The sequence below is a fragment of the Talpa occidentalis genome, unplaced genomic scaffold, assembly GCF_014898055.3.
Source record: "Talpa occidentalis isolate TD23 unplaced genomic scaffold, MPIMG_talOcc4v2.1 talOcc4.2, whole genome shotgun sequence".
NCBI lineage: Eukaryota > Metazoa > Chordata > Mammalia > Eulipotyphla > Talpidae > Talpa > Talpa occidentalis.
The window spans coordinates 54784622-54848391 of NW_023602073.1; the positions used below are offsets into that span (position 1 = coordinate 54784622).

Below are 63770 nucleotides of genomic sequence, written 5' to 3' on the forward strand. Positions count from 1 at the left end.
TCTTTTTTTTTTATAATAAATTATTTTTATATTCCCCATACAATTGCAACCCCCCCCATTCTGACCCATCCTTCCCCTCCCGGCCCCCACCCCCAAAAAGTGTCTCTGGTTCATAGTTTTTTGTTGATTTTGATTTTCACTTTCTTATAGTTATTCATTTTCCTGGTCCCTTATTTAAGTTTTCTAGATTCCTGCTATGAGTGAGACATCCGGTATTTTTCTTTTTCTTTTTGACTTATTTCACTGAGCATGATCCTTCCAGTGCCATCCATGTTGCTGCAAAATGCATTGTTTATCTTTTTTGAATGCTGAGTAATATTCCATGGTATATATGTACCACATCTTCTTGATCCAGTCATCTATTTTTGGGCATTTGGGCTGTTTCCAAAGCTTAGCTATTGTAACAGTGCTGCTATAACATAGGTGTGGCAGGTGCTCTTTGGAATTGATGTTTTGTGTCCTTTAGGTAAATACCTAGGAGTGGAATTGCTGGATCATATGGAAGCTCTATGTTTAGTAGGTCAGAAATCTCCACACAGCTCTCCATAGTGGTTGGACCAGTTTGCACTCCACAAGCAGTGCAGGAGAGTTCCTTTTTTCTCCACACCCTCGCCAACATTTGTTGTTGCTAGTTTTTTTAATATGTGCCATTCTCACTGGTGTAAGATGGTATCTCATGGTAGTGTTGATTTGCATTTCCCTGATTACAAGCGATGTTGAATATTTTTTCATATGCCTGTTGGCCATTTGCATTTCCTCTTCAGAGAAGTTTCTTTTTAGCTCTTCTGCCCATTTTTTGACTGGGTTATTTTCTTTGTTTTTGTTGAGTCTCATCAGCTTTGCAGAGTTTTGTGATCAGTCCTTTATCATTAGTGTTGTGTGCAAAAATGTTCTCCCAGTCAGTGGGGTTTCTCTTTGTTTTTGTTATTTTCTCTTTTGCTGTGCAGAAGCTCTTTAAATTTGATGTAGTCCCAGCTGTTTATCTTTGCATTCACTATCACTGCTTTGGGTGATGTATCTGTAAAGATGTCTTTGATGTGCAAATCCCGTAGTGTTTCACCTATATTTCCTTCTATGTATTTTATGGTTTCAGGTCTTATGTCTAGTTCTTTAATCCATTTTGAGTTGATTTTTGTGTATGGTGTGAGGTAGTGGTCAAGCTTCATTCTTTTGCATGTAGCAACCCAGTTTTCCCAGCACCATTTATAGTGCATCTTAAGTGCTTTTTTATATAACTGGAATACTTAATAATTGATATTCATGTTACATATTCTCAATTTTTCATATTACTTGTGTTTGTGTTTGTGATGACATTTAAATAAAGTTTTTTTTTAAATACATAGTGTATCTTAATAGTTTCTGTATAGCTTCTTCCTGTGTTTTTTAATTTAAATCATCCTTTTTTATAATTATTTTTTTAGATTTATTTATTTATGCAAGCACTGGGGTACAGGCCAGAAGCTCAGGAGGGTGAGAGAATTCACCAGAGACAGAGCAGGGAGCAGAACAGGCAGAGGGATCCATGTACACTGCTGAGGGGAGCAGTGTGTGATACTATAGAGGTCTGTCTCTCCATGTGGGAATCTCCCTGGATGGCTGGGAATCAAACCAGTGCTGTAGAGGCTGTGGACAGCTTCACAGTGCAGCACTTAACCCGCTGCACCACTGGGAAGGCCTTATCCTCTTTTTTTTTAAGATTTATTTTTATTTATTTATGCATACAAGACCTGGGGTGTAGACCCAATGGTGCAAGGAGCAGGTGGGTGAGAGGATTCACCAGAGATAGAATGGGGAGCATAACAGGCAGATCCACTGAAATACACTGCTGAAGGGAGCAGTGGGTAAGACAGGAGAGGTCTGCTGCACTATGTGGGTTAGCTCAGTGGTTGGGGATTGATTCAGGCTGCAGGGGCCGGGGACAGCTTCATAGTGCTGTGACTTAACTCTTTGCACTGTCAGGGAGACCCAACCATCTTATCTTTTAATAATAAATATTAGTGTTTTTTTCTGTGTTTTGAATTCCTTCTTATCCTTGAACTTTTAATCACTGTAATATTGTGTGTGTGTGTTTATGCATAATCTATTTTTACTTTCCAGTTAATTAAACAATTAACTCAAGGTCATTTTTAGTAAATTTCTCTCACCTCCACTGATTTAAAAATTTACTTTTATTATCTACTACATGGTTTAATTAATCTACCATGAAGGCAGGATGACTTGTTCTGACATTGAAAGTAGTTTCAGCATGGCATTCTTAAAACATACACACACACACAAGAGTAAATTGTCCAGTAATTTACAAGAGTCAATTAATTATTTAATTTAAATAATTAAAAACAATTCAAGAGTTTATTGCAGTATCGAGAAATAGAATTTGCATTGTATTCTAACACCAAGGAAAATGATTTAAAATTCTTTTAAAATTATTTTCTTCCTCTAAAATCGAACACTAAAATTTCTTCTCACCATGATGCTTTCCTTCCCATTCCACCTTGTAGGTACCATGATGATCAAGCAAATCTCAAAAGATTACCCCTTTCCCCTTTATATACCACTGACTTTCAATACCCAATAACTATGGCCCATTACACCACAAACCAGGACTGACTTCAGAAGAGTGGAGTGAACTATGTGCCATAGAGAAGAGGAGAAGATAACCTGTAACATAAAATCTTGATGTGGTGAAAAGGAATTCTCCTACATTGCTCGTGGGATTGCAGACTGGTCCAACCACTATGTAAAGCTGTCTGGAGGTTCCTCAGTCTACTAAAATGGAGCTAACATATGAGCTGGCAATTCCACTCCTAGGGATCTACCCAAAGGACACATATGACACTTGTACCCCAGTGTTTATTGTAGCACTATTTACAATAGGTAAAACTGGAAACCCGATTGCCCAAAAATAGATGACTGGATCGAGAAGATGTGGTATATATACACAATGGGATATTGCTCAGCAATCAAAAAAGATAAACTCATGCCATTCGCAGCAATGTGGATGGAGTTAAAAGGAATTATGCTTGGTGAAATAAGTCAGAAGGAAAAAGAAAAATATTGGATGGTTTCACTTATAGGGGGAATATAGGGGAACCCAATAAGACATCAATGTAAAAAAAAATAACAACATAAAACACAACAAAGCAAAAACAGACAATTATAAATCAGAGACATCCTGCAGGGGAAGAGGAGGGAGAGAGACAAAAGGGAGAGAGGGAGGAGCACAGAGGACTGTGGTGATGGTACATGGGTGCATTAGTAAGGAAACTTTATGGGGACTAACCTGAGGAGGGGAAGCAAATATTGTTTAAAAATGAATAATGTTGTAAAAAAAATAATTATGTCTCCAAATGTAAAAACTTCTCAAAGGGTTATCAGATTCCTAGAAATATAGTAAATAAAATTCTCATTAATCTTAAGATAAATTAGGTCATGTTTCTGTGTAGTCAATTTTATTTTATTTTTTTACATCATTGTTCATTTTAAACAATATTTGCTTTTCCCATACCCTCAGGTGTAGTCCCCATGGGAATTTCCTTCCCCACTGCACCTGTGCACCATCACCTCAGTCCCCTGTTCTCCTCCCTCCTTCCCTTTGTCCCCTCTCCTCCTCCCCACTCAGTATGTCTCTGATTTATGATTGTCCATTTTGCTTTGTTGTGTTTTGTACTGTTATTATTTTTTTTTACAGTGATGTCTTATTTGGTTCCCCTATATTCCTCCTGTAAGTAAAACCATTGGATATTTTTCTTTTTCCTTCTGGCTTATTTCACTGAGCATAATTCCTCCTAGCTCCATTCACATTGCTGTGAATTGCACGAGTTTATCTTTTTTGATTGCTGAATAATATTCCATTGTGTATATATACCACATCTTCTTGATCCAGTCATCTATTTTTGGGCATTTGGGTTTTTTCCAGGTTTTACCTATTGTAAATAGTGCTGCAATAAAAATAGGTGTACAGGTGTTCTTTTGAATCAATGTTTTGTGTCTTTTGGGTAGATCACTAGGAGTGGAATAGCTGAGTCACATGGTAGCTCTGTTTTTAATAGACTGAGTAACCTCAAGACAGATTTCCATAGTTACTGGACCAGTTTGCACTCCTACCAGTAATGTGGGAATGTTCCTTTTTACCACATCCTCACCAGCATTTGTTGTTGCTAGTTTTTTTTAATGTGTGCTATTCTTACTGGTGCAAGGTGGTATCACAATGTTTTTTTTTTAATTTAAATATTTCATTTTATATAATTCTTACATCTTTTTTCATCTTTGCACAATGTATGCTTTTTCATTTTGGTTATATTCCCCATACAATTGCACCCCCCCCTTATTTTTGACTCTAGTCCTTCTTTTTCTCCCCCCCGGTCCCCCGTAGTGTGTCTCTGATTTATAGTTGCTTGTTGATTTTGATTTTTGCTCTGTATTGATTAGTCTTTTTCCTGGTCTCTTATTTAGGCTGTCTAAATTCCTGCCATGAGTGAGACCATCTGGTATTTTTCTTTCATTCTGATTTATTTCGCTGAGCATGATCCCTTCCAGCTCCATCCATGTTGCTGCAAAATGCATGTGTTTATCTTTTTTGATTGCTGAGTAATAGTCCATTGTGTATATGTACTACATCTTCTTGATCCAGTTATCTATTTTTGGGCATTTGGGTTGCTTCCATAGCTTAGCTACTGTAAATAGTGCTGCTATAAATATAGGCATGCAGGTGCCCTTTTGAATTAATGTTTCTGTGTCATTTGGGTAAATACTTAGGAGTGGGATTGCTGGATCATATGGAATCTCTATGTTTAGTAGTTCAAGAAATCTCCACACAGCTCTCCATAGTGGTTGGACCAGTTTGCACTCCCACCAGCAGTGCAGAAGAAGACACAAAGAAATGGAAAGACATCCCCTGCTCATGGATTGGAAGAATTAACATCATCAAAATGGCCATCCTACCGAAAGCAATCTACAGATTCAATGCTATTCCAATAAAAATTTCAATGACATTCTTCAAAGAAATAGAACAATTATTGATGAAATTCATATGGAATCACCAAAACCCCAAATAGCCAAAGGTCTTCTGAAAAAAAAAAAAAAAAAAAAGAAGGGAATGGAGGCATCACACTCCCAGACTTCAAACTATACTACAAAGCCATAATCATCAAAACTGCATGGTATTGGAACAAGAACAGACACACAGACCGATGGAATCAAATAGAAAATCCAGAAAGAAACCCACAGATTTATGGTCAACTAATCTTTGACAAAGGAGCAAAGAATATGCACTGGAGCAAAAAAAGTTTGTTCAATAAATTGTGCTGGGAAAACTGGGTCGCTACATGCAAAAGAATGACACTTGACTACTACATCACACCATGCACAAAAGCCAACTCAAAATGGATTAAAGAACTAGACCTCAAACCATAAACCATAAAATATATAGAAGGAAATATAGGCAAATCACTACATGATATGCATCTCAAAGACATCTTTACAGACACATCACCCAAAGCAGTGATAATGAAGGCAAAGATAAATAGCTGGGACTGCATCAAATTATAAAGAGCTTCTGCACAGCAAAAGAGACAATAACCACAACAAAGAGAAACCCCACAACAAAGAGAAAATTTTTGCACACAACACTGACAATGAAGGACTGATCAATGTGGTTTTGATTTGCATTTCCCTGATGATAAGGGATGTTGAACCTTTTTTCTTATTCCTGATGGCCATTTGCATTTCCTCTTTGGAGAAATGTCTTTTAAGTTCTTCTGCCATATCTTGACTGGATTGTTTATTTTGTTTTTGTTGAGTCATGTGAGTTCTTTGTATATCTTTGTGATCAGTCCCTTATCAGTTGTATGGAGTGCAAAAAATTTTTCCCAGTCAGTGGCTTGTCTCTCTGTTCTGGCTAATGTCTCTTTTGCTGTGCAGATGCTTTTCAGTTTGATGTAATCCCAGGTGTTTAACTTTCCCTTGACTTTCCTTGCTTTGGGTGATGAGTCTTTAAAGATTTTCTTGTAGTTTTTTACCTATATTTTCTTCTCTATCTTTTATGGTTGTATGTCTTATGTCCAGTTCTTTTATCCATTGGAGTTGATTTTTGTGCCAGGCAAGAGTAGTGTTCTAACTTCATTCTTTTGCGTGTGGTGGTCCAGTTTTCCAGCACCATTTATTGAATGAACTGTCCATGTTCGATTACATATTCTTTGCTCCTTTGTCAAAGATTAGTTGTCCATAGAAGTGTGGCTTTATTTCTGGGGTCTCTAATCCCTTCCATTGGTCTGTGTGTCTGTTTTTTTCCCAATACCAAACTGCTTTAATTATTATGGCTTTGTAGTATAGCTTGAGGTTTGGAAGCATGATACCTCCTTTTTCCTTTGTTTTCATGAGTAGGGCTTTGTCTACTCACAGTTTCTTGAGGTTCCATATGAATTTCATCAGTGTTCTATTTCTTTGATGAATGTCATTGAGATTTTTATTGGAATAGCATTGAATCCATATATTGCTTTTGGTAAGATGACCATTTTAATAATGAAATTCTTTTGATCCATGAGCAGGGGATGTCTTTCCATTTCTTTGTGTCTTTTTCTATTTCTTTTAACAGTGTTTTAGAATTTGCTTTGTATAGGTCTTTCACCTCTTTGTTAGGTTTATTCCCAAGTATTTGATTTTTTTTGTATCAATTATAAAAGGGATGGAATTCTTGATTTCTTATTCTTCAGATTGATTGTGTATAGGAAGGCTACTGATTTTTGAGTGCTGATTTTGTATCCTGCTACTTCACTTAACTAGTTGAATATTTTGAGTAGTTTTTCTGTGGAGCTTTTAGGGTTCTCTATGTATATTATCAGATTATCTGCAAATAGTGACACTTTTACTTCTTTCCCTATTTGGATTCCTTATATGTCTTTTTCTTGTTTTATTGACCTAGCTAGGACCTCCAGTTGTATTGAAGAGCAGTGGTGAGAGAGGATATCCTTGTCTTGTTTCTGATCTTAAAGGAAAGGCCTTCACCTTTTTGCCATTGATAATAATATTGGCTGTGGGTTTGTCATGGCTTTTATCATGTTAAGATACGGTCCTTCTATCCCAAGGATATCAAGGGCCTTCATCATAAATGGATGTTGAACTTTGTCAAATGCTTTCTCAGCATCTATTGATATGATCATATGGTTTTTATTTTTCTCTCCGTTGATGTGTTGGATTACACTGATCGATTTTCATATGTTGAACCATCCTTGTGCCCCTGGGATGAATCCCACTTGATCCTGGTGTGCTATCCCTTTGATGCATTGTTGGATTTTGTAGGCAAATCATTGAGGATTTTTGCATCAATGTTCATTAGGGATATTGGCTTGTAATTTTCTTTTTTTGTGCTGTCTTTGTTTGCTATTAGTATTAGTGTAATGTTGGCTTTGTAGCACGTATTTGGTAGTATTCCTTCCTTTTCAATTTTTTTTGAAAGAGTTTGTGTAGGATAGGTACTAATTCACTGCTGAACGTTTGGTAGAATTCATTTGTGAAGCCATCTGGGCCTGGGCTTTTGTTTTTGGGGAGTCCTTTGATTACTGCTTCAATTTTGTTGCTTGCAATTGCTCTGTTTAGTTGTTCTATTTCTTCTTTGTCCAGCTTTGGATGATTATATCATTCTAGGAATTTGCCCATCTCTTCTAGATTGTTGAATTTGTTTGCATGTAAGTGTTCATGTAATCTTTGAGTATTCTTTTGATTTCTACTGAGTCTGTTGTGATTTCTTCTCTTTCATTTATAGTCCTATTTATATGTGTTTTCTTCCATTTTTGTTTTGTGAGCCTGGCTAGAGGTTTGTCTATTTTATTTTTTCAAAGAACCAACTTTTGGTTTCATTAATCTCTGGATTGTTTTAAATTTCTATTTCATTTATTTCTGCTTTGATTTTTATTATTTCCTTTCTTCTACTGGCTTTAGGGTTTTTTCGTTGTTATTTTTCTAGTTCTTTGAGATGTGAGATTAGGTTGTTTCTTTGAGTTCTTTCTTTTTTCTTGATGTGATCTTGTATTACTATATGTTTTTCTCTTATTACTGCTTTTGCTCCATACATTCTGGAAAGTGGTAGCCTCCTTGTCGTTTAACTCAATGTATTTTTTAATTTCTTCTTTGATCTCCTCATTAGTCCAGTGGTCTTTCTTAGTGTGGATTTCAATCTCCATGAAGTTGGAGGGTTCCTTGGGAACCTGATAGTTGGTGATTTCGCTCTAGTCACTATGTGGCACCAGACCAGTACTTGCTGTCCTGTGCTTTTCCCCTGTAGTTCTCTGAGAAAAAGAGTGCGGGGGAGCACCTGGACACAGGGACTATTGGCCAGGCTGGGGGCTGTGTCTGCTCCGTGTTCATCTGATGCTGTGCCCGCAGTTGTGTGGACCCTGCGCCACACTTTGTGCTCTAGGTCTCAGTTGCAGGGCATTTACATCCACAATGCCGGTGTCACTCTGTGTAGTCCCCACTGTTATGGTGTGTCCCAGGCCTGAATCCTGTTCCAGAATGGGGTCTTGCTCCATGCCTTATTTTCCTTCTTACTCCTGTTTGCATGGCCCACCCCCTCTCAGAGCCTGAGGGTGGTTTTAGAAACCCTGGCTTCTGACTATTAGCAGGTTGGTGATTTTGTTCCCATCACTAGGAGGCACCAGAGATCTTTCCTAGTATAATTCCAGAGCTGTGCTTTTTTCCTGTGAGTCTCCAGGGAACTGGGTTAGGGTGACAGGGAATGGCTCAAAGGCATGGGGGTGCTGTGTCTGCCCTGTGCCATGGATCATGGGGATTCGATGCTCCAAATTTTTTGCCCATTTTTCAGCTCCAAAGTCCTCAGATGTGGGACGGGACGTGGGTGGTAGACCAGTTCAGTGTCAACAGAAATGGAGCTTTTGCACCCAGCTCCCATGCCTGGGTGCCTGGTTTTTGATTACCCAGTGAGGGTCATTCACCTCAGTGCTGGCTCCCATGTGTCTCCCTACAAACCTAGGTTACGGGGACCTGGTCAGCCACGATCTACCTATGCTTTTCGAGTGTGTGCATGGTATTCTGAACAAGCTTATGGCTGGCCTTTGGCTATTTGCATGTCTCTCCATGGAGTCCTTATCTTCCTCCAATGGCGTCCGGAGCTGTTTGCTCACCTCAGTGGTGATTCCCGCATGAGTCTCCACGCACGGTTCCTGGTAGTAGGTGCAGTGCCTGTTCAGTCAATTTTATTTCACAGTTTTTTTCTTTTTAAAAACTCTATGTACTTGTCTTAATTATTTTACTTTATAATCGCTTGTAAAGTATCAGAGCAATTCTCCCATTTTTCTTATTAATAAATATTTCTGTATATTTACTTATTCTTGAAAAAATAGAAGCATGTCATTAACTAGACTATTTTATGATATGGAGATTACAGCAACACCAAATCTGAACATCTTTTTTGGGAAATTGACATAAACTCTCCTGTTCAAGAACAAGGTATTTTATTTATTAAGCTACTTTCTGTCCTTATGTCAACCTCTGTTCTTTTCTGTGGATTACATACATGATTGGTAGAGTTTATTACTTTGTTAGTTTGTATATTTATCATTAAAAAATGAATTGTTTCCTGGAACAGACTTAATGGCTTAGTCTGCTAGAGACACGTGAAGCTGACTCACATGTGCTCATTGGCTGGAGAGGAAACTTGAACTCAGCCTCGGTAACTCTTTTTCCTTATACTTTTTAAGCAAGTTTCTATATTTGGTTGTACCCTGGTACAATAACAACTTACTTCAGCCAAGTTCATGCTCCCATACTTTAGGGGTCAGGTATCTGTGGGTGTAAAGTGTCTGAGTTGCTAGTTTTATGTATTCTCTTCCAAATCTAGCCTTTTTTCCTAATTCCTTACAGCAAGTTTTGATTCAAGAAGTATTTTATTTGCTCAACAATACAGTAATTCTCACAAGTGTGAAGAAGATTATAATATATATAATTTTGATGTAACATCAGTACAAGGCATAGGACAGAGTGTCCAGATTTGAACATAACATTTAAGAAGGTAACCCTTTTATAACATGCTTCCAAAAGAATCAAAACTTATTTTAATGATACAGACTCAGGAGGCAATATGTGAATGAAAAACAAGTCAGCACCCTGCAGTTAGCATAGAGGAAGAGAGGCCAGTGGAAAAACGTCCTGCTCTCAAGGACAGGATGAGCAGTGGGCAGGAAGAATTGATATGGTCTGAACTCTACACACATACCTTAGCTGCATCATTATTAGCTTGAATGTTTTAATGAGATCATGTCCTATATCTCTAAAAATTCTGAGGCAGTGAGAACATGAGAGAACAGCAAAGAGAAGAAAGAGCATATGGGAGGGGGCAGGTTGCTGTCTCCCTACTGGCTCATTTCCCCTAACCTGTGTGGATGATGTCAAGGGCTCGAAGTTTCTTTTTCAAGCATCCTGAACTAACGGTGAACCTACCTGGCCTGGGATGGTTGCAGAACAGGGGAATACTCTTCTGAGGGCAACATTTCTAATGATATTAGTACTGACATTTGGGTCACAGAACCCTTTAGAATATACAATGTGCCTTGATTCTTGAATTGAATGCAGAATAGAGTCCTGGGTGTCCCTTCTGGTGATGAGCTGACTATTATGTTCATAATTAACCCCAATGACCGAGCACAGATTTCCAGAGATACTAACCAGGGTGATACTTCTCTCTGAATCCCCATAGGAAAGAAATTCACAGTTTTATCCTCCACCCCAAGGGAACAGGGGATGCCTATGGGAAGAGACTTACTTAGTGTAACCCTGACCCATGTCAATAACCATTTCTCTATCCTATTCTCTATCACCCTTGTCCTAAGTGCCTGTCCTCATTGAAGTCCTGCAGGGTGATCCTGGTGAGGCACCTGGGATCAGAATGTTTGTCAAGTTGCTTTCCCCTCAGACCACGCCAGTAGTGGCTGCCCTAAACAGTGGGGCAGGGATATGAATGGTGCAGAGAACTCTGGAAAATAGAGTACGTTACTGGCTCAGGGTGAAGAAAACTGGTAGAAGCCCAAACTAGAGTCTTTTAGGTGAGGTTTTAGTCAATCAGAAAAAGAACTTAAGCACCCTTTTGTTGCTAGTTGTAAAGTATGAGAAAACCTGGGAGACTGGGAAATCTGATGCAGCCCCCAGGTCTGACATAGGTGCCACAGCCCTAGAACAAAACTAATTGAATTTCCCTATTAGGAAAGATGAAGGGGCTGGACCAGAGGTCTCTCTTTATTCTGAGAGAAACTGAGATAGGGCTGAAGCAATGGAGGCACCTTCAATATCCCTCTCTTGGGGGACAATTCCTTGTCCCCAAACTCTATTGCAGGTTGTTTGATGTTCCCCCTTTATGCTTTCATCTCATCTATGGAAACCTGCCTTATTCTAGGTTACCCAGATCATGATACACCACTGCTGGTGGAAGCCTAGTGACTAATTTTCCGACAAATGTTCTGCAACTGGCACCCAATACAGACTATTGGAGTGCCTTCAAGTGACACCAGTGGGAGCTTCTTATTGTTGCCTTTAGGGTAAATAAAATATCAGACTTTTCTACCCTCCCACCATTAGGATTGATGATGGATCCCTGCAGTCCTGATATACTTGATGGCAGGCACCTGGAGTAGGGTGTGGGCATACATAGAGGGGCACAACTGGGCTGAGAGAATGTCCGGGCCAGCCGGGCAGATCAACGTGGTACCCGGGGGAGGAAGCAGGGGCTTGGTATAGGACAGGGGTACTGGAGGAGTGGAGACAAAGCCAGGATCATTGCCAGTCTCATTTATTCAGGAATGTGTACAAGGTTATATAGGGTTCAGAGGAGGAGGTCTCTCATTATCTCGAACAAGGAGAGAAGGCCAATACAAACAAGCCACAAGGAGCAAGCAGTGGGCAGGGTTCAGTCGTCACAATAGGAAACCTGAAACCTTCACTGGAGCTAACATTCAGTACCTGCTTCAGGCAAGAACCCGGATGTTCAGGTCTGGGCCCCTACAAGAGACTGGGCTTATTAGGGTGGCGTTACGGGGATGCCAGCATAACAGCCCCACCAGCAGAGAAGCAAGACCATGAGAGAACAATGGAGAGCCCAGAAAGAGTGAAGACCTGCTGGGGGCTGGGAGGCTGGAGGCCTGCCAGCCTCCCAGCCCCCAGCACCCCTGACTGCAGTGTACCTGGTAAATTCCAATAAAAGCCTGCAAAAACCACCGAGGGCTCCAGGACTCCTCCTTCACCTGTCTGCATAGGGTCATAGCAATCCTGCTCTGTGCCCTTCCTGCCACTACAATTGGCATAAGTTGGCAGGATGATCTGATGTAGATGGGTATGGAGCCCTCCAAAGACCTCACAAGGGATGGAGTAGCAGACTATGAGCCTGTGACAATGCTGGAGGCGCTGTGGCAGCACAGATGGTAACCAAAGACCAGGAGCTGCGAGAAGAGCTACAGATGCTGTAGGAGCACAGGAGGTGGACAAGATCCAGTTGCTGTGGGAGGATACCTCAAGTGGAGGACAAGATGGCCTGCGAGGACCAGTGCATGGTCCCTGAGGCAGCAGAATTGTAGGAGAAAGAGTACCACAATTTGGAGCTCGCCCAGTGCTATGCAAGCAAAAAACTGATGGACTGAGCAATCCCGCCATTAGATGGAGGAATTTTGGCAGGTTGATGTTATGTTTTGGGGACCCTGGGGGAAGAGAGTATCTTTGTAAGCCCCAAGAGATGTAAAGCATGGCTAGTTGGGTCTCAGTGGCCAAAAGCAGCCTGTGTACAGCCCAGCAATCTTAGGGACACAGCCCAGAGAGGCAATGGCCAGAGTGGAGGAAGGGGCAGGCATCAGAAGGGCCCAAGATTGGCTGAGGGAAGAGCCCTCACCAAGATCTCTACAGCCAGGCAGAGGTGGTATCGAAAAAGTCAACTTAGAAAGGCAAAAGCTGGTGCTGAGATTGGGAAGCCCTGAGTGGCTGTTCAGCAGCTTAAATACATTGAAAAAGGCCAGTGAGTCTCTTGAAATCACCTATGGGTGATGCCCTGTTCATTGTCGAGTGAGGGTGAGGAACTGAGGAACCCATCCTTGGGGAATGGGTGGGGAACATGGCTTGTGATGGAGCCCACAGCCAAAGAGGGGACTATAGAGGGCAGGAATGGACCAGTGCAGCTTTTCCATGATCCAGCAGACCGGGTAAAGGAGGAGTCAGAGTCCTCAGTGGTTTTTGCAGGTCTTTTATTGGGATTTACCTGGTACACAGCAGGAAGGAGTGCTGGGGGACCAGGAGGCTGGCAGTCCTCCCAGCCCCCAGCAAATCCTCACTCTATCTGGGCTCTCCGGTGATCTCTGCTTCTGCTTCTGCTTCTCTGCTCTCTCTCGGCTTCTCTTTCTGCTTCTGCTGGCGTCCCCATGATGCCGCCCTTAAACGCCCAGTCTTAGTCCAGGTGAATCCCATCTACCTATGCCCACACCCTACTCCAGGTGCCCGCCATCAGGCATGCATTCAGGATTGCAAGGATCCATCATCTATCCTGATGGTAGGAGGGCAGAAAAGCCTGACCTTTTTCCTCACCCTACAGGGACCCAAGAGAGGCCGCATGTGGCGCTTGTATCCACGGATCCCCCACCCATGTGCTTGTGCAATGGGTTGGCCTGAGTGCAGGGGTCTGCGTGTCGCATTGGTGGCTATGAAAGTCGAGTGTTGGAATGACCATAGACGGAAAACCCTGAGGATTGGGCGATTACCCCCAAAGAGTAAAGAATCGCCAATGCAAGAGTGAGTGCATCCTGGGGGTGGGTGTGGTAAATGGCTTGTGGCTGAGACCGCAGCTGGAGAAGGCCAGGAAGCCTAATGGCTCCTGGCATGTGATGGCAGATGCCTGAGTTTTCTATTAACACTATTTGGGACCCCCTTGCATGAGCAGTGCCTTCAGCAGTAGACATGGTGGATCATCTGCTGGTGCCGATAATCTTGTCTTTTGCCACTAGGTTGGTGCCTTGACTGGATTATTTGTGTTCTGTTGTATTTTTTAATGTATTCAGTTATATTGTGATATATTCTATTTACTTTTATGGGCCATGGCTGCAGTGTTCATATTTGCCAAGAGAAACATGTATATAACTTGTATATAGACTGTCTTGTAGAAAACCCTGAGGGGGTATATTGTAGGATAAGTAAAGTATCAGGCTTTTCTGCCCTCCCGCCATTAGGATTGATGATGGAAACCTGTGGTCCTGAATGCATGTCTGACGGCGGGCACCTGGAGTAGGGTGTGGGCCTGTGTAGGTGGGTACACCTGGGCTGAGAGACGGGGCTTATTGGGTGATGTCACAGGGATGCAAGCAGAACAGACCACCAGTAGAGAAGCAAGGCCACGAGAGAACACTGGAGAGCCCAGAAAGTATGAAGATTCCCTGGGGGCTAGGACGCTTGCCAACCTCCTGGCCACCCTGGCACCCCTGCCTGCCGTGTACCTGGTAAATCCCAAGAAAAGCCTCAAAAGCCACTGAGGACTCCAGGACTCCTTCACCTGTCTGCATAGGGTCATAGTGATCCTGCTCTGTGCACTTCCTGCCCTCACATTGCCATATCCTATTTATTTTTTTATCCAATAACTTCCTTATTGTCTGCTTTCATATCTTATTCTCTGTTTTAAAAGGTGATCATAAATTTCAGGGAAGAGAGAGAGAGGGAGAGAAAAGGAGGAGACACTGACTTTTTTATTAACCTTTGTCAGATACTGTTCTAACTTTTCTAACCATTTAATACTGTTCCTGGGCAAGATGTGTCTAATAATGATTTTATTCAGAAAGCAGATATTTCCTCTCTTTGATATTTGATGTTGTAGGCACAGTATAATCTGTAACTATAAGCATGTGCTCCCTCATTAACACTAATTGGGCTCCTGGAAATGCTTCTCATCTTTTGCTCTCTGTCCTTGAAATGAAGTGTGACTATTTGAATGCTGGGGTGTTTGTGGATTGTGCCTTCCCTGATATAGAAGAACCTTCTCATGGTTCAGGGAGAGCTTATAAGAGAAAGTCAATTCATTGACTTTTCCAGTACTTTTACCCAAAGAACATGAATGAAATAGATTCTTACATAGTGAAGAGTCACTCACCAGCAGGGCTGTCTTTTTTTTTTTTTTTCTGGTTTTCTTGGAATAATATGTTATTCCAACAGTTACACATGGCAGTTAAGGAACAATTTGAAATAGTAAACAAATCCTCTTGTTCTTAAGTTTATATATAAAGCTCTAGATATGAAACACATTTTGCAAAGAGAAGCCTGAGGCAACAAGATATTCTGTCATTTGCTGGCATAAAGCACATTAGTGATAGAACTATAGCTCTAAGTCGTTTTCTACTAAGAATGTTGCTCTTCCCACAAGTTTCCTCAGTGTGTGCACTTCCCGATGATAATTTTCCTTTCTCCTGAAGTAGAAGTAAGATTCCTCACTTGTTTTCCCTACAAAAAAAAGTCTTCAAATAAATAACATAAAGATGTGTACTATTCAATCATTGTTCTTTTTAGGTTCTTTAAACCCCAAGGCATTCGATCTTTGGATCTGCTCTCAGATCTGGGAGCAACTTTTTACCTCAAAAGGTACAAATTAATGAAGACACAGCGCCAGGCAGTGGATTGAGAACCTTCAGAAAAAGAGTCTGCCCAGAGACAGATGAGGCGCTGCAGCGTCAGTGCTGATTGGGTCCTTTTCCGTGGCCTCTCCAATCCTGCTGTGCGGGAGGCTTTCCCAGGGTTTTATTCTCTGAAGGGGGTACGTCATATCCACGAGGTATGCTGACTACCCATACTTGCCCCTTGGTTCCTAATTATGTCTTGGAAGGCAGCTCTGAGGACCCCCGGCAGCCTGTGGACAGCAGCTGTGGTGGTGATGCTGGTGGTGCTGAGCGCCCCAGTGACTGAGGGCAGAGCGTCTCCAAGTAAGTGCAGGGGACTGACCCTCGGAACAGATTCTAGGGACCCCTGGGCGGAGGTTGGGGCTTCCATGATTTCAGAACACACCTTTTTTCTTTTTAATTAACACATTTCCTCTCTCTGAGAAAGAGCTATGTACATTCTCATTTCCGCCTTTAATGAGAGGGTGAGGAAAGCCCGGGCGTGTCACACCATGAGGGAGACAAGCTGCTCTCCTGCTGTGCAGGGCAGAGAACATGGTTTATCAATAGTGGTGGCTTTTTTTTTTTTTTTAAGATGTGAATCTCTCCAGAGAAGACAGCAGGATTTGTTATTTGGGAGCCCAAGACGTTGTCTGGACTAAATACTAAGGGGTTCTGAGGTGGGGAAATGTGGGGACCTCAGTACTGGAGGAAGAGGACGCCAGTTCCCAACTCTGAGTAGTCAGCCTGGGCGGTGGGCTCCGTGTCTGAGCGCAGCCGGCTGGGCGAGCACAGACAGGGCGCCTCACTTGCATTTTCACTGGTTTTGGGTAAAACCGTGACTTGAGCGGGCTCAGGCAGGGGAGGAGGGCGCCCTGCCAGGCACCCAGAATGTGCTCGCGAGGGGGAGACAAGCACTTCATTCTAGACCTTTTCCTCATTCCCTGGGAGTCTCCTGCTTCTTGGACGCTTGTTTGTCCCGAGATTTCCGGAGCTCTGCGGAAAATGGGATTTCATGTGAGAATTTTCTGATTCCACTAAATACGGGGATGGACATAAAATGAACCCCACCGCATCTGTCCTGTTCTCTGGCTCGGGTCTCTCACCCCCGGCCTGGCCTTAGAGGCACTGTCCTCCATCTTCCCCTCAGAGGGGGGAGCCCCGAGCGCGCTGCGTGGGCGGCGGGGTTGGGGGAGCGCCTCCTGGGGACCCGGGTTCAGAGCCCGCGGCAGGTTCCGAGCCAGGGGCCCCACAGGGTTGGGTGGAGAGTCTGAGGGGAGCAGCGGGTTTTCAGGGGTCTCGACACCAACAGCGTGGCCTGGGAAGGGCAGCAGCGGGAGGCAGCGGGGCGGGGTTGGGGGCTGCGGGGCTGAGCTGCGGGTGTGACTCCCCGCATAGGATTTTGTGCACCAGCACAAGGGCCTGTGCTACTACACCAACGGGACGCAGCGGGTGCGGTACGTGACCAGATACATCTACAACCGCCAGGAGTACGTGCGCTTCGACAGCGACCTGGGGGAGTTCATCGCGGTCACCGAGCTGGGGCGGCAGAGCGCTGAGTACTGGAACGCACAGAAGGAGTTCCTGGAGCAGACGCGGGCCGCGGTGGACACGCTGTGCAGATACAACTACGAGGTGTTAGCCCCTGTCACCTGGCAGCGGGAAGGTGAGCGCAGGGGCTCGTCCTTGCGGGCCACTCTCGGGGGAGGAGGGGCGTCGTTGCCGGGAGGTGGACAGGCTTGCCGGGTGAGGCCCCACTTCTGCTCTTCTTTCCACTGGTTCTGCACACCATTGCCTGTGCCTCAGGCCTGTTTGCTTCCACTTCTCTCACCTTTGACTAAGCTGTGCCCTGTGCCCCCAGTGCTTTCCTCTCTCCTCCCCCCAAACTCCTGGCTGCCTGCCAACCTGGGTAGCTCCCAGGGTATAATCCGCCTTTGGGGGTCAAGCTGCTGAGAAGCTTAAAGGTCGGGCCGGGTGGGGTTGGGCCAGCCTCCCCCTGCACACAGGGCATCTTGCTCAAGTGGTAGTGCATTAGAGTAGTGACACACTGTAGTTTGACTTTTTGCTTTCAAATTATTATTCATTTCACTTCTGTTTTCTTAAATGTTTATCACTAGCCTTTGACTTTTTTGAGGAGAGGAAATATGTTAATACTCCTTGTATGCCTAATACCTGACTCTCTGATTGGCACCTAGTATGAGTTCAAACCTTCGTCCATTTAAATGAACACAGATACTACCCATCCACTTAAGCTCAAGAAAAAACAGAAGGGTAAACAGAGCCATAAAAACTGGCTTTATTAAATTATTCTTTACTGTTTTGCTCAGTGCTTTATTGTTTTTAAAAAAGATTTATTTATGCATACAAGAACTGGGGTACAGGCCAGAGGTGTGGGGGTGTGTGTGAGAGGATTCACCAGAGACAGAGTGGGGAACAGAACAAGCAGACTGACTGAAATACACTGCTGAGGGGAGCAGCAGGTAAGACAGGAGAGGACTGCTGCACCATGTGGGTAGCTCCCTGTCCGGGGATTGAACTCATGTTGCAGTGGCTGAGGGTAGCTTCATAGGTTGCCTCTTAACCCCTTGTGCCACCAGGGAGGTCCCTCAATGCTTTATTTTAAAAATACTTTTCTTGGGCCTCCCCTGGTGGCGCGGCGGTTGAGCGCTGGGCTGCGAAGCTGCCTGCAGCCTCTGCAGCGCCGGTTCGATCCCCGGCCGCTGGCGAGGGTCCCACATGGCGCGCAGACCTCTCCTGCCGCCCGCTGCTCCCCTCAGCAGTGTACTTCGGTCCTTCTGCCTGCTCTGCTCCCCGCTCTGGCTCTGGTGAATTCTCTCACCCTCCCACGCTTCTGACTGTACCCAGTGCTTGTACAAATAAACATTAAAAAAAAAAAAAAAAAAAAAAAAAAAAAAAATCTTAAAAAAAAAAAAAAAAAAAAAAAAATAAAAAAAAAAATACTTTTCTTGGTGTGTTGAGAGATTTTTTAAAAAATTAAATTTATTTTCTTATATTGTTGTTAACTTTGGGACAGTATTTGATTTCTCCCTTTGTATGTAGTCCCAACAGTTCTCTCACCACCTCCGCACCCATGATTCATCACCACAGTCCTGTGCTCTTTCCTCCTCTGTTTTGACCCCCTCCCTGACCCTCCCATGATGTCTGCCTCAGATCTGTGGTCAGCCTGTATTCCACATATAAATGAAACCATTCAATATTTGTTTTTTTCCCTTCTTTCATACTTTTGCTTAGCATAATCCTTTGCAGTTCCATCCATGTTGTTGCAAATGTGGTGAGTTTACCTTTTTTTTTTTTGTTTTTTGATCACTGATTAGTGTTCCATTGTGTAGAGTTTTTATTTCTTATTAAAGCTTAACAAGTGGCATATTAAGAAGAGTTGAAATTTTGAAGTGAATAAATTGATACTGTGAAGTCATTGAGTAGAAATTGTTTCAGGCTATCTTTGGTCTAAACCCTGCCTCTTCTGTCTCTCCTTATCCTGGCATCATCATCCACTTTAGGGGTAGACATTTTGAAAGTTAATTATAGTCATTAATGACACCTATTTCCAGACAATTACCTTATGAAGCAGCTTCTATGTTATGCCATTTAATATCATGACTACCTTGAGTGTTAGGGATTAACATCACCACTCTATATGTGCTGATATTGGTACATAATAAGCATTTTATGTAACTAGCCCACAGTTATTCACGAGGTTCTGATGCCTCCCCCAAAATACATGACAGTCATTATGTTCTTTAGTACATGTATATAGACTCCAATGGAAGCAAAGCCTCTTTACAGCTAGTAATGATCAATTTACTATGATCGATCAACAATTTAAGTCTATTACTGCTTATTTTCAGTGTGCATGGACAAAATGATACTTTCAAGGCATTGGAATTTCGCTGATTAATCAATCTCTAATTAATTCCAATGTTTCTTATACATAGTCACATACATTTTAGGTGACTTTACACTTTCTTGCTGTCTCTTACCCACATTCTAATAGTACTGAAAAATATGTTTTGCTATTCCTGTTCTTTTTTAATAAAAATTATTCTTACATTTTTTCTCAAGAACTCAAGTTCTTTATTTTTACTCCTAACCTGTTTAAATTGAACAAGTTTTTGTAAGTCCATATATTTGACCATGACACCAGTGAGATCTCAGCAAGGAGAACCTGATGATGACTCACATGAGGCACCAGATAGGCTGCTGAACTTAGCAAGATCCAATTATACTTTTATGTTAACATTACATTTTTATTAACCAGATTGTAGGAACCTCAGTATTTTTTTTTATGGAGAATATATATGATAATAGTGTCTGAACATGCTAGTAGGAAGTTCTTCATTAGCAGCAGGGGGATGGAGTAGGATAAGCAGCTAGTAATGAAATTCGCTTGAATGTTAAAAGCATATTAGGGGAAAAATAGAAAAATGAGACAAGGTAATGTACTAGCAAATAAAATACATGCAAATTATTAATATAGTTTCACATGAAGGTAATATGGGAGGTGCAGTAACATGGCTAGAGAAATAAAGGAGCAGATGTGTAAAGTAGGTAAGGAAAGGTAGGTTATATTTGACCATAAGCAGCAATCTGAGACAATACAGGAATAGAGGCATGGGCAAACATTTATTTTTTTTCAAAGTTCCCTTTTCCTTTAAAAATTACACACTTTTGATATAACATTCTTTTTTGTTGTTGTTTTGGTCTCTGTTACTAGATTGCAAGTTCTGTAAAGGTAGCAACCTTGGTCTCTTGATTACTTCTAAATTTCCAGTGCTTGTGAAACTTATATTTGTGACTGGATGAACAAATGAATGAACAAATGAATGGAATATAGGTGGCATGTGATGTGGAAATGGAAGTTGATGTATTTAATATAAATTTTTGTGGGGAAGCTTATCACAAAAGGGCATCTAAGCTTAGGTTTGAGTAAAAGCTGAGATAGATGCTTTGTTTGGTTTTTAAAAAAGATTTATTTATACAAGAACTGGGGTACAAGCCTGAGGCATGGGAGGGTGAGAGAATTCAGAGACAGAGAGAGGAGCAGAACAGGCAGACAGACTGAAAACACTGCTGAGGGGAGCAGTGGACAAGACAGGAGAGGTCTGCTGCAGCGTGTGGGTAGCTCCCTGGCCAGCTGGGAATCGAACCCATGCTGCAGAGGCTGCGGACAGCTTCACAGCACTGTGCTCAACCCACTGTACCACAAGGGAGGCCTGAGATAGATGCTTTGTTGACTAGCTAAGAAGTGCTCTTGCTCTCAAATTTTAAGAATTATAGAATATTTCCTGTTTGAGAAATATTGCTTTGTAGGAAGGATGAGATCGCCACTTTGTCCTACTTTGTTGGACATAGTGTTACAGGGCAACCCCGATATGAAACAGGTTGCATGACTGTGGGTCCTCACCTGTATGCTTATAAGGGACTAATTAATGCTTGACCTGCACACACACAAAAGGTTAATAAAAGGTTTATTTACAAAAAGAAGGGGAAATGAAGAAATGGATAACTCAGGGAGAAAAAGAGGAAGATAAATTCGTGAATGTGTCCTACTTGTTCTGCTGACCTGGAATCTCAATGACCTTCTGAGAGCTGGTGAAAAGCCAAGAGCCGTGAGGCCAAGAGAGTGACCTAAGCCCAAATTGCTGGTTTTATACCCAAACAAAAAACATGGCTACTTAACTCCACCCTCATGTCCCACCAACCCTCCCTTTGGTGATGATGGGATTTGTAGTTTCCAGCGTCTTGATGGCTATGGTCTGGAGTGGGGAGTGCCGGGTACCAGCCTTGGCAAATGTCGTGTCAGGGGTTCCTGAAAGGATGAGACGGCTTTGGTGAAAACTTAAGGGCTAAGGGGAAGGGGATGAGGTAGTGAGGAGACACTGACACTGGATGAGGTGCAAGTATCTTCTGCCAAGAGACCCAGCAGGTCTTTATTTTATTCATTTTTAGCAAGCAGAAAAAATTACATCATCATGTGTGAAGCAGAAACAATTAGTGTATTTTATTCCCACAGACTACTGGCTCCTACGGGTCTCAGCTAGATGGTAGCCTTCAAGGTTAATAGATAAAAAACTAAGCCTTACACTAAAACTTATTATTTCAGCTAGACAAATACCTAAGACAGTTGATAGCTGCCAGTACATCCCTATCAGCTAAAGCCTAAGCATCAAAAGACTCTTCTATTCATATGGCCTTCAGCCAGAGGCCAGCTGCTTCTCAGCTATCAGAACTTTTTCTACCTAGAAACTCCTTAACACAATTAACTTCATTTAAAAACTTTCCTAAGAAACTTCTAAAAAGCAAAGGAGGACTTACTATAATTGTTGTGCTGGGGTGCTTGTCAGGCATGTACAATAAATTGTCTCCCATTGTCAAGTGGGCCAAATTGTTTAATAACTAATTTCTAAACAGATAATGTTCCGTGCCATTTGCTTGCAGTATGCTGATACATATAATTTATTGTCTAATGTACTTTCTGAGAAATTTTTTTTCTCTTTATGACCAAGAACAAAAAACAAAGGGATGTTAAATCTTCAGTCCCACGGTGTGAGGCCCTTTAGCTTAGCTGCTAGTCAGTGTCATATCTGGCTGGGGCATCAAGGCCCCCTGCAGCAGGGGTGGAGTCCACAAAGCCTGTATGGAGTTTGCTCAGGACATCCTTTTTCCCTAACAATTCCCCCCTTCCACTTTTTGCCACCATTTCTATGGTGATGAAGATCAAATATATGGGTGCTGGGTGCAGCCTCAGATGAAAATTTTCAAGGTTCCAGTTTAAAAGAAAACCAGTCTCTCCAGATATTGTCTATTATGGAAAACAAAAGTCCTCCATTCCTGGAAAATAGTTCATCAGTCCAAGCCAAAAGGAAAAGAAAAATCCTCTGGAGGCATTAGCCAAAACAAGACAGCAAATATATCAAAATCACAGGAAGGAAAAAAAATCTTAAAATTGGTTCAACTTATTTAAAAGCAAGTTCTCTCCACCCTGATCCCATTTTTTTTTTCAACAGCATAGCAAAAATTTGCAAACTAAATCTACTTTTAAACCATTTTACCTATTTTTGCATAAAATCACAGGGCAGAATAACCAAACAGCAATTTTAGCTGGCTTTGTTGGAACACTCCATGTAGGATGAGAGTGAACTCTTGACATCCGGGCCATTTAGGCTTCATGAACAAAGTTGGTCTTGCCAGACCCCACCTGGGCTTTCCTCTAATCAAGGGTACCAGGACTTTTTCTTTTTCTGGGTTGTCCAGTCCTGCCAATGAAGGCAAGCTTCCTCACCCTCTTTGGAGGTTCTGGAACCCTATAAACAAAGTAGCACGTTCTCCTCTTCTTCGTTCAGCTCTATTTCAACTTCCTGGAAGAACTCCATTCAAAGCCACACAATGAAACTCATTACCAATTTTTTTTTTTTTTTTGGTTTAAACAGATAAAATCCCTATGGAAGTTATGTAAAAATAGACATTGACATGAGCAGAAAAAAAAAATTACTACCACTATTTTCATGCTGTGTTAGTGTCAAGGGGAGAGAAAATGCAAACACAAGTTAGCTCTGCTGGAAAAGAAATGCATCATTGCTGCAGGTACTAGTCAGTCAAAACAAGAAAACTTTCTTTGAATCAAAACAAAATAAAAAAAATTATCAGTATTATGTCAAATAAAACTTAGTAAAAATCAGTTGTATCTCCAACAGTCTATTCAGTCCTTTGAAGGAAATTTGTTCCATCAAAAGTTCCACCAATAGGAATCTGTTGAGGTCTTTTTCCCTTATTTTCTCCTGAACAATTTCTGTAGATATCAAACTATTGAGGCATACAACATTGCAAGGCAACAATTACCATTGACAATTTATATACATATTAGATGCTGAGATGTTTTAGACACATTTTAGAAAACCACTGTTAACATTTCTGTACATGACAAAGTTTTACTGTTTTCCCAAGTGACAATGCTTCCCTTCCAGTTTTACTTTACTAGGTAAACCAAATAGGACAAATTCATCTAATGACTTTCCCAGGAGGAGGAAGAAATTTTGTGGAGTGTCTCAGGAGCTCTACTGAGGTTCCACAAAATTTCCTTCAATCAACCAAATGACAGCCACCAAATTTTACTTCAATTTAGATTTCTGGGAAGCTTTGCCATAAATATCAGAAAATGGCAGCAACAGAAATATTTAATCTCTATGAAGGCACCGGCTCAGTTCAGTAGTACAATGTTGACAATCAAAACATAATCTTTAGTTTCTTTTTTTTTGAATATCTATCGGCACATGTATACCAATTTGTCAACCTCTAGAGGCCAAGACAAGGGCACACAGACATATAACATATAGACACAGAGAGCTCTTTAGTTACCATTTATCATGCATGGGATATCTTATACAACTGCAGTTTCACTCAGAGGCCAAAATAACAAAAACAAGCAGGAAAAAAATCCTCAAAGTTAAAAAAAAAAGTTGAAAGGAAATACCAAAATCAAAATTGAAAGCCTTTCTGTGTAATAGAAATTTAAATTATTTTTAAAAAATACTGCCAGCATATGCATGATTCTAGATGTTATTTCACATCTCCTAAACTTTGAAAGGAAAGAGATTGGTTAGAGCTTGTCAGTCTTCTCAGGATTTTTTCAGAAAAGTGAATCCTTGGGCATCCTGCTACAATGGCTGGAAAAGAAGTCAGTAACATTTAACTTTTTGTGTTTTTCTTAAATAAATATCTCAGGTCCTCGATGGGTTCACAAGACCAATGGGATTTTGTTTCTGGGTCAGTTCCTTCTGGGGCTTTCTTAACTCTGGAATGATGTACCCAGGGTTTTATGCCTCCAAGTTTTAAAGACGTATGTGTGCTTAATAAAACGTCCATTTTTACAGACCAGTCCATTTTTCTGACAGCTGGTTTTGGGCATCCCCTCTCTGCCACGTCTTGAGTAAGACCTCATCTCCAGGTCTGAAGGGATGCAATGGTTGATCAGGAGGCATAGAGATCCTCGAGGTTGCAAAGTTATGAATTACTGCCAAAACCTCCTGGATGTGTTTCACATATTGTGTGATCCTGCAGTCTTGTTCTGTTTCTGGAGTGGCTTTCAGAACTGAGGCCTGGAAGGGTCTTCCAAACACAATTTCAAAGGGGCTTAATTGTAGCCCACTTCTAGGTGCCACTCTTATGCGGAGGAGGGCAAGGGAGAGTACCTGGTCCCAGCGCAGTTGTGTTTCTTGGCACAGTTTTGCCAAGGTTTTCTTTAAGGTGTGCTTCATTTTTTCAGTTTTTCCAGAAGACTGTGTCCTCCATGCAGCATGCAATTTCCAGTTGCTCTGTAACACACTGCTTACTGCATGAGTAACATCAGAGAAGAATGCTGGCCCATTTCACTCTGGATGGAGTTGGGCAACCCAAAGCGAGGGGCTATCTCCTCTAGCAACTGTTTTGTGACCTTGAAGCTTTTTCTGTCTTGGTGGGAAATGCTTCCATCCATCCTGAGAATGTGTCCATAAAAACCAGTAGGCATTTGAAATCGCCTGTTGTTCTAGGCATTTGCGTAAAGTCTACCTGCCAGTCCTCAAATGGGCACTTGCCCCAATATTGAACCCCAATGGCTTTAGGGTGGGAGTCAGTTAGTTTTGGGGTTATTTCTGGCACATATTTGACAACCTCGGGTGATCCGTTGTGCTGTTTTATGTAAATATGGACCCTTCAAATATGGGCGCACTGTTTCTAATAAGGCATCTCTCCCACAGTGGGAACCTTTGTGCAGATGTTTTAACACCGGATATACCAGGGCCTCCGGGAGGAATATCACCCTAGGAGGGTTTACTGTCTAAGTAGAGCTGGGATCAAACTAAGTAAATCCCCATGCACGAGCTCTCTCCTCATCCCGCTCAGAGTATTCAGGAGTATACTGAGTCAGGTCCACAAGAGGGATGAGTGTACCCTGGAGAGCAGAATTGGCAGCGGCCTTAGCCACCCGATCAGCTGCCCTGTTGCCCTTAGCCATGTCAGACCCACCCTTTTGTTGGCCAGGACAGTGTATCACGACAACAGCTGATGGTAAAGCTACTGCCTTTAACAAGGCCTGGATTTCTAATGGGTGTTTCACATCCATGTTACTGGAGTTAAGGAGTCCTCGTTCCTTCCAAATGGCCCTGTGCATGTGGAGAATCATGAAAGAGTACTTTGAGTCAGTAAATATATTGTGCTGATGTAACTGCCAGAAAAGCCTTGGCTTCTACGGTGATCTGGAGCATCACCATTGCATATCCTGCACATCGATGGCCTTGCTCCATGAAGCTGCTGCCATATGTAAATAGTTCCCACTCTGGATCTGGCAGAGGCTGGCCAGCCAGTCAGATCCTGTCAGCTGGCATATACTTAACAGTTATGGATTAAATTTTCATCCTCAGGTCCATCTACATTGCTTGGAAGCAGTGTGACAGGATTCAGGGAATAGGAAATCTGCAGTTTCGAATTAGAATTGTCCAACAGAGCTGCTTGATATTTCCCATTCTCCAGCCGCTAACCAAAGTCCACCCTTCTGCTCCAGCAATGTCAAGACCTGATGTGGCACACACACAGTAATGGGCTGACCCAATGTAAACTTCTCTGCCTCGTGTAGGAGGTCACAAGTGGCAGCCACAGCATGCAAACATGGAGGCCATCGCTTAGTGGTGTGGTCCAATTGTTTGGACAGATATGCAACGTCTTGGATTAGCACTCCTAGACCAACCCCCTGTCTCTCATGTACATAAAGTCTGAATGGCTTCCTAGGATCTGGAAACCCTAATGCTGGTGCTGAGATCAAATTTACTTTTATTTCATCAAAGCCTTTTTGACGTTCTGTAGTCCAAGACAAAGGTTCAGAGTCCAGGCCTTTGAGAGCATCATATAAGGGTTTTGCTATTGATTCAAAGTTAGGAATCCAAATCCTACAAAACCCAGCCATACCCCAAAATCTGCACAACTGTCGCTGGTTGCTGGGGACTCTAAGGGCTGAAATTACCTGTTTTCTTTCTCTTATCAGGCTCTGTCTGCCTTTCTTAATTTCAAACCCCCAATTGTCACCGTTTGTTTAAATGTCTGTGCCTTTTGAGGTAATACCTTGTAGGCATATTCTGCCAGGTGTTTCAGTACCACTGTGGTATTTTCCAGACAAGATTCATAGTCTGGACTTGCAGTCAACATATCATCTACATATTGTAATAAGATGCCTGGTTTAATTGAACCTTTCTGAGATCCTTGGCTAGTATTTCCCCCAAAATAGTTGGGAGTTCTTAAACCCCTGTGGAAGCACAGTCCAGCAATACTGGAGAGTGCTCTTGGATTTAGGGTCTTGCCATTCACAGGCAAAAAGCAGTTGATCTTGAACATCTATTGGGATACGGAAAAAGACATCCTTAAGGTCTAATACCGAAAACCACCCAAAGTCACCAGGTATGCCTGTTAATAAGGTGTAGGGATTGGGCACAATGGGATATATATCCTGGACAATGTCATTAATGGCCCTTAAATCTTGAACAAAGCGGTACTTGCCTGTGTGGGGTTTCTTCACTGGCAAAATCGGAGTGTTGTACGGTGAGTGGCAGGGCCGAATGAGTCCAGATTGAAGGAAACTTTTCAAAACTGGCTCAATCCCCCTCAAGGCCTCCTCCTCTAAGGAGTATTGCTTCCTCCTCAGGGTTTTGCTCCCCTCTATCACTTCTATCTTTACAGGCTCTGTATTTTTCGCATGTCCTGGGGTCCCATCAGCCCATACCCATTTACTTACTCTTTCAATGATTTCTGAAGATAAAACTTCACCTTTTGATGGAACATCTTGAGTAAGTAGCATCTGGAACTGCAGCACATGTTCTGGAGGTACCTGTAGGTGAAGCCTCTGATTTTGAGGTGGGAACATAATTCGTGCATTAAGCTTGCTTAAAAGGTCATGGCTAAGTAGAGGGATTGGACACTCTTCCATGTACTGGGACCTGTGCTAGAGCTGTGTGGTGCCCAGCCGGCACTCCAAAGGTTGTAAGAAGGCTTTCTATTGTGTGCTGTGGCCTTCCTGTAACCCCAGTGACTGGTACGGTCTCTTAGCTCACTTTGGTCAATTTAGAATTCAAAACAGAGTATCTTGCTCCAGTGTCTGCCAAGAAACCAGATGTTCCCCAACAGTGAGTATTATCTAGGGCTCTGAAGGGGTTATTCTAATGGGCTTCATTAGATCTAGTGGAGCCCCTGGGTACCCCTATTCTTCATCTGAATCTTCTCTATGTACTAACATTTGTCTCATTTCCTCTCTCCTTGTTTCCGGGTTCCTTGTACTCTGTCTATATCCTCTCCTGTACCCACTGTGTGAATCATTATGTTGTGGTGTCATCGGCCTTCTTTCCTGCCTTCCTGTCATTATTTTATCTTCTGCTTACCTGTAATCTGGGACAATGGTACTTCCAATGTCCTTCTTCCTTGCAATAATCACACTGATTTCTCCCTAGGGATTCACTTCTCCTGGGTCCTCTCCCTGTTCTGTTACCATTTCCCTGAAACCCTGTCCTGTGTTCCCTTTGTATAAAAACAGTCACAGGTTTCGGTCTCCTGTCCTCTCTGTTGTTATAAACCCTGAATGCTAAGTCCACTACCTGGGATGGACTCATCTCTGTGATGCCGTTCGCCTTTGTTAACTTTCTCCTTATGTCAGGGGCACTATGTGTAATGAATGTCATAGTGATCAGATGAGCATTTTCTGGGGCATCTGGATTTATATCTGTGTGAGTGGTATATGTCTGGATAATTCTTTCAAGGAACTTTGAGGGATCCTCATTAGCTCCCTGTTCAAGCTATAAGATTTTGTTGAATTTTTTTTTGGGATTCCCTGCTGCAGTCCTGCCAGTAAACATTTTTTATAGAGCTCTAACATCTCCATTCCCCCATTGTTGGGGTACCATTCAGGATCCACCACTGGGAAAACCATATCTGGCTCTGGGTATTCTCTATCCTGTTGGTGGAGACGGTCAGCCTCCCTGCCTTTCCTGAAAACCATTCTCTGCTTGTCCAGAGTCATCAAAGTTTGTAGCCTGGACTGTATCTGCCCAGTAAGGGCTGTGGGAGAGGAAAATAGAGGCAAACAATTTCACCATCCTCTTAGGATCCTGCAGGTATGAAGGCACAGAGCTCCTCAAATTTAGGAGGTCCATGGTGCTAAAAGGATGGTATGACCAAAAATACCCAGCAGGTTGCCCATGTTCATTCAAGCCGCCCATGGGCATATGTCGAAGAGGAAACTGTCTTGCTTCAGGGTGACTTTTCCTGCCAAAGTGGGTGCCGTGTCTAGTGTGGGGAGGAGATGCCATTTTAGTTTCTTCTATGGAGGGCAGTGGGGGTCGTGGAGCCTCAGGAGTCTGTGCAGGAGGGCCTTGTCACATGGAGAAGGATTTTTGTCCTGATGTGTTTAAGGTGTTTAACTAATGATAATCCTCTTCTAACTCTGCCCTCTTGCAGTCCTCATGGGAAGGGGAAGTTTTATCCCTTCTCTGTGCCATCAGCCAAGCCTTCCCATATGGAGGGCAGCTTCCATCTGGTCCTACATACTTTTAAAAGCTTGATCCTGCATGCTTTTAAAAGTTTGGTCCTCTATACTCTTAAAAGCTGGTTCAAAAATAGTATGGTTTTCATCCCTCATACTCTCAATAGCTAAAGTAAGAGCCTGAATTTGTTGTTGCAAATTCTCAATAGGTGAAGTGTCCTGCAGACCTAGTGCACTTATGGTGACCAATGCAAGGAAAGTTACCTTGGTCTGGTCAACCACAGGTATAACTTGGTCAACCACATTGGGCACCGAACTGTTACAGGAAAACCCTGATATGAAATGGGTTGCATGACTGTGGGTCCTCACCTGCATGTTTAAAATGGACTTATTAATGCTCGACTGTAGGCACACACAAAGGTTAATTAAATATTTATTTACAAAAGAAGGGGAAATGAAGAAGTGGATAACTCAGGGAGAAAAAGAGGAAGATAAATTTGAGAATGCATCCTACCCATTCCTCTGACCTGGAATCTCAATGACCTGCTGAGAGCCAGTGAAAAGCCAAGAGCTGTGAGGCCAAGAGAGTGACCCAAGCCCATATTGCTGGTTTTATACCCAAACAAAACATGACTGCTTAACTCCACCCTCAGGTCCCAGAAACCCTCCTTTGGTAGTGATGGGATTTGTAGTTCCCAGTATCTTGATGGCTATGGTCTGGAGTGGGGGCGGAGTCTACAAAACCTGTATGGAGTTTGCTCAGGACATCCTTTTTCCCTAACAATTGGATGTCTGTAATTCATAATTCTCAGTCTATGTTACTGTTCCTGAGGCCATGATAAGTATTGATGGTCACATGGCCAGTAGGAAAGTCAGAGATGCTGGAGTCCTCCTGGAGTAGGAGGACTAATAGAAACCAGTATGAGTTTGTCCTAGTATGAGTATGAGTATGTCCTAGTCTGTTCTAGTATGAGTAATTATGGTCACTCCTGAGGGTCAACTTCCATAGATAGGTGTGGGGGAAAGAAGTTCAGATTTGTTTTTATTTTTTTAAATTTTATGAATAATGGGTTGTATAATATAGCAGTTTGTAATTTTAAAGAGCTTCAGTTAGTGTTGAAATATGTTTAACAATTAGTATCAATAGAGTAACTCCAAAAGAATGATTCTGTTACCTCTTAACACTGAAAGGAAACTGATGAATGTGTTTATTTAAGCTAATAGAGTGTTTAAGCTCAGATCCTAATCTAAGACTTGGAATCTAGGGATACAAAAACTTTGAACCCAAGGAAGGGCTCTTCCCCTTGGGAAGATTTGCTGTGTGGTCTCACATCTTACTATGTCTTCTCTCTGTTGCTCTCCTCAGTGAAACTGCAGTGACCATCTCCCTGTCCAGGACAGAGGTTCTAGGCCACCACAACCTGCTCATCTGCTCAGTGACAGATTTCTACCCTGGCCAGGTCAAAGTTCGGTGGTTCCAGAATGACCAGGAGGAGACAGCTGGTGTAGTGTCCACCCCCCTCATTAGGAATGGGGACTGGACCTTCCAGATCCATGTGATGCTGGAAATGACCCCCCAGCTTGGAGATGTCTACACCTGCCAAGTACAGCACCCCAGCCTGCAGAGCCCCATCCTCGTGAAGTGGAGTAAGGGGCCATTTGTTAACTTTTTCCTTGGGTCTCACAAATCGGAGAGCTTACAGAGCTTCTCTGGTTCATCCATCTGATCCTTTATCCTCTATGTTACTACTGAGCTAGAAATCTAGAGACTAGATCACTTATTTTTTGGTGGGGGCATCAGAAAAATCCTAATCTTGTTTTCTTTCCAGATACTAGAGAGATCACTCTACACATCATGGCCCCAGATCCCAGCCCTGAGTGACTATTGTGGCTGGTGACTGGGGTCTTAGGGTTTAAGGTGATAGATGTGTCCCTCCCCTTCCTCATCTACCCACTATATCCAAGGATTTATTGGCTGGTCTTTCCTACCCTAGGGCTGGTCAGAAAGGAGGTCTAGGTTCCCCTGTTATCCCTACCTGCTGCATCTGGACTTCAGACTTCCCAAAGGGACACCATGTGTGGGGGACAAGTGCTAACATTCAGGCTCTGATCCCCAGGGCACAGTTTGATTATGCTCAGACCAAGATGCTGAGTGGTGTTGGGGCCTTCGTGCTGGGGCTGATCTTCCTCGAGCTGGGCCTTTTTATCCATCACAAGAACCAGAAAGGTAAATTACTCTGGGGAAGTGGGGAAGATGAACTGGGCATGATCCTTTGTTCAGGGAGGCTTCCGTCTTTAGTTGTAGTTCTTTCCTCTTGATGCTGAAAGAAAGGGGGTTGGACTGGTGATGGGAGGAGATGGAACAACTTAGGGGGAGACCTTGGAATAAGATTTTAGTGGCTGAAAGGTAGCCTGACCGCAGTTATAATAGGTGTAGTATATTCTAGGTCTTTTCTTAACTGTTCAACTTTGTCTCACTGGTTCCTTTCTGAAAGTTTCCTCCTTTAAGAGAGTCTGAGCATTGCTTCCTTTCCTTTACATGCCAGTTTCATTTATTTTTAATGATTTAACCTTCAGACAATTAAGGCCTTGTGCTTGATGAGTAGGGAGAAAATTCATTTTTAAGTGGTTTATTTCATTTCCCTTTGGAGTGAGTGAAGGGCTGGCTCTTTGTGTAATGAGTAATGAGAATTTTCTGTCTATAAATTCCTTTTGTAGGATCTCACGGGCCTTCGTCAGCAGGTACTGTTTCTGCTCTGATTTAAAGGGGATTTTGGGAACAGGTAAAAGAAGTAGGGTGTTAGGTGAGTGTGTCTGGGCACAAAGGTCTTGGCTTATAGCCTAATTCCTGCTCCAGCATTAACAGTTAGGAGAGAATTTGCCCAGTTCCTGAAGGACACTCCTAAGGTTGTTCCTCAGAGCCAGGCTATGATGTTGGTAGCATCTTTCTGTGAAACTTGCAGTCAGAGCCATATCTTGAGTGTCAGACACCAGAATGATACCCTCTATCTTGAGCCCTATGTTGGTGGCTACTCCTGTGTGAATTTATAGTAAATTTGCACTAGGGATGGAAAGAAGGTTAGTTATTACATTTACTAGAACCTTCGAAACCTTTGTTTTGTGGAGGGGCTAACAGCTGCTTCCCAACCTCACACACATCTATGCGGGACTGAAGTGCTGTGTCTTATTTGGCTGATTTCTCCTCTACACAGATATTAGTGGCTGTGATGACATTAAGCCCTACCTCAGCTTTCTCTGATGCTGCGGTGGCCACAAGGGAAGGTGAGAGGGCATGTCCTGCTGGGTCCCCTGAGCTGATCATTGTCTCTCTCTTACAGGGCTCTTGCACTGACTCCTAAGGACACTTTGATCGGGATTGATTTTTGCTCTTCTGTAATGCCTGCCTGTCCTTACCCAGAATTCTCAGATGCATTTTAGTCTGTCCCTCTGAGATGAGAATCCTATGTGACTCTGACTCAGTCACCATGTCACCTCCTGTGACCCCTACCCCAAGGATATGGCTGTGATGTTGCTTTTAGCACTGACCAGGGAGCCTGTCTGAGTGCGGCCAGCAGCGTCTCCTCAGTCGCAAGGAGTTTTTCAGTTTCCAATTCCCCTCAAAGAGAGTACATTGAATCCATTAATGTGCTATAGAGCTTTATGATAATTAAACATGGTTATATGTTATCTGTCTGTTGTCTTCTTTTTTTACTAAGTTCATGCTAATCATAGAATTAAAAAATTGAGACATAATTGACATATACCTTTCAGGTTGCTGGGATATAACTCAGGTGTAATCTGAAGCTGACTCATACACAGAGTGTAAGGACAGTTTGAAGGAAAGATATTTCAATATTGGTTGGTGGCATTTCTTTTTGTTTTTATTTTTTTATTTTTTATATATTTCTTACAATTTCGTTTTTGCACAATGTATGCATTTTCATCTTGGTTATATTCCCCATAAAATTGTACCCCCCTTATTTTGACCTTAATCCCCCCTCTCTCCACCCCTTCCCCCCTGCAGTGTGTCTCTGGTTTATAGTTGCTTGTTGATTTTGACTTTCTCTTTATTATAGTTATTCTTTATCCTGGTCCCTTATTTAGGTTTTCTAAACTCCTGCTATGAGTGAGACCATCCTTATGAGACCATCTGGTATTTTTCCTTTTCTTTCTGGCTTATTTCGCTGAGCAAGATCCCTTCCAGCTCCATCCATGTTGCTACAAATTGCATAAGTTTATCTTTTTGATTGCTGTGTAATATTTCATTGTGTATATATACCACATCTTCTTGATCCAGTCATTTATTTTTGGGCATTTGGGTTATTTCCAAAGCTTAGCTATTGTAAATAGTGCTGCTGTAAACATAGGGGTGCAGGTGCCCTTTTGAATTAATGTTTCTGTGTCATTTGGGTAAATACCTAGGAGTGGAATTGATGGATCATATGGAAGCTCTATCTTTAGTAGGTTGAGGAATCGCCACACAGCTTTCCATAGTTGTTGGACCAGTTTGCACTCCCACCATCAGTGAAGGAGAGTTCCTTTTTCTCCACAACCTCGCCAACATTTGTTGTTGCTAGTTTTTTAAATATGTGCCATTCTCACTGGTGTGAGATGGTATCTCATTGTAGTTTTGATTTGCATTTCCCTGATTGCAAGTGAAGTTGAACATTTTTTCATATGCCTGTTGACCATTGCATTTCCTCTTTGGAGAAGTTTCTTTTCAGTTCTTCTGCCTATTTTTTGACTGGATTAATTTCTTTTTTTTTTGTTTAGTCTCATCAGCTCTTTGTAGATTTTTGTCATCAGTCCTTTATCATTAGAGTTCTGTGCAAAAATTTTCTCCCAGTCGGTGGGGCTTCTCTGCATTTTAGTTATTGTCTCTTTTGCTGTGCAGATGCTATTTAATTTGATGTAGTCCCAACTGTTTATCTTTGCCTTCACTATCACTGCTTTGGGTGATGTGTCTGTAAAGCTGTCTTTGAGGTGCATGTCATGTAGTGTTTCCTCTATATTTCCTTCTATATATTTTATGGTTTTAGGTCTTATGTCCAGTTCTTTAATCTATTTTGAGTTGTTTTTTGTGCATGATGTGAAGTAGTAGTCAAGTTTCATTCTTTTCCATGTAGCGACCCAGTTTTCCCAGCACCATTTGTTGAGCAAACTTTCTTTGCTGTAGTGCATATTCTTTGCTCCTTTGTTAAATATTAGTTGACCATAAATCTGTGGGTTTATTTCTGGGTTTTCTATTCAGTTCCTTTGGTCTGTGTGTCTGTTCTTGTTCCAATACCATGCAGTTTTGGTTATTATTATAGTTTTGTAGTATAGTTTGAAATCTGGGAGAGTTATGCCTCCATTCCCTTCTTTTTGTATCAGGAGGGTTTTGGCTATTTGGGGTTTTTGGCGGCTCTATATGAATTTCATCAATATTTGTTCTATTTCTTTGAAGAATGACATTGAAATTTTTATTGGAATAGCATTGAATTTGTAGATTGCTTTTGGTAGGATGGCCATTTTGTTAATGTTAATTCTTCTGATCCATGAGCAGGGGTGTCTTTCCATTTCTCTGTGTCTACTTCTATTTCTTTTAACAGTGTTTTATAGTTTTCTTTGTATAGGTCCTTTACTTCTTTTGTTAGGTTTATTCCCAAGTATTTGATTTTTTTTTGTTTCAATCATAAAAGGAATGGTTTTCTTGATTCCTTCTTCATATTTATTGTTTGCGTATAGGAAGGCTGCTGATTTTTGTGTGTTCATTTTTTATCCTGCCACTTTAGTAAACTGATTGATTAGTTGAATTAGTTTTTCTGTGGAGTTTTTGGGATTCTCTATGTATATAATCATATCATCTGCGAATAGTGATAGTTTGACTTCTCCCTTGCCTATTTGGATTCCTTGTATGTCTTTCTCTTGTCTTATTACTCTGGCTAGGACTTCCAGTATTATAGTGAAAAGCAGTGGTGAGTGTGGACGTCCTTGTCTTGTTCCAGATCTTAATGGAAATGCTTTCAGCTTTTCACCATTGAGAATGCTATTGGCTATGGGTTTGTCATATATGGCCTTTATGATGTTGAGGTATGTTCCTTGCATCCCGAGAATTTTGGGGGCCTTTATCATAAATGTGTGTTGTACTTTGTCAAAAGCTTTCTCAGCATCTATTGATATTATCATATGGTTTTTATATTTCTTTTTGTTGATGTGTTGGATTACATTGATTTATTTTCTGATGTTGAGCCATCTTTGTGTCCCTGGAATAAATCCTACTTGGTCATGGTGAATTATCTTATGGATACATTGTTGGATTCTGATAGCTAAAATTTTATTGAGGATTTTTGTATCCATGTTCATTAGAGAGATTTGCCTGGATTTTTCTTTTTTTGTGTTGTCCTTGTTTTGTTTTGGTATAAGTGTAATGTTGACTTCATAGAGTGTTTGGTATTATCTCTTCCTTCTCAATATTTTGAAAGAGTTTGTGAAGGATAGGCACTAATTCATTTCTGAATGTTTGGTAGAATTCATTGGTAAATCCATCTGGTCCTTGGATTTTGTTTTTGGAAGGGTTTTGATTACCATTTAAATTTCGCTGCTTGTAATTGTTCTGTTTAGGTGTTCTATGTCTTCTTTATCTAGCTTTGGGTGATTATAGAATTGTAGGAATTTGTCCATCTCTTCTAGATTGTTGAGCTTGTTTGATTATTCTTTTGATTTCTGCTGTGTCTGTTGTGATTTCTCCTCTTTCATTTGTGATCCTATTTATTTGTGCTTTCTCCCATTTTTCCTTTGTGAGCCTCGTTAGGGTTTGTCTATTTTATTTATTTTTTTGAAGAACCACCTTTTGGTTTCATTGGTCTTTTGGATTGTATTTTTAGTTTCAATTTCATTTATTTCTGCTTTGATTTTTATTATTTCTTCTACTGGTTTTGGGGTTTTGTTGTGCTTTTTCTAGTTCTTTGAGCTTAGGTTGTTTCTTTGAGTTCTTTCTTGTTTCTTGATGTGAGTCTATATTGCTGTATATTTTCCTCTTATTACTGCTTTTGCTGCATCCCATACATTTAGGAAATTGGTGTCCTCCTTGTCATTCAGTTCAAAGAATTTTTTAATTTCTTCTTTGATCTCCTTGTTAGTCCAGTGGTCTTCCAGTAGTGTGGTTTTCAATCTCCATGAGGTAGGAGAGTTCCTTGCCTTCTTTTTATGGTTTATTTCTAGTTTGATGCCTTCGTGGTCAGAAAAGATGGTTGGTATGATTTCAATCTTGGTGTATCTGTTGATGTTTGTCTTGTGTCCCAGGATGTGATTGATCCTGGAGAATGATCCATGTGCACTTGTGAAAAATGTGTACTCAGATTTTTTTGGGTTTAGTGTTCTATAGATTTCTGTTAAGCCCATGAGCTCTAGTTCCTTATTTAGAGTTTTAGTGTCCTTACTCATTTTTTGTCTTGTTGATCTATCCATTGGTGATAGTGGTGTGTTGAAGTCTCCTACTACATATATGTTTTCAGCGATGATAATAATTGTCTGATATATTTTGGTGCTCCTTCATTTGGTGAGTATGTGTTAATGAGTGTTATTTCTTCTTGAAGTATTTTCCCCTTGATCATAATGTAGTGACCATCTGAGTTTGAAGTCTATTTTATCTGATATAAGTATGGCTGTTCCTGCCTTCTTTTTTGGTCCATTTGCTTGTAGGATTGTTTTCCATCCCTTTACTTTCACTCTATTTTTATCTTTTGTAGTTAAGTAAGTTTCCTGGAGACAGAAAAGGTTGGGTTTTATTTCTTCATCCAGCCTGTGACTGTGTGTCTTTTTATTGAAGAGTTTAGTCAGTTTACATTTAGGGTTAATATTGATATGTTAGTGCCCATATGCCATTTTGTTTGACTTTTCTCAGGTTTTATTTACTCATTTTTTTAGTAATAATTTTTTTTTCTTTTGATCTTGTTTCATTCTTATTCATCCCTCTGTTGGTTCTGACTTAGGATTCCTTGTAGTATTTTTTGTAGTGGGGGTATAGTCGTAATGAAATTCCAGAGTTCCTGTTTGTCTGAGAAGGTCTTTATTCTTTTTTCACAGAGGAAGGAGAGCTTTGCAGGATAGCGTATTCTTGGTTGGCATTTGTTCTCATGGAGTCTGTTGACTATGTCCCTCCGCTCTTTCCTTGCCCATAGTGTTTCTTCAGGGAAGTCTGATGTCAGCCTGATTGGTTTTCCTTTGTATATTATCTGTTTCTTTCCTCTTGCTATCTTCATTATTTTTTCCTTGTCTTGGATTCTTGGGAGCTTTACTATTATGCGTCTTGCTGTATTTTTCTTTTCGTCATGGAAATTTAGTGTTATTCTTGCTTCTTGTACATCTATTTTCAGCTCCTTCTTCATGTTTGGGAAGTTCTCTTTAATTATTTCCTTGAATATTTTCTCTGTTCCTATGTCTCTCTCCTCTCCTTCTGGGATTCCTATAACTCTTGGATTTCCTTTCCTCATGGAGTCAGATAGTTCCCAATCTTTTTCATTCATGCTTCACTCTCCTTTTCTGTTTTGGTTCATTTTATTTCTGTGTCCTCAAGTGTACTTATTTGTTCTTCCATTTCATTTATTCTGTTATCACTGCTTTTCCCAGAGTTCTTTAGCTCTTCCATTAATCCTTTGATCTCCTGCATTTCCTTCACTTCCCTCTTTATGGACTCAATTTCATTCTTCTGATTGTTGTTTTCCTTAATGATTTTTGTCGGTTTTTTAATTACAGCAATTTTAAATTCTATTTCTGGAAGGCTCAGAAGTTCTTCTAAGTCACTATTGTTGCAATCTGGTGGTTTTCTTTTTGTGGTGTGTCTTTTTCCTGAGGGCTTTCTACATTGCATGTAGTTTTTCTTCTTCCTGCTGCTTGTTTTCTAATTTGCCCTATGCATTGGGACACTGTGTCACTGGTACAGATTGGCATCTTTTTGGTGTGCTCTTTCTGGGATTTTGGAAACTGGTGGTCCTATTGATTCAAATACTTTTATGCCAGAAGTCCAGTGAGGCAGTTGTACTTTGAGTATGTTAATGGTCACTGTCATAGAATATCTCCTCCTTCTGTGTTTGTTTAATTCCAAAGGTGTGTCTTGAAGTCCCTGGAGGTTGGGTGGCTGGATTGCACTCTGGGCTCCAAATTGCTGGATCCCCTTCTGGCTGTAGCTCCCTGCCAGGTGGGACCTGGCTTGTGGGGGCCTGCAGCTCACCTCTGGCTTGGGGTGCAACCCTCTCCCATTTCCAAGCAGTCTTTATTGAAGGAAGGTCCCTATTCTAAAATGGTTACTCAGAGATGGACTTTCCTGTGCCTGTGGTCTACCCTGGCCTTGGTGCCCACTCCCACTCTGGGCTCGGACTGCTGGCCAGACAGGGCCTGGCATGGGGGTGCCTCCTAGCTCACCTCTAGCTGTGTGGGGAGCCTTCTCCCAGTTTCAAGCAGTGTTTATTGAAGGAAGGTTCCTATCCTAAATGGCAAGTTGGAGATGCACTTTCTTGCACATGCTGTCTGGTTCGTGGCATTTTTAATCACTGGGAGAATTTACTTAGAGGCTTTTTCTTGGGAAGCTGTAAGATAAGAGCGTTTTCTGCCCTTGTCTCCCAAAATTTTAATGAGGCTATAAACATTTTTTTTAAGAGTTATTTATGCATACAAGAACTGGGGTACAGGCCAGAGGTGTGGAGGGTGCAGGATTCACCAGAGGCAGAGAGGGAACAGAATAGGCGGATCTACTGAAATCCACTGCTAAGGGGTGCAGCAGGCGAGACGGGGGATTGAACTTGTGCTGTAGTAGTTACGGACAGCTTCATAATGCTGATGCTTAACCCCTTGTGCCACTAGGGAGGTCCATGGCTATAAATGGGACTAATCACATGCACTCTTCAGATAGTCTTAGCAACAAATTTTATCTCAAGGATATGTCCTTGAGCAGCTTCTGGCAGCAGGGAAGAAGGCAAGTGGAATGCACTTTCTCTGGTAGGTGGTTGTGGTGTGGAGACTCTTAATTACCTGGCTCTATCTTATAGGCCAACAGTCAATCACATTAATTTGATTACCTTCCCGAACATTCCATTCCTCATGGCCCTTATAATTTCACATATCCCTTTTCTGCAATGTGCTCTGAACTATCAGCAAGGAGTTTTATCAGCTAATTTGGTAGCTTTTGGGTTGCATTGGAAACAGATGCCACAGCAGCAAATCAGGCACCTGTAAGAGGAAACACAGATTAAAATAGTGATTCCCAAAATCTTTGACAACTTTTCCTTCTCAGAGCCACAAGACTCAAACCCTTGATTTATTAAGTCCTGTGGGCTGGAGTCAGATCACGCAGGGTCACACTTGTGTTCTTATGTGATTTCATACATACATTAGTAGATTCATCATGTATAAACAAAACATTTTGCTTGTGCTTTAAAGGCTGAATGGCATTAAGAAGAATGAAAAATCTTTATTTGGGTTTTTCAGTTGGCACCAGGGACAGCAAAGGGAAGAAACTTTCATCTGGAACTAAGGAGATGGAGCTGAAATCCAGGAAAGGAAAATTGGAGCCACTTCCTGGAAATGCAGGAATGAGAGTTGGCTAGGGGATTGGAGGGTAAATGGAAGTGATCAGCTTTTTTTTTTTTGCCCTCCCGCCATTAGCATCTGTGCTTGACACCTGTTGTCTTACACTCGTGCCTGATGGCAGCCCTGGGAGTGTGGTGTGGGTGAGCATAGGTGGGTGCACCTGAGCGGAGACTGAACCTATAAGGGCTGTGGCAGGGGAAGGGGCAGAGGACAATGGATCGAGAGACCAGCGAAGAGAGCATAAGAAAATACCTGAGAGTCCAGAAAGAGTGAAGATGTATTGGGGGATAGGAGGCCTGCCAGCCTCCCGGCCCCGGACCTTCCTGCCTGGCCTGCACCATGACAAATGGTGCAAAAAGATTATTAAAAGCCCAAAAAGCCACTGAGGGCTCCAGGAGTCCTTTACCCATCTGCCTGGATCATAGAAAACCTGCTCTGTGCCCTGCTGGCACTACAGTGATGGACAGCCAGACTGGGAATCGGACTTACTCTGCTAAACTCTGCAGCCATATCAGCCTGGGACCAGAGTCTGGGTACCCATCAGCCCTTCACAGCTAAAAGCCTGTCTCTGTGACCTGGCCCATGACAGGACAAACCTGGGTTTTGCTCAGCCCTTGGAGGACTCAGCTTCCTCGTCTAGAGTGGATGATGGAAGAATGTCTGCAGGGGAGGTGTTGGAGAAAGTGATCAAGAGGATGCAATGGCTGGATGATCAAGACAATTGGAGGCTCCTCACCCACTGACCTTGGAATGTGTATCCAGCGACTTTTTTGCTCCCAGAAGCTGCTCTAAGGACATAGCCTTGAAGTAGTATTGTGGTAATGAGACTACGTGGGTAGTACATGTGACTGAACCCAGTTTTGGCCTTTGTATTCTATGGTTTGGTAGGTGCAGAAAACTACTTGGTCTTGCCACTTAACAATCTGGAGTGGCTTACTGACTTTCTGGTCTCTCCTTGCATTCTGTGTACAGGGGCAGCTGCACATAACACTTAGGAAGCTGCAAGTCCAATTTCAGTTCCTATTTTTCAACTCTAAAATTCATTTCAATACATGGTGTAATGTAAAAGAATAATTCTCCATAACCTCTCTTCTGTAGTATTAAATTCTCATGACAGAAAGACCATTTTTGTGATCATTTTACTCACCTGCTTCAGAAAGTAAAAATAGTGTTTTTTGGTACTTTAGCATATTCTCAAGAAAATATTCCTTAGATTAGTATTGCATTAAAATATTGCGCATTTAAGAAAATTCCTATTCAGACTTAGTCTTTAATGTAGTATACCAGTCTATCACCTTCATGGGAAGTTTATACATATATTCTTTCATCAGTTCCTAATGTAATATTGTTGCAATTGTAAACAGGATCTTATAATGTAACTAATACTATTTTCTTATAATACTTTAAACCAATTGTGCATAATGTCCTTTTTAACTCTTTTATTTTTTTAATTTAAAATTTTCTTACATCATTGTTCATATTTAAACAATATTTGCTTCCCCCACCACCTCAGGTGTAGTCCCCATAGAATTTTCTTCCCCAATGTACCCGTGCACCATCACCACAGTCCCCTGTGCTCCTCCCTCCCTGCCTCTCATCCCTCCCCCTCCTCCTCCCCTGCAGAATGTCTCTGATTTATAATTGTCTGTTTTTGTTTTGTTGTGTTTTGTACTGTTATTATTTTTTTTTCACTGATGTCTTATTTGGTTCCCCTATATTCTTGCTATAGGTGAAACCATCTAATATTTCTCTTTTCCTTCTGGCTTATTTCACTGAGCATAATTCCTTCTAGCTCCATCCACGTTGCTGTGAATGGCATGAGTTTATCTTTTTTGATTGCTGAATAATATTCCATTGAGAATATATACCACATCTTCTTGATCCAGTCATCTATTTTTGGGCATTTGGGTTGTTTCCAGGTTTTACCTATTGTAAATACTGATGCAATAAACATAGGTGTACAGGTGCTCTTTTGAATCACTGTTTTGTGTCCTTTGGGTATATCCCTAGTAGGGAATTACTGGGTCATATGGTAGCTCCATTTTCAGTAGAAAGAGGAACCTCCGGAAAGCTTTCCACAGTGGTTGGACCAGTTTACACTCCCACCAGCAATGTAGGAGAGTTCCTTTTTCACCACATCCTCGCCAGCATTTGTTGTTGCTTGTTTTTTTGATATGTGCCATTCTTACTGGTGTAAGGTGGTATCTCAGTGTGGTCTTGATTTGCATTTCCCTGATGATAAGGGATGTTGAACATTTTTTCATATGCCTGTTGGCCATTTGCATTTCCTCTTTGGAGAAATGTCTTTTAAGTTCTTCTGCCCATTTCTTGACTGGATTGTTTATTTTGTTTTTGTTGAGCTGTGTGAGCTCTTTGTATATCTTTGTGATCATCAGTTGAGTGGAGTGCAAAGATTTTGTTGATGTGTTGCATTACACTAATCGATTTTTTTTTTTTTTTTAAAGGGGCATGTATTTTTATTTATTTATTTATTTGTTTGTTTGTTTGTTTGTACATGCACTGGGTACAGTCAGAAGCGCGGGAGGGTGAGAGAATTCACCAGAGCCAGAGCGGGGAGCAGAGCAGGCAGAAGGACCTAAGTACACTGCTGAGGGGAGCAGCGGGCGGCAGGAGAGGTCTGCGCGCCATGTGGGACTCTCCTCCTGTGGCCGGGGAGCAGCCGGGGATCGAACCGGCGCCACAGAGGCCGCTGGCAGCTTCGCAACCCAGTGCTCAATCGCTGCGCCACCGGGGAGGCCCCACTAATCGATTTTTGTATGTTGAACCATCCTTGTGCCTGGGATGAATCCCACTTGATTGTGGTGTTCTATCCCTTTGATGCATTGTTGGATTTTGTAGGCAAGGATTTTGCTGAGGATTTTTGCATCAGTGTTCATTAGGGAGATTGGCCTGTAATTTTCTTTTTTTGTGCTGTCTTTGTTGGATTTTGGTATTAGTGTAATATTGGCTTTGTAGAACGTATTTGGTAGTATTCCTTCTTTTTCAATTTTTGAAAGAGTTTGTGTAGGATAGGCACCAATTCACTGCTGAACGTTTGGTAGAATTCATTTGTGAAGCCGTCTGGGCCTGGGCTTTTGTTTTTGGGGAGTGCTTTGATTACTGCCTCAATTTTGCTGCTTGTAATTTGTCTGTTTATTTCTTCTATTTCTTCTTTGTCCAGCTTTGGATGATTATATCGTTCTAGGAAATTATCCATCTCTTCTAGATTGTTGAATTTGTTTGCATATAAGTGTTCAAAGACATCTCTGATTATTCTTTTGATTTCTACTCAATCTGTTGTGATTTCTCCTCTTTCATTTGTAATCCTATTTATATGTGTTTTCTCCCGTTTTTTTCTTTGTGAGCCTTGCTAGATGTTTGTCTGTTTTGTTTATTTTTTCAAAGAACCAACTTTTGGTTTCATTGATCTTTTGGATTGTGTTTTTAATTTCAATTCATTTCTGCTTTGATTTTTATTATTTCCTTTCTTCTACTGGCTTTAGGTTTTTTTGTGTTGTAGTTGTTTGTTCTTTTTCTAGCTCTTTGAGATGTGAGATTAGGTTGTTTCTTTGAGTTCTTTCTTGTTTGTTGATGTGAGCCTTTATTGCTATATATTTTCCTCTTATTACTGCTTTTGCCGCATCCCATGCATTCTGGAAAGTGGTGTCCTTCTTGTCATTCAACTGAAAGTATTTTTAATTTCTTCTTTGATCTCCTCATTAGTCCAGTGGCCTTGCAGTAGTGTGGGTTTCAATCTCTATGAAGTGAGAGGGTTCCTTGTTTTCTTTTCATGATTTATTTCTAGCTTGATGCCTTTATGATTGGAGAAAATAGTTGGAATGGTTTTGATTTTCATTTATCTGTTGATGTTTTTCTTGTGGCCCAGTATGTGATCGATTCTAGAGAATGATCCATGTGCCCTTGAGAAAAATGTGAACTCAGATTTTGGGTGCAGTGTCCTATAGATGTCTGTTAAGTCCATGAGTTCTATGTCTTTATTTAGGGCTCTAGTGTCTTTGTTTCTTTTTTGCCTCGTTGATCTGTCCATTGGTGAGAGTGGGGTGTTGAAGACTCCCACTATATATGTATTTTCTTTAGTATCTGTTTTCAGAGCTGGTAATAATTGCCTAATATATTTTGGTGCCCCTTCATTTGGTGAGTATATGCTGATGAGTGTTATATCTTCCTGATGTATCATTCCCTTGATTATAATGTAGTGTCCATCTATGTCTCTTTTACTTTTCTTAATTTGAAGTCTATTTCATCTGATATAAGTATGGCTGTTCCTGCCTTCTTTTTTGGTCCATTTGCTTGTAGGATTGTTTTCCAATCTTTTACTTTCAGTCTGTGTTTATCTTTTGTGGTTAAATGTGTTTCCTAGAGACAGCAGAAGGTTGGGTTTTGTTTTTTAATCCAGCCTGCTACCCTGTGTCTTTTTATTGATGAGTTTAATCCATTTACATTTAGAGTTAATATTGATATATTGGCATCTGTGTTTGCCATTTTGTTTGTCTTTTTTGTGATTTTATTCCTTGCTTTATTCTGTTCTTCTTTTTCATTCCTCTGTTTTTTTTTTTTTTTTTTTTTTTTTGGCTTTAGGACTTCTTGTAGAATTTTTTGGAGTGGGGGTTTAGTTGTAATGAATTTCTGGAGTTTCTTTTGTCTGAGAAGGCCCATATTTTTTCTTTGTAGAGGAAGGAGAGCTTTGCAGGGTAAAGTATTCTTGGTTGGCATTTGCTGTCTTGAAGTTTGCTGAATATGTTACTCCATTCTCTTCTTGCCCATAGTGATTCTTCGGAGAAGTCAGAAGTTAACCTGATTGGTTTTCCCTTATAATTTATCTGTTTCTTCCCCCTTGCCGGTTTCATTATTTTTTTCTTGTCTTGGACTCTTGCAAGCTTAACTATTAGGTGACTTGCCATAGTTTTTAATTAATTAATTTATTTATCTATCTATTTATTTATTTATTTATTTACTTACTTGCACAAGCACTGGGTACGGTCAGAAGCGAGGGAAGGCGAGAGAATTCACCAGAGCCAGAGCGGGGAACAGAACAGGCAGGGTGATGAAATACACTGCTGAGGGGAGCAGCGGGCGGCTGGCAAGGTCTGCGCGCAATGTGGGACCCTTGCCTGGTGACCGGGGATCGAACTGGTGCTGCGGAGGCTGCGGGCAGCTTTGCAACCCAGGGCTGAACCGTTGCGCCACCGGGGAGGCCAGTTTTCTTTTCATTATGGTAATTGGGGGTTCTTCTCGCTTCTTGTATGTCTATATTCATCTTGTTTTTTGTTCTTGGGAAGTTTTCTTCAATTATGTCCCGGAATAATTTCTCAATTCCTTTGTCTCTCTCCTCACCTTCTGGAATGCCTATAACTCTTATATTTATTCTCTTCATGGAGTCTGATAATTGTCTAAGAGGCTCCTCATACTGCTTCATTTGCACTTCTCTCTCCTTTTCTATCTCTCTCTTTTTTTTTTTAAGATTTATTTATTTATTCATGCAAGCACTGGGTACAGTCAGAAGCGCGGGAAGGTGAGAGAATTCGCCAGAGCCAGAGCGGGGAACAGAACAGGCAGGCCGAAGAAGTACACTGCTGAGGGGAGCAGCGGGTAGCAGGAGAGGTCTGCACACGGCCATGTGGGACCCTCGCCAGGTGGTCGGGGATTGAACCAGCGCTTCAGAGGCTGCGCCACCAGGGAGGCCCTCTCTCCTTTTCTCTTTTGGCTCTTTATAGTTCTGTATCTTTGATAGTACTGATCTGTTCTTCCATTCATTGATTCTGTTTTCATTGCTTTCTCAGATTTCTTTATCTCCTCTAGTAATCTTTTTATCTCCTGCGTTTCTTTTCTTTCCTTTCTTATGGTCTCAATCTCATTCTTCAGTTCAGTGATTATTTGTCTCAAATCATTTTTTCCTTTTCATTTTCTTTCTGCTTTTTAATCGGGATGATTATTAATTCTCTATCTGATAGGCCGAGAAGTTCTTCCATGTCATTGTTGAGCTCTGGTGACTGTATTTCTTTTTGTGGTGTGTCCTCCTGCTGGCTTTCTTGGTTATTTATATTTTTCTTCTCCCTATTGTTTGCTTTCTAATTAGTTCTATGCGTTGGGACGTTTTGGCACTGGTGTTGGTGGGCATCTCTTTGGAGTTCTGCTTTAGGGGTGTTGGAAACTGTTTACCAGACTGAGACCAGCACTGGTAGGCCAAAACTCCACCTGGGTGTTGATGCTGTGTTGCTGGGCTCTGTCCCTTACAGTTCCCTCCCTCTGCATTTAGTCAGTTCCAACAGGGAATCAGCTAGTTTGTGATTTAGTTCTGGTCATGAGGAGGCTGCAGAGACCCATACTTGCTGACCGGTGCTTTTCCCCAGTGGTTCTCTGAGTAGTGGAGTAGGGGTGGAGGGGAGCACCTCAACACGAGGGCTCTTATTCAAGCCAGGTGCTGTGTCTGCCCGTGTTCACCCAGTGTTGTGCCCAGAGCTGTATGGATCCCACGCCCTGAATTCTGCACTCTAGGTCTCAGTTCCAGGGCTATCAGAACCAAAACGCTGGCTGTCACCCTGTGCAGGGCCCGCTGCTATGGCACATCCCACACCCCGGATCCTGTGCCTAGCTCTCAGTTCCAGGATGGGGTCTTGCTCCTTGCCTTATATCCCCCTTTACCCCTGTTTGATTGGCCCACCCTCTCTCAGCGCCTGAGGGTGTTTTGGGATGGATCCCTGGTTTCCAACTATAAGGTGTTGGTGATTTTTTCAGGTCGCTAGGTGGCGCCAGAGATCTTTCCTAGTGTCCTCTGGGAACTGTTTGGTTTTGTTTTTTTTTTTAATAATAACTTTCATTTTTATATTCCCCATACAATTGCAACCCCCTTATTTTGACCCCAATCCCTCCCCTCCCGCCCTCTACCCCCCATAGAGTGTCTCTGGTTCATAGTTTTTTGTTGATTTTGATTTTCACTTTCTTATAGATATTCATTTTCCTGGTTCCTTATTTAAGTTTTCTAGATTCCTGCTATGAGTGAGACAATCCGGTATTTTTCTTTTTCTTTCTGGCTTATTTCGCTGAGCATGATCCCTTCCAGCGCCATCCACATTGCTTGCGGGAACTGTTTTTTTACCCTGTGGTTCTGGGGGAACAGAGTGGCATGGAGAGTCTCAAAGGTTGGGGGTGCTATGTCTGCACTGTGGCCCAGCGTCATGGGGATGTTACAGGGCAGCCCCAATATAAAACGGGTTGCCTGGCTGTGGGTCCCCACCTGTGCACTTAAAAGGGACTTATTAATACTCCACTGCAGGCACACACAAAAGGTTAATAAAATGTTTATTTACAAGGAAAGGGGAAATGAGGAAATGTACAACTCAGGGAGAAAATAGGGAAATAAAGTCTTAAATGAGTCCTACCTGATCCGCTGACCTGGAAACCCAATGGCACTCTCAGAGTTGGCTGAGAGCCGTGAGCCCCCCCAACCCCCCCCCCTCCCCGGCCCAGGGCCCACATGTCTGGTTTTATATCAAACATGGCTGCTTAACTCCACCCTCAGTTTCCAGCAACCTTCCATTTGGTGGTGATGGGATTTGTCTTTCCCAAAGTCCTGATGGCTTTGGTCTGGAGTGGGGGTGGAGTCCACCAAACCTGTATGGAATTAGCTTAGGACATCCTTTTCCCACTAACAGGGATCCCACGCCCAGAATTTCGTGTCCCAGGTCTCAGTTGCAAAGCCGTCAGGTCCAGGACGCGGGCTATAGCCCAGTTCAGTGTCCGCAGAAATGGCGCCTTTTGCACCCAGCTCCCGTGTCCGGGCGTCTGGTTTCTGATTACTCAGTGAGGGACAGTCACCTCAGTGAGGGCTCCTGTGCATCTCCCTGCAATCCTAGGTCGCAGACGCCCGGGACCTGGGCAGCTGTGATCCCCTTATGCTTTTCAAGCCCGCTGCTTTTCTGCACAAGTTTACTGGCTGGCCTTGGGCTATTTGTAGATCTCCTGGGAGTCTTTGTTTTTCTCTAATGGTGCCTGGAGCTGTTCACTTACCTCCGGGGCAATTCCTGCACAGTTCTCCACTTTTCCAGTTCATGGGGTGCGGTGGCTGAAATAGTTCCTTTCCACTCACAGTCCCACTTGATGCATAGTTTGTTCTTGTTGGTTATCTTAGTTTTTTTTTTTTTTGTTCCTCCTTTCTGTTGGTCGGCGAGTGCAGACTTTGTGGATGGGGGAGGGTAAGCAGGGTTCTGAGCTTTCCTCCCTTAGAGTCCTCTTTTTTTTTGAAAAAAAAAAAAAAAAAAGATTTATTTATGCATACAAGAGCTGGGGTACAGGCCAGAGATGCGGGGGGTGAGAGGACTCACCAGAGACAGAGCAGGGAACAGAACAGTCAGACTGACTGAAATACACTGCTGAGGGGAGAAGCGGGCGAGACAGGAGAGGTCTGCTGCACCATGTGGGTTGCTCCCTGGCCGGCTGGGGATAGAACTCATGCTGCAGAGGCTGTGGATTGCTTCATAGTGCTGTGCTTAAACCCTTGCGCCACCAGGGAGGGCCCCCTTCTAGTCCTCTTTTATGGCAACTTTCTTTTTCGGGCAGTTTGCCAGAGTCGCCCGTTTATCTTCCGTGTCCCAGTTCTCGCAGGCACCTGCTGCTTTTCCTCCCTATTTACCATTTTGTTTTTATGGAGGACTTACTCGCAGCGTTTCCCTGCTGCCATGTTGATCTGATCGCTTTGGACCTCTTTTTACCTTTTTGAGTTTGAGATCTATTTTATGTGATATAAGTATAGTTGTTCCTGCCTTATTTTCAGTCCATTTGCTTGTATGATTGTTTCCATCCTTTAATTTCAATCTATTTTTATCTTTTGTAGTTAAATGTGTTTCTTGGAGACAGCGAAAGGTTGGGTTTTGTTTCTTAATCCAACCTGTGACTCTGTGTCTTTTTATTGAAGAGTTTAGTCCGTTTACATTTAAAGTTAATATTGATGTACGTTAGCATCTATATTTGCCATTTTGTTTGTCTTTCCTATGGTTTTATTTTTTTTGTCTTGTTTTGGTCTTATTCATCCCTCTGTTGGTTCCGGCTTTAGGATTCCTAGTAGTATTTTTTGGAGTGGGGGTTTAGTCGTAATGAAATTCCGGAGTTTCTGTTTGTCTGGGAAGGTCCTTATTCTTTCTTCATAGAGGAAGGAGAGCTTTGCGGGATAAAGTATTCTTGTTGGCATTTGCTGTCTTGGAGTTTGTTGACTGTGTCCCTCCACTCCCTCCTTGCCCATAGTACTTCTTTGGAGAAGTCTGATGTCAGCCTGATTGGTTTTCCTTTGTATGTTATCTGTTTCTTCCCTCTTGTCAGCTTCATTATTTTTCCCTTGTCTTGGAATCTTGGGAGTTTTACTATTATGTGTCTTGCTGTATTTTTCCTTTCACCATGGAAGTTTGGTTTTCTTTTCACTTCTTGTATGTTTATTTTCAGCTCCCCATTTATGTTTGGGAAGTTCTCTTCAATTATCTCCTTGAATATTTTCTCTGTTCCTATGTCTCTCTCCTCTCCCTCTGGGATTCCTATAACTCCTATATTTCTTTTCCTCATGGAGTCAGATAGTTCCTGAAGTCTTTCTTCATTCTTTTTCCTTTGTACTTCTCTTACCTTTTCTGTTTTGGTTCTTTTTATTTCTGTGTCTTCGATTGTACTTATTCGCTCTTCCATTTCATCTATTCTGCTTTCATTGGTTTTGCTAGAGTAAGCTCCTCCATTAATCCTTTGATCTTCTGCATTTATTTCACTTTCCTCTTTTTGACTTCTTTCATTTTTTTAATCATGGCAATTTTTGATTCTCTATCGGGAAGACTCAGAATTTCTTCCAAGTCACTGTTGTTTCAATCTGGTGGTTGATTTTCTTTTTATGGTGTGTCTTTTCCCTGAGGACTTGCTTGTTCGCTTGTAATTTTTCTTTTCCCTGCTGCTTGTTTTCTAATTTGTCCTAAGTGTTGCGACACTTTGTCACTGGTACTGGCCAGCATCTCCTTGGTGTGCTCCTGTGGCCCAATTGAGATCAATACTGTTAGGCCAGTATTCCAGTAGGGCAGTGGTACTATGGAGAGGTTAATGGATGCTGTCCCTTAAAATCTCCTCCTCTGTATACTTAATACCACAGCTGGGTCTTGAGGTCCCACATTCTGCCCTTAACACCTAACTGCTGGATCTCCTTCTGATCTCCAGTTCGCGGCCAGACATGGGGCCTGGCTTGTGTGTGCTTTTCAGCTCATCTCTGACGGTGGGGATAGCCCTCTGTCAGTTCCACACAGTTTTGGTGAGGTCCTGATGCAAAGCTCCCTGTCTTGAAAGTGGCATCTGGGAGGCACTTCCCAGCACCCTAGGTGCACCCACGTGTTGGCTGGATTGCCCCCTGGCTCCAAATTGCTGGATCTCCCTCTGGGCTCCAACTCACAGCCCGACATGGGGCCTGGCTTGTGCACACTTTTCAGCATTGAACATTATTTATAATAATCATGACATGGAAGCAATCTAAGAGTCTGCTGATGAATGAATATATAAAGAAAAAGTATGTGTATGTGTATAAATCATGGTATATTATTCAGCCAAAAAAAGGAAATCTAGTCCTTTGCAAGAATATTAATGGACCTTAAGTACATTATACAAAGTCAAATAAGTCAGACAGAAAAAAGATAAATACCATATAGTCTCATTTATGTGGAAACAACAACAACAACAACACCCTCATGAATACAGAGAATAGCTTGGTGGTTGCCAGAGATGGGGATTGGGGGTGTGCAAAATGGAGAAATGTGAGCAAAGTTACAAATTTCCAGTGATAAATAAGTCCTGGCGATGTAATTCACAGCATGTTGGCTATAGTTAATATATTTAAATATACAGTTTTATATTCAAAGATTGCTGGTAGTAGATCTTAAAAGTTCTTATCACAAGGGAAAAATCACAATGGTGAGTGGCAATAAATGTTACTAGATTATTGTGGTGATGATTTCACAGTATATATAAACATAGAATTATATGTTGGGAAGGGCAATCATAAGAGACTGCCCACTGACGGGGAGCAGGACCCAAGCTGTTAAGGCTATTCTCCACCACCAGCACCCTGGGAATGCACATTTCATTTGCTTTACTCACTGCCAGAAGCTGCCCGTGGACATATCCCTGAGATAAAATGTATTGCTAAGACCATCTGAATGGTGCATGTGATTAAACCCAGTTAAAGTCTCCCCACAATTTTTAAGATAAAGGGGGAGGAGGTACAGAAAACTCCTGCCTTGCAACTTGCCAAGACAAAGCTTTTAAGTAAACTCCCTTGGTCCGTTTTCATCAGATTTTCCTTGCCCTATATATGGGTGCCAGTTTCAGATTACACCTGCCATTATTGAATCAGTCAAGAGACCAACTAATTGAGCTTTGGGAAAGGCATTGGTGGGAGGATCACCTCACTTCCATTAATCTGCTGTAAGGAGGGATGGCCCATCAAGCCTCATAAGTAAGTTCCCTAGCTTTGGGGATGAGGCATCCAAAGTGGAGGAATTTCTAAGTCAGCTATTGACTTCTATTGATATATGGGGAAGGATTGCTATTTTGTCAGATGCTTATAAACATGGGACTCCCTGAAGATGCTATCTGCTTTGATGTGCTTGTTTGAGTATTTTTGCATAGTGCTGTGGCAAACAAGAGAAGGGGATGTTTGCTTCAGTGTGCTGGCCTCTGCTGTGGTTGTTTCACTTGACAACTGATGCCTTGCTCCAGCCTGAAGCTGGAGTTAGAAAGCTGGAAGTAGAGCTACAGTTAGAAACCTTAGCTGTCTATTGTTTCATAAACCAAAGCCTCTGCAACTTTCAGAAGACTGGGGCACTAGCACCAGTAGGGGTAGTAATTCAGACCTGGGACAATAGGAGACCAAAGGGTCACCTTTAGTGAGTACCAAGAGTTCAAGCATTCCAAAGTACTGCAAGTACCTGAATGGGAGGTGGGATCCACGGTGAACCCCCACCTCCAGACCAGCTACTCAGCCAAAATGTGTTGAACAACCATGTGCCAGCATCAACCTCTAAGCTGTGGTGGAGCAGTTGAGGTAGTGCTGAGAGGGGATTATGTTTAGACAAAGTCACAATACCAGGATTTGTTCTCTTTGACTTTCGAGTAGAGAGGCTTGCCTGGGTGCTTGCTCCTGTTGACAGGACCCAGGTTCTTTGAACTTAATGGCAGCATACCATTTGCTTGTTATATGGCTTTGGTCTTGTGTAGAGGTGAGGCAGTTGTTTTGCATAACATAGCCTGAGGCTGCAAAAATAGCCCCTTCTATAAAAAAGACAGGTTATTCAATCTATCCCTCCCCACTGTTTGGACTATTCTCATTTGGGAACAGCAGACTCAAGCCAAAAATAATCACTCTGCACCCTTACTCTTCTAGTTTTCTAATGTTGTACCCCCGTCCTGGATAACAACAGTGTGCACTCCCTTCTCCAGTGGTTCTAAAACCCCCAAGGTGGGGGTAGCCCTTCAGCCAGTATCATCAGAAAGGCCCTGTATAGCAGCCACCCTCTCTGTTGGGTTGTTTTGACCTAGCATGGCTCCAAATTCAGTTTAATTACATTTTTTCCTTACCCTTTTCTACCATGTCATTGATCTTGATGCATTCAATAGTCATTCACTGTCATTCAGGTGTCACTGTCTTTCTGGAGGAGGCAAACCCCAGTGTTTTCACTCTTTTCACATAGGTTAAGAGTGTGGGGTGGAAAAAGAATATATTAAATGGGTATGAGGGATGGTGCTTTGCAAAAAAAGAAAACTAAGCCAAAGTGTTGGTAAATGGTGAGGAAATGAATAAAATGCATAGTAAAGAGAAATGACAAGTAGCAATTATGACCTTGTTATTGTCTGCAATAGTGGGGATTGGAGCTCATTCCATTAACTCCTGGAATTAAGGCTTTTCATAGATCAAAAGAAAAAGCTAGAGACCTTAGCATGCTGGGGTCCAAATGGTGTGACAAAGCTTTTTTAGGAAGCTAAGAGGTAGAATCCTGGATAAGTGAGGGGAAGGGGAAGAAAACATTTTAAATATAAATTACCCTCAAACTCACAGAAAAGTTGCTCTTTTTTTTTTCTACCTCTGGATGGTAAATCTAATTCATCTTTGAAATGTAAACATCCTGTGATATAACCAAAACACTGCCTACAGAGATTTCAGGCCGTCAGGAAAAAATGGCAGATTTTTTTTTATCTTTTTCAATTTTTTTCTTATTTTTCTCTCACTCTTTTATTGAAGATACATTGTATTATAACATCACATAATATTTCAGCTGTACATCATTAAAAATCAATGAATGTATATACCGCATTAAGTTCACCACTAAAAGTCCAATTCTGTCTTCACCATTCAATTGACTCCCTTATCCCAATTTACCCACCACCATTATCCCTTCCCTATGGTAACCACTAATTGGTATTATAGTCTAAAAGTTACTTTTATTAATTTGTTAATGTTTGCTTATATATCACATATGAGTGAAAGAATGTTTCTTTATCTCCATCTGATTTATTTCACTAAGTGTAATACCATCTAGGTCCATCCATGGTTTTGGAAATGTCAGAATTTTTTTCTGATTTTATAGCTTAGTAGTATTCTATTGTGTATATTTACCAGACCTTCTCCAAGCAATCATTGTCAGTGGGCACTTAGGTTGTTTGTAGCTCTTGGCTATGGTAAACAATACTGCAATAAACATGAGGATGCATATACATTTTTTGAATAAATGTTTTTGTATTTTTTTGGTATATACCCAGAAGGGGGATAACTGGATTGTATTGAACTACTTTCAATTTTTTGAGGAATCTCTATATTGTTTTCCATAATGGTTGCACCAATTTACATTCCTACCAACTGCGTACAAGTGTTCCTATCTCTCACATCCTCTCCTACACTTACTGTTTCTTGTCATTTGAATAGTAGCCATTCTCACAAATCTGAGGTGATGTCTCAATGTTTTGATTTGAAATTTCCTAATAAGAGATGGTGAACATCTTTCATGGGGTTGATATCAAAGGTCTTCTTTGGAGAAATGTCTGTTCATTATTAAATTGGGTTGATTTTAGTATTTAGTTTTTGAGTTTTGTTAGTTCTTTATATATTTGTATAATAACTGCCTGTTAAACATATGAGAGAGTTTCTGATGTGCAAATATTTTTTCACACACAGTAAGATAACTTTTCATTTTGATGAAGCTTTCATTCATTGCAAAAACATTTTAGTTTGATGTAGTTTCCTTTGTTTAAGTTTGCTTTTGTTTCCCTTTCTGTTGTAGTCAAATCCCCAAATATATGTCTGAGGTTAACGTCTTGGACTTAGAGTGTGTCACCTATGTTTTCTTTTGTGTATTTTGTGATCACATGTCTTACATACAAGTGATTGATCTGGTTTTGTATTTCATTTTTTTGTATGATGTGTGAGATACTGGTCTAGTTCATTCTTTTGCATGCAGCTATCCAGTTTTTGAAACATCATTTGTTGAAGAGACTATCCTTGCTTGATTTTATGCTCTTGGTTCCTTGGTCATAAATTAGTTGTCCACATATGTGTAGGATATTTTTTCTGGACTTTCAATTCCTTTCCATTGATCTGGATGCCTATTTTTATTCCAAATACCATGCTGTTTTAAGTATTACCATTTTATAGTATAATCTGAAGATGGGGTTTGTGATACCTCCCCTTTTTTGTTCCTTTGTTCATTTATCTTTTGGATTGTCTTTTTTATTTATATTTCATTTATTTCTGCTTTACTTTTTTACTTTTTTCCTTTATTCTACTGGTTTTGGGCTTTCTTCTTCTTTTTCTAGTTGTTTGAAGTGGGATATTAAGTTGCTTCTTTGGATTCTCTTTTGTTCCTTGATGTAGACTTGTATTGCTATTTATTCCCCTCTTAATACTGTTTTTCTGTGTTCCATATATTCTGGCAGACTTGACCTCATTATCATTGTCTCAGCTCTTTTTTTTATTCTTCTTTGCTTTTTTTCTTTCAAGTAGTCTTTCAGTACTGTGTTCTTCACTCTCCACATAATGAGATATATCCTTGCTTTCTTTTTGTAGTTCATTTCTAGTTCAATACCTTTATGGTAGAGAAGATACCTGCTATGATTTCAATCTTCATGTATTTGTTTATATTTGTCTTGCAGCCCAGTTTGTGGTCAATCCTGGAAAATGATTCATATGCATTTGAGAAAAATGTGAATTCAGTTTTGGGGAGGTACAGTGTCCTATAAATGTCTTACTCCCATGGGATCTAGACCTTTTTTTTCTGAAGTCATAGGAAATTTTATTATGTTTCATCTATAATGAAATTTTTTTTTAATTTTTATTTTTTTAAATTAATTTTTTTATATATTTCTTATATCATTTTTCATTTTTGCACAATGTATGAATTTTCATCTTGGTTATATTCCCCCATACAATTTCACCCCCCTTAAGGCCATTGTGTCCTTGTTTATTTCTGTCTTATTGATTTATCCTTTGGTGACAGTGGGGTGTTGACATCTCCTACTACATATGTATTTTGTCTGATGTCTGTTTTCAGAGATGATAGTAATTGTGTAAATGTATTTTGGAGCTACCTCATTTGGTGAGTATATATTGATGAATAGCATGTCTGCCTGGTGTATTGTTTCCGTGATCATTATATAGTGTCCATCCATGTCTCTTGTCACCTTGTTTAGTTAGAAGTCTACTTTATCTGATGTAAGTATGGCAGCTCCTGCCTTTTTTGGGTACTATTTGCCTGTAGAATTGTTTCCAACCCTTTACTTTCAATCTATAATTATCTTTGGAACTTAGTGTGTTTCCTGGAGGCAGCAGAAGGTTGGTTCTGTTTCCTAATCCAACATCCTATTCTGTGTCTTTATTGATGAGTAGTCCATTAATGTTTAGGGTGATTATTGATGTGAGACTATTATACATGTGAGAACATTACCACCATTTGTTCATCATTTTATGGTTCTATTTAATTCCTTGTTCAGTTCTTTGTGTTCATTTCTCTCTTTGGTTTAGATGCTGAGGTTCCTTGTAATATTTATCATAGCTTAGTAGTAGCAAGTTCCCAAAGGTTTTGTTTGTGTGAGGAATTAGAAGAATTTATTTCTTCTTCATGTAGAAAGGGAATTTTGCTGGATAAAGTAGGTGTGGCTGGCATTTTTTGTCTTGGGTTTTTTTTTTTTTTTTTTTTTTTTTAAAAAGTCATTGCATTCTCTTCTTTTCCATAGTGTTGCTTGCGAGAAGTCTGATGTTAGCCTAATTGGTGTACCTTTATAGGTTATTTGTTTCTTTCTGCTTGTCAGCTTCATTGATTTTTTCTTTGTCTTGGACTCATGGGAGCTTTGCTACTTTGTGTCTTGCTATAGATTTCCTTTTATTTAGGTAATTTGGCATCCCTTTAGCCTCCTATATGCCTTTTTTTTATTCCTTCTTCAAGTTTGAGACATTTTCTTTGATTGTTTCCTTAAATAGATTTTCAACTCCCTTCTCTCTCTCTTCTTCTGGGATTCCTATGATTCTTATATTTCCTTCCCTCATGGTGTCAGATAATTCTCAGTGTTTCTTCATTCTTTTTCCTTTGTATCTTTCTTTCTTCTATCTTGGTTCTTTTTATATCTACGTCTTCGAGATTACTGATTCATTTTCCATATCCTTTCTTCTATTTCCATGGCTTTTCCCAGAATATTTTACCTCCTCCATTGATCTTTTTACATCTTGAATTTCCTTTATATTCTAATTTTAAATTTCCATCTCAATATTCAGTTCAATGATTGTTTCTCATAGCATTCTTCATCTTTTCTGTGTTTTCTCATATGTCTCTGATCTGTTTTCTGAGTTTTGTTTGTGTTGTTCTAATTCTTTGACTTTCATTAATTGTGAAAATTTTGGATTCTTCATGTGTCAATAAAAATTTTCCCTGTCAATATTGTTGGGGGTTCTGGGCATTGGTTATCTTTTCATAGTGCATTGTTCCCCTGAAGACTTGCTTGACCATTTCTATTTTTCTTTCTCCCCATTATTTGTTTTTGGATTTGCTCTGCTATAGATGGGACTTCTGTTGGGTGTGGGTCTCCCTCTTCCACTATTCCAGGTGTTTACTTGGTGGTGGGTACTGTATCTGGGGGCTTTCCCAACTGGGTGAGGGAGAGTGGCAGGCAGAGGCAGTCCAGGGTGAGGATGCCTGGGGCTAATGGGCAGAACCTCTGGTGGTTCTCCTTCATCATGGGTCACCTAGGCAAGTGGCAGGTTGGTGGTCTGGCCTGGGGTTTAGGGGGATTGAGCTATCTGGGAAAACAGGTGGAGGGGTCTCACAGGAGGTTTTGAGGTCTCTTGTCACTCTGCCTCACTCCCTGATGCAGTTCTAAAGTCTCACCAGTCAGTGGGGGTAGTGATGAGGATACTGTGGGAAGTCACAAGGCCTCTGTAGGTCTGGGCAGGCACTGGTGGGGTCCTGCAGAAGGTCATGAGGCCTCCTCCAATCTGAGCAGCTGTTCATTGGGTCTCACATAAGGTCCAAAGGCCTCTGCTAATCTGGGTGGGGGCTGGAAATGTTTCACAAAGCCCCTGGCTACTCTGCCACACCCCCTCGGATGTGGGTCTGAGGTCTTTATATGTGATTCTTCTTGTTTCCTGAGATAGAACCATATCCCTGTATACATCCCTCTTAATACTTACTACTGCATACCATACATTCTGATAAGCTTTGACTTCACTTTTATTCACCTCCAGTAAATACTTTAAATTTCACCTTTGATTTCCTCATTGACCAAATAGTTATTCAGGAGCATATAATTTATTGTTTACAAATCTGTGGTTTGCCCTTTTTTCTTCTAGTTGATATCTTGTTTTATAGCATTATGATCTGAAGAGATGTTTAATATGATTTCAAACTTCATAAATTTGTTGAGACTTAGTTTCTACACCAACATATTGTTTTTCATTGAAAATGTTAAATGAGCACTTTAAAAGGTGATGCATATGTTGTTTTCAGGTAGAAAGCTCTGTAAATATCTAATTAAGTTCATCTCCTCTAATTTGTCATTTAAGACTATTGCTTCCTTGATGATGTTTTTGTCTAAATGACCTATCCATTGTGGTGTGTTAAAATCCTCTATTTTGTGTTGTTGCTAATATTTGCTTTATGTATTTTGATATTGTTGTTTTATGAATATTGTATTAGTAATTGCTGTATTTTGTTGTATTGACCCCTTTACTTTTATTTTATTTATTTTATTTTTTTTAAAGATTTATTTATTTATTTATACAAACACTGGGTACAGTCAAAAGTGCCAGAGGGTGAGAGAATTCACCAGAACCAGAGCAGGGAGCAGAACAGACAGACTGATGAAATACACTGTTGAGGGGAGCAGCGGGCATGGCAGGAGAGGTCTGTTGCAGCATGTGGGACTCTCGCAGGTGGCCAGGTATCAAACCGGTGCTGCAGAGGCTGCGGACAGCTTTGCAGCCCAGCGCTCAACCGCTGCGCTACCACGGAAGGCCACCTTTACTTTTAAATAATGTCAATCTTTTTTTTTTTTTTTGAATGCTAAGTAATATTCCATGGTGTATATGTACCACATCTTCTTGATCCAGTCATCTATTTTTGGGCATTTGGGTTGTTTCCAAAGCTTAGCTATTGTAAATAGTGCTGCTATAAACATAGGGGTGCAGGTGCTCTTTGGAATTGATGTTTCTGTGTCCTTTGGGTAATACCTAGGAGTGGAATTGCTGGATCATATGGAAGCTCTACATTTAGTAAGTCCAGAAATCTCCACACAGCTCCCCATAGTGGTTGGACCAGTTTGCACTCCCACCAACAGTGCAGAAGAGTTCCTTTTCTCCACACCCTCTCCAACATTTGTTGTTGCTAGTTTTTTTAATATGTGCCATTCTTACTGGTGTAAGATGATATCTCATGGTAGTTTTGATTTGCATTTCCCTGATTACAAGTGATGTTGAACATTTTTTCATATGCCTGTTGGCCATTTGCATTTCCTCTTCAGAGAAGTTTCTTTTAGTTCTTCTGCCCATTTTTTGACTGGATTATTTTCTTTGTTGTTGCTGAGTCTCATCAGCTCTTTGCAGATTTTTGTGATCAGTCCTTTATCATTAGTGTTATGTACATGCAATTTGCAGCAACATGGATGGCGCTGGAAGGGATCATGCTCAGTGAAATAAGCCAGAAAGAAAAAGAAAAATACCGGATTGTCTCACTCATAGCAGGAATCTAGAAAACTTAAATAAGGGACCAGGAAATGAATAACTATAAGAAAGTGAAAATCAAAATCAAAAAAGTGAAAATCAAAATCAACAAAAACTATGAACCAGAGACACTCTATGGGGGGTAGGGGGTGGAAGGGGAGGGATTGGGGTCAAATAAAGGGGTTGCAATTGTATGGGGAATATACAAATAAAATTTATTATAAAAAAATTAAAAAAAATAAATCTTTAAAAAAATAATGTCAATCTTTATCTTTTGCTGACTATTTTGGCTAGAAGTCTATGTTATGTAAGTATAATAGTTCCTGCCTTTTTAAATTTGCTATTGGTTTAGAGTACCAGTTTTCATCCCTTCACTTTATGTCTATATACATCTTTATAGCTTAAGTGCTTCTCTTGTAAGCAGCATGTACTTGGGTTTTGTTTTTTTAATCCATCCCACCATTCTGTGCCTTTTGATTGGTGAGTTCAATATATCCACATTAGGGTGATTATTGGCATGTGAGCATTTGCTATTGCTATTTTTTTTTCTGGTTCTGTTCTCTTACTGAAATTTATGAATTTTGTTCAATTTCATATCTATTCAATTCATATCTCTTGGAGAAGTCCTTTCAACACTTCTTATAAGAAAAATCTAGTTTTGTAGCATGCTTTCAATTTTTGTTTGTCTGGAATGGCCTTTATTTCTCCCTCATATCTGAAAAAGAGTCTTGTAGTACATAATATTCTTGGCTGGTAGCTTTTATCTTTGAATATGTCATTACACTTTTTCCTGTCTTATAGTCTGTTGAGAAGTGTAATGAAAACCTATGAGAGTACTTTCATAACATAAAATCTTTTTTCTCCAGCTTCCTTCAATATATTTTCCTTATCATAAACTCATGATAGTTTTACTAGTATTGATTTCTCCTGTGGTGAAAGAGGGTCTAAATTTTAGTACATTTAGGTAGCTAAGTATTCTGTTTAGCTTTATATACTTGTATATTCATTTCCTTCCCATGTCTGGTAAGTTTTCAAATATTATTTCTTTGAATAAATCTTCTGTTCCCTTCTGTCTTTCTTCCCCTTCTCAGATACCCATTATTATGCTACTTTTCCTAATGGAATTAAATAATTCTCTTAATGTTTCTTCATTTTTATGTCTTATCTCTCTTCTACCACTTGAGTCATTTGTAGGTTGTTGTCTTTCAGGTGTCTGGTTTATTCCTTCATTTGGTTTATTCTGTCTCCATAACTTTCTATCGTAGTCTTGTGATATCCATTTGAGGTCTCAAATTGCCATGTGCTTTTTGTTATTTTTTTTTTCTGTTTTTATTTCTGTCTGCCCATCCTGCTAATTTTAGTTTCCTTGGATTTTTTTTTTAACTCTGGATCAGCAATTTAAAAAGTTGAACTGTTTACCTTTTTACTTTTCCAGGATTTTTTTTTAACTAAAAAGTTTTTTGATTTTTTATATTCTTTCTTTATATCATTGTTCATGTTTAAACATGTTTGCTTCCCCCACATCCTCTGGTGAGGTCCCCATATAATTTCTTCCCCAATGCACCTGTACACCATCACCACATGCCCCTGTGCTACTCCCCTCCCTCCCTCCCTCTGATCCCTCTCCCTCCTCCTCCCCTGCAGGGTGTCTCTGATTTATAATTGTCTGTTTTGTTTTGTTGTGTTTTGTATTGTTATTATTTTTTTATACTGATGACTTATTTGGTTTCCCTATATTCTTTCTATAAGTGAAACCATCTGATATTTTTCTTTTTCTTTCTGACTTATTTCACTGACCATAATTCCTTCCAGCTCCATCCATGTTGCCTGCAAAGGCATGAGTTTATCTTTTTTTGATTGCTGAATAGTATTCCATTGTGTATATATACCACATCTTCTTGATCTAGTCATCTATTTTGGGCATTTGGGTTGTTTCCAGGTATTATGTATTATAAATAGTGCTTGCAATAGAGATAGGGGTACAGGTGTTTGTTTGAAACAATGTTTATGTGTCCTTTGGGTAGATCCCTAGGAGTCGAATTGCCAGTTCATGTGGTAGTCCATTTTATTAGGCTGAGGAACCTCCAGACAGATTTCCAAAGTAGTTGGACCAGTTTGCATGCCCACCAGCAATGTGTTTTCTTCTGTTTCTTTAACAGTGTTTTATAATTTTCTTTGAATGGGTCCCTCACCTCTTTTTTTAGATTTATCCCCAAGTATTTAATTTTTTTTGTTTCAATTATAAAAGGGATAGTTCTCTTGATTTCTTCGTCAGATTGATTGTTTGTGTATAGTAAGGCTACAGGTTTTTGTGTGTTGATTTTGTATCCTGCTGCTTTACTAAACTGGTTGATTATTTTGAGTAGTTTTTCTGTGGAGATTTTAGTTTTCTATGTATATTATCATATCATCTGCAAAAGTGATAGTTTTTACTTATTCTATCCCTATTTGGATTCCTCATATGTCTTTCTCTTGTCTTATTGCTCTGGCTAGGACCTCCAGTTTATGTTGAAGAGCAGTGGTGAGAGAGAACATCCTTGTCTTGTTCCTGATCTTAAAGAAAGGCCTTCAGCTTTTCGCCATTCAGAATAATATTGGCTGTGGGTTTGTCATATATGGCTTTTATCATCTTAAGGTATGTTCTTTGTAACCACAGAATTTTGAGGGCCTTCTCCATAAATGGATGTTGGACTTTGTTGAATGCCTTCTCAGTATCTATTGATATGATCATATGGTTTTTATTTTCCTTTTTGTTGATACGTTGGATTATACTGATCAATTTTCGTATGTTGAACCATCCTTGTGGCCCTGTATGAATCTTACTTAATAGTCATATATTATCTCTTTGATGCATTGTTGGATTCTGTTGGCAAGGATTTTGTTGAGGATTTTTGCATCAGTATTCATTCGGGAGATTGGCCTGTAATTTTCTTTTTTTGTGCTGTCTTTGTTTGGTTTGGTATTAGGGTAATGTTGGCTTCGTAGAATGTATTTGGTAGTATTCCTTCTTTTTCAATTCTTTGAAAGAGTGTGTAGGATAGGCACTCTTTCCTACGTTGGTACCATTCATTTGTGAAGCCGTCTGGGCCTGGGCTTTTGTTTTGGGGGAATGTTTTGCTTACTGCTTCAATTTTGCTGCTTGTAATTGGTCTGTTAAGGTGTTATGTTTCTTTTTATCTAGCTTTGGATGATTATATCATTCTAGGAATTGTCCCTCTCTTTTTAGGTTGTTGAATTTGTTTGACCTAAGTGTTCATAGTAATCTCTGATTATTTTTTGATTTCTACTAGTCTGTTGTAATTTCTCCTCTTTTGTTTATAATCCTGTTTTATATGTTTTCTCCTGTTTTCTCTTTGTGAACCTGGTAGAGTTTTGTTTATTTTGCTTATTTTTTCAAAGAACCAAATTTTGTTTCATTAATCTTTTGGTTTTAAAAATTCTATTTCATTTATTTCTGCTTTGATTTTTATTATTTCCTTTCTTCTACAGGTTTAGGTTTTTTTTGTTGATCTTTTCCATTTCTTTGAGATGTGAGATTAGGTTGTTTCTTTGAGTTCTTTATTGTTTCTTGATGTGAGTCTGTATATCTATATATTTTCCTCTTATTACTGCTTTGCTGCATCCCATTACATTCTGGAAATTGGTGTCCTCCTTTTTGTTCAACTCAAAGTATTTTTTTATTTCTTCTTTGATATCCTCATTAGTCCAGTGGTCTTCTGGTAGTGTGGATTTCAATCTTCATGAAATGGGATGGTTTGCTGTTTTCTTTTCATGATTTATTTCTAGTTCAATGCCTTTATGATCAGAGAAGTTACTTGGAATGATTTTGATCTTCATGTATCCGTTGATGTTTGCTTGTGTCCCAGTATATGATCAATTCTGGAGATTGACCTATGCGTGCTTGAGAAAATGTGTGCTCGGAGTTTTTTGAATGCAGCGTCCTATAGATGTCTGTTAAGTTCATGTTTCTGTGTCTTTATTTAGGGCTTAAGTGTCCTTGTTTATTTTTTGTCTCATTTATCAGTCCATTGGTGAGCATGGGGTGTTGAAGTCTCCAACGATATGTGCATTTTCTTTAATGTCTGTTTTCAGAGCTGATAATAATTGTCTAATATATTTTGGTGTGCCTTCATTTGGTGAGTATATGTGTTGAGTGTTTATATCTTCCTGATGTGTTGTCCCATTGATAATATGTAGTATCTGCTATGTCTCTTTTAACCTGTTTTAATTTGAAGTCTGTTTTTTAAGTATAGCTGTTCCTGCCTTCTTTTTGGTCGATTTGCTTGTAAGATTGTTTTCCAGTCTTTACTTTCAGTTTATGTTTATCTTTGTAGTTAAATGTGTTTCCTGGAGACAGCAGATGGTTGGATTTTATTTTTTTAATACAGCCTGCTCTCTGGTGTCTTTTATTAACAAGTTTAGTCCATTTTCATTTACAGTTAATACTGATAGGTTGCATCTGTATTTGCTATTTTGTTTTGTCTTTTGTCATTTCATTTCTTGCTTTCTTCTGTTATTCTTATTCATAACCTCTGGTTTTTTTGGCTTTAGGTCTTCTTGTAGAATTTTTTTGGAGTGGGGGGTTAGTTGTAATGAATTTCTGGAGTTTCTGTTTATCTGAGAAGGTCCATATTTTTTCTTCATAGAGGAAGGAGAGCTTTGCAGGGTAAAGTATCCTTGGTTGGCATTTGCTGTCTTGAAGTTTTGAATATGTTACTCCATTCTCTTTTGCCCATGGTGTTTCTCAGAGAGGTCTGATGTCAACCTGATTGTTTTTCCCTTATAAATTATCTATTTCATCCCCCTTGCCAATTTCATTATTTTTTCCTTGTCTTGGACTCTT

General features: G+C 40.7%; 1 protein-coding gene across 1 annotated transcript; it reads left to right on the top strand.

The window, feature by feature from the left end:
• Nucleotides 1–16232: 16232 nt before the first annotated feature.
• On the top strand, nt 16233–40640 carry LOC119252306 (boLa class II histocompatibility antigen, DQB*0101 beta chain-like). Its single transcript, XM_037519483.2, has 6 exons — nt 16233–16634; nt 17016–17283; nt 27841–27852; nt 30511–30779; nt 31249–31360; nt 39598–40640. The coding sequence occupies exons 1-6, from the start codon at nt 16509–16511 to the stop codon at nt 39714–39716; spliced, it is 906 nt and encodes a 301-aa protein (XP_037375380.1). The 5' UTR covers nt 16233–16508; the 3' UTR covers nt 39717–40640.
• Nucleotides 40641–63770: the final 23130 nt, after the last annotated feature.

Bases quoted from the DNA above. Each gene is read 5' to 3' on its own strand.
- LOC119252306 (XM_037519483.2), top strand. From the start codon at position 16,509: ATGTGCTCGCGAGGGGGAGACAAGCACTTCATTCTAGACCTTTTCCTC. The intron at 16,635-17,015 runs GTGAGAATTTTC...CTCCCCGCATAG, and splicing joins TGCGGAAAATGGGATTTCAT to GATTTTGTGCACCAGCACAA. The intron at 30,780-31,248 runs AGTAAGGGGCCA...GCTCTGATCCCC, and splicing joins GCCCCATCCTCGTGAAGTGG to AGGGCACAGTTTGATTATGC.